The sequence below is a fragment of the Fopius arisanus genome, unplaced genomic scaffold, assembly GCF_000806365.1.
Source record: "Fopius arisanus strain USDA-PBARC FA_bdor unplaced genomic scaffold, ASM80636v1 scaffold00076, whole genome shotgun sequence".
NCBI lineage: Eukaryota > Metazoa > Arthropoda > Insecta > Hymenoptera > Braconidae > Fopius > Fopius arisanus.
Window position 1 is genome coordinate 82,391 of NW_011887815.1, and position 72,089 is coordinate 154,479.

At 38.1% G+C, this 72,089-nt stretch overlaps 2 protein-coding genes and 1 long non-coding RNA gene across 14 annotated transcripts in view; 2 read left to right on the forward strand and 1 right to left on the reverse strand.

The window, feature by feature from the left end:
• ldd (lipid droplet defective) overlaps positions 1-11,229 on the forward strand; it is a 25,406-nt gene extending 14,177 nt beyond the window's left edge. For both annotated transcript variants that reach the window (XM_011310466.1, XM_011310467.1), the window contains 6 exons: positions 1-548; positions 1,647-1,847; positions 3,804-4,097; positions 4,875-6,035; positions 6,856-7,099; positions 10,857-11,229. The exon at positions 1-548 is cut by the window's left edge and continues 1,040 nt beyond it. In XM_011310466.1, the coding sequence (XP_011308768.1) occupies positions 1-548; positions 1,647-1,847; positions 3,804-4,097; positions 4,875-6,035; positions 6,856-7,099; positions 10,857-10,979 (2,571 nt within the window). In that variant the 3' untranslated portion in view covers positions 10,980-11,229. The remainder of the gene's footprint in view (positions 549-1,646; positions 1,848-3,803; positions 4,098-4,874; positions 6,036-6,855; positions 7,100-10,856) is intronic.
• LOC105269887 (uncharacterized) lies at positions 1,332-1,640 on the reverse strand. The gene is made up of 2 exons (XR_892489.1): positions 1,530-1,640; positions 1,332-1,396 (listed from the first exon to the last, which is right to left on the reverse strand). It is a non-coding gene; the product is annotated as an uncharacterized lncRNA (long non-coding RNA).
• A 12,054-nt stretch (positions 11,230-23,283) lies between the features above and the next one.
• Mdr49 (Multi drug resistance 49) lies at positions 23,284-56,995 on the forward strand. 11 transcript variants are annotated; one of them, XM_011310468.1, is made up of 17 exons: positions 23,284-23,647; positions 28,272-28,373; positions 29,061-29,179; positions 29,319-29,496; positions 29,578-29,891; positions 44,401-44,537; positions 45,698-45,767; positions 46,000-46,081; positions 46,576-46,769; positions 47,560-47,808; positions 48,747-49,584; positions 50,412-50,615; positions 50,995-51,346; positions 51,542-51,769; positions 51,850-53,201; positions 53,819-53,965; positions 54,613-56,995. In XM_011310468.1, exons 6-17 carry the CDS (start codon positions 44,423-44,425, stop codon positions 54,814-54,816), a joined length of 4,035 nt encoding a protein of 1,344 aa, XP_011308770.1. In that variant the 5' UTR covers positions 23,284-23,647; positions 28,272-28,373; positions 29,061-29,179; positions 29,319-29,496; positions 29,578-29,891; positions 44,401-44,422; the 3' UTR covers positions 54,817-56,995. The 11 variants fall into 11 exon arrangements, with proteins under 11 accessions (XP_011308770.1, XP_011308780.1, XP_011308772.1 ...); XM_011310470.1 differs by lacking the exon at positions 23,284-23,647 and adding an exon at positions 26,397-26,418; XM_011310469.1 differs by lacking the exon at positions 23,284-23,647 and adding an exon at positions 26,434-26,497.
• Positions 56,996-72,089: the final 15,094 nt, after the last annotated feature.

Genomic DNA, 72,089 nt, shown 5'->3' on the forward strand with positions numbered 1-72,089 from the left:
GGTGGGAGTCTGGCTAGTGTAAATAGTGGGGGCTCGACTCATGTAAATATCTCCGATGATACTGAAAATATAATAACTGAAATGATGGTTAAGCCTTCACCGTGGAGGCAAGCTCGGGCTCTTTTGAAGAAGAGAATGTGGCATTTTTCGAGAGATTGGCGTGCACCACTGGCTACTCTCCTTTTACCTACTGTTTTTGTCGCCATTGCTATGGGTTTTTCACTCATTAGACCACCGTCGAGCGATGAACCACCTCTCGATCTCAGTCCCAAGCTCTATGATACCCATGTGACTTATTTTTACAGTATTGATAATAGTAGTGATTTATTTTTACAACGGGTATCGTCGCAATTGTATGATAAATTTGGGGGTGATTATGCTGGGGCTTGGCAAATTCAACCCAACGACACTGGCACTTGTGAATGTTTGGAGGGCCAACAAGTTTGTCACGGAGTTTCCAAGTCGGTTGAGGGACTCTTTCAGACGCTCCCCGGGCGGCCAACTCTCGATTGGATAGTTTCCACTTTTCATGAATACATTGAAAAGAGGTAAGTACCTTTGGATTTACTTTTAATGAAGAGTTTAATTTAACTCTAATTAAAAGATGGGGTTTATGGACTTTGAGAATATCCGAGTATCTTTCCGAGTTTGGCATCGGTTCTACTGAAGATTTGGAAATTCAAACGTCAAGTTTGTCTCTTTAATTGCGGCCAAAAATTTTCAAATTATTTGTAGATAATTAGAGGATGTAAATACGGGTTGGAAGGCGTTAGTATTTGTTGTCATGTTTCCTTTCTTATATTTTTGCGTTTATTGCTAGGGATGGCACTGAGTTGAAATCGATTGTTTTGGTAAAATCGAATTTTTTATTCAATCAATCGGTGATTCCATAGATATTCGCTGTGCAGATGATCATAAAACCCCCAGAGACAAAATAAAATGGGAAAATATGACAGCAAATTTTTTTTTTCTCGTTCACTCCGAGCTAATCTAGAATATTTCCGGGAATAAAGTGACTCTGAAAAATTGATTTTTACGTACAAATCCGAAGTACAATATAAATTATTAGATCCATATTATCAGTGTGTAATTTTGATCCTCCGCACTCGCTCCGAAATACACGGAAATCATTAAAAAATTCTCGGTATCCAATGGTTGAATGGAGCCGAAATGACACAATTACAAAGAGTGAAAAGGATTTTCAAAAGAAAAGCAGAACTCACCACTTGGATGTCGTAGATCCGTCCATCGTGAGTAATAGTACGTAGATATCTTGTTGGGTCGAACGGACTTTTACGGTACGCAATAAAAACAGCTTGACGACTTTTTTCATTCGAAATATCACTACCCTTTTTCATTACTTCACGTTCCGGTAGAATTATCCATTCCCATAGAACTGGCGATGAAAAACAAATATTAATGTACGTGAATATGAGTTCTGGTACCCAGAGGGTGTAACACAGCTCGAGTGAGCACCAAAGCGTGAAAATTCCTGAGGCATTTTGAAAACAATTATAAAATTTCCTCACCTCATGAATTATTATCCAATGCGGAATTATTCCATACGTTGAGAATAATGAGATTTATTATTTGGTATGAGTGAATAATCGCCCTTGATTTATCTGCTTTTTTTTTTCTTCTTCAAGATATGGCGGCTGGTCTTTGTCCCACTGGAAAGAAGATCCATTATTCGTGGTTTGGTTCAATAACAAAGGACACCATTCATTACCAGCGTATCTCAATTCACTGAATGGTGCTATTTTACGGGCTTCTGGGGTTCCTGGGCGGATAACGACTTTTAATCATCCACTCAAGTTGTCCAGTGACCAACTAAATCGCACCAGTGTGTGAGTAATTATTAAACAACAATTCACTTTTGTGCATTCAGGAAAATGCTGACTGTTCTCCTCCACCACATAAATATTTTAGAAGCAGTAAATTAAATTATTAATAATCATTCAATATGGATTCATGCACATAGGTCGTACCTAATCTATTGAAAGAAATTGTTTTTTTGCCAAGCAGTTTAACGGAATATGCACGAAATTTGATGATACAATTTTCTATTTCTTTTTCGGAGGCAGTCAATCGATTCAAATAATCCTCGACGTAATCCTCTACTCAATAGGAGGATGTATTGAATTATTGACATTGGATTTCGTCCCTGGGCAGACAGAATGGGCTTACATAAAGCACTCCGTACGTTTTATGTAAAGAGGCGCATGTACAAAGTGACAATTTTGTGGAAGTAAAAAATTTGAAACTTGAGGGACGCGTTATGTAAAATTATTGTGATGTCGACAGCCAACGGTGTTTGAAACTTTTGAATTGGGTTCGACTGAATTTTTCCTGGGAGGGCTGTTTGTGTTGGGGAGAATGAGCGAATACACTTGGCTCCAATAAACATTGTCATATAAAAACATGGAGGGAATGAACAGTTGTGCAAGTATAATGAAGATATTTCTCGTTATAGAGCCAGGGAAAAGAAAACATTCGGTTATTTGGAGTGAAAAATCAATTTTCCACGCGATTAATTCGCGAAAGACTGAATTTTCTATTAAAATTAAATGCATGTTATTAATTTCGGATTCGTAAGAGAGTTATCCAAGAATTTTAATATTCTTACACTAACGCTTGTATTAATTAATGTTAAAAAATTCATGGATTATTCATAGATTCTCATAATTCCTTTAGACTTCAACGATAATCGAGAAATTCTGAAGATCTCTCGGGATTTCTCTCGTTTTAAACTTCTTTTAAAGAACTATTCACATAAAAGACGAGTAAATACAGAGTCCCAATACACTTTGCCCTACAGACATAAATAATGAAGACAAGACCAGTTGTGGACATGCAACGAAGAAATTCCGTGCTGTGGGCAGTAAACATTTTCTTTTATATTTAATTCTTCACGAAAAAAAACTATTTCAAGAATTGCTAACTGAAAAACTTGCATAAACAGAGTATTTCTACTGCATACCATAACATTGCTACCCAATGCATATGTAAAAGTCTTTAGAGATAAAAAAAAAAGTCGCAATCCACTCCGGCCGCATCAAAATCCTCTTGAGAGACAATTTATGCAAGAAGAAGTAAATGCCCTAGATTTCGATCAACAATGGGATATATACACACATGATATATATATGACCAGTTTCGCTAATGGAAATAAAACAACTTTCGTTGCGGAAAAATAAACATTTACTCTTAATACATAATCCGTCATAATATTTAGCCTATCATAATTTGAAAATGCGGAGAGAACAATTCACCGGAAAATTACAGAAAAACCTTGAATGATTCGCCCGGAATTTGGGGATTCATCACGTAATGTTCAATTAATTTTATTTCATTTGCTCGTGGAGATGGAAAATTAATTGATTTCTAATGTCATTGTCCGGTTCAACCACATCAATTTTTTTTAATAGAAAATGATAATGACCCACTGGAGTCTCGTTCACTACAAAAATTATTCCGTTTTCCCTTTCCTCCGCGGATTGTGGAGGTCTCAAGAGGCAGACACTCGCGTTTCTCGTCCACGACTCGTTAAACTTCTGTTTGCCTTCGGACTTGCCAGGGTTCATGGGACTTTGTAATTGCTTTTCCAAGTTGAGTCTGTTCGCTTTTTCTCGTGGGAGTCGGGGGGGTTTGAACGACTCACAGACGAAGAAAAGAAAACTTGAATGAAATATGGAAAGCCGTTGGAAGAGCTCCCCCAAAATAGTATCAATTAATCCAACTGATGAGGATCAAACCAAGCTCGGGTGAAGCATTATTTATATTTAACCTAGGATTATTTACAGGCTTCAGCACGTTGCGGATGTTGGAATCGCCCTGGTGCTTCTGATTGCCTTCAGTCTGGTTGCAGCACAAGGTGCCAGGGAACTTGTTAGAGAAAGATTGTCGGAAGAAAAACGTATTCTATATCTCGCTGGAGTCCACCCTGCTACCTATTGGACAACTGCATTTGTCTGGGATTTCCTAGTTTTCCTTTGGTCAATTGCACTGGCTGTCATTGTTTTCGAGATTTTTGGATTACCAGCTTATGTCGCCAGAGCCAACCTCCAGGGAACGTGTTTGCTCCTTATGCTCTTTGCGTAAGTTCCTTTGATTTGGCATGAAATAAATTATTTATGAGCAATTCGTGGAAATACTTCTTAATAACTTCGAAATTAATTTTTTCATTCAGATATTTGGAATGTATACGAGAATGAGTTGCTAGAGTCTTTGAACATTTTCCATAAAACTTATGATTTATGAAGATTAAGGGAAAAATCGTAATGTTTATGGAGGTTCGGAAGTTTTTATTATAAATTTTTATGATAGCTGTGAAAGAACTTCACACCCTCAACAAGACGATTCTACCTAAATTTATGACGAAAATTAGAACCCAATAATGTTTTCTCCCCGTTGGAGGAAAAATTTTCCCCGAAATAATGCCTAGGCAAAATGAAATTCACATTTTTCCCCTCGTATCAAGGAACTTCTTCCCCGACCTGCCTTCGGACTTGCAGGGCTCGTTGTACAGTCGACCCAATCGATGAAATCCCCAACGTATTACTGCCGAAAATCCAGAAATATCGAAACTAAATGTGATTTCCCAATTCAGTCGTTTTTATTGATAAAAAAAAGTGCCGTTATCAATAGTAATATATTATATCCTCAACGCTGCGATATTTCATGCAGCTGTCATTCCACCGAAATATCCCATTCTCTCTGGATCAAATTGATTTCCAGTGATGTTTGTTTTAATTGAAAATACTAAGCCTTGAAAAAATTATTCGAAGCAAACAACAGCAATCCGCGAATTAAAAAAATAATGAAATGTAAAGGCACTTCAGTGGGTTGTGCAATATTTCAATTCAATTTTTCAGATGGGCATCCATTCCATTCACCCATTTCATGGAAAAAACCTTCGACGACGCAACTCTGTCCAACATGGTTCTCTTCTGCCTGAACACATTTATCGGAGTAATTTGTCTCGCCACAATCCTAGTGATTGACATAGTAGGAAAAAGTCAAACAGCAAAAGATACACGCCAACTGCTTCATAATTTGATGTTATTTTTTCCACAATACGCACTGGGTGATGGTCTCGTGCAGATGTCAACAAATGACATTACAGCTGAACTACTCGAGAGATTCAACATGGATACGTACAAATCACCGCTTGGTTGGTCACTCATAGGACAGCATTACGTATACCTCTTCTCAGTTGGTGTGGCATTTTATCTGGTCAACATAATCACTGAGTGCCGACTTTTTTCCTTGGGCAAGCGAAATTCCACAGTGAATGATAAAATAAACGACGAGGACGAAGACGTCTCGATGGAGAGAATGCGAGTGGAGAAGAGCACTGACAGAGACATAATTAAAACAGTCAGACTGAGAAAGGAATATCGCAGTGTTTACGGTAGAAATGTTGCTGTGAAAAACTTGAGCTTTGGTGTACAAACTGGCACTTGTTTCGGTTTGTTGGGCATTAATGGAGCTGGTAAAAGTACAACCTTCAAGATGCTGACAACGGAGATAACACCGACATCGGGCAAGATTATACTCAAGGGCCATCAAGTAGGCTCCAAGCCACTGTGCAATGGTGAAATTGGCTATTGCTCTCAGAGTGATTCCCTCGATGGATTCCTCACTCCTCATCAGTCCTTGACTATTCACGGTGAAATATGTGGTATGGCTAATGTACCGAGAGCCGTTGCCTCGATGCTCAAAAGATTTGACTTGTCCAAGTACGCGCATCAACGAATTTCAAGCCTAAGTGGTGGAAACAAGAGGAAATTGTGTGCAGCAATTAGTGTGATGACACCAGTTTCGATTGTTCTCATGGATGAGCCAACCAGTGGTATGGATCCAGCATCCAAGGAACTTGTGGCACGTGCTATTCATCAAGTAACCCGGACCGAGGCCTCCGTTATTATGACATCTCACAGTGTTGCTGAGTGTGAAAAATTGTGCAATCGTGTTGGCATTCTTGCACGTGCTGGACTACGATGCATTGGAAGCCCTCAGCATCTTAAACACAAGTATGCATATCACTGCCTTGTTTCTCCCTTTTTTGTTTTACTCTGCTTTTTCGCATTCCAATTTTCATCCTGCTACCCAAATAAACACGAGTCCACGTGTACACACCCTCATGTAAATTTAAAGCTCACTTCCGCCCTCACAACCAAAACCCCAATTAAAATGCATAAGGGATGAATTAATTCATTTTACCAGCATTTGTCGATGTAGTTCGGCAAAATAATTGGTTCGTTTATTCTGATTACTCTGGTTATTCTGATTATCAATCCGTGAATAATAAGTTGCGACGCCATGGAGAGTAAAAAAAAAGAGGACGTGAGTAGAAGGGAAAATGACCTTAACGAAGAATAAGCCATTAGCTTGAGAGGGATTAAGTGGGGATTCCTTTGATAACAAAATGCCAGGGTAAGATTGAAACGCATTAACCGACGGCAAAAGCGGAAGAGACACAAACGAAGGACCACTTTGTCACTTATTCCTTTTAATTGGGATACATTACACACCTGGAATATAATATCTCGGCGGGGTTTTCTTCATTCTATCCAAACTCCATCGTCCCTTCGACCGTACTGAGGTACTTAATGCGCACTTGCGCAAACTCACTAACAGAATAATGTATGACGTCATAAATATTTAAACTCGCTTACCCGGTGTGCCTCTTCTATTTTCTCTTTTTATTCCTCCTTGTATCCGGCAGTCGTCCGTTTCGTACTAGATACCTATATCCCAAAATCGACTGGGGTAAAGATTTATGAGAGTGTGTCATTCATGATTTATCTGTAAATCCCGTTCTCTGATTATGTTAAATTTTTATTATTGCAGGTACGGCGAGGGTTACGTGGCGTTTTTGAGATTTCCACGATCGATAGTGCCTGGTGAATTGAAGGATGTGATATATCGGTATTTTCCAATGGCTGAGGTATTCTCGAGACAGGCTAAAGCTGCGCGGTTACTGATACCGCAGAATCACGAGTTGGTGCTCAGTGAAATTTTCACAAAGTTCAAGTGCCTTGCTTGTGACTTGAAAGCCACAGATTACACACTAACCCAGAGCTCCTTGGACCAGGTATTTATATTTTACGATACATTCATATTCACTGTTTGTATGGCAAATTCAACACCGCATTGTGGCTTTTACCACTCAACTCGGTGGGTGTAGACGTATTACCGTGACGTTGCTCACAATAGTTGGTTTTAAAGAATATTAATGGAGGCCATTTTGCCTTGCTGGGCGAAGGCATATACCTTAATGTGGCATCAACCTTCACTGACTCCAGGTCATATCGTGTCCAGCACTCACAATGCTAATATCCCAGAGTAATGTCCACCGTTGTCCTTTTTTCATGATCTTTCTTTTTTTACAATCTTCGTAACCACTTTCCCGCGTGAAAGAAGGGAAAGGCTCTCTCTTTGTGATAGGGTCTCACTACCAGACTCTGTAAATTGATGGCACTTTAATAGGATCTTTTTTATTTTTATCTTTTCTCTGTGGCTGAGGGGAGACCACTATGGGCTTTAAAAGTCGCGGATTATTCAATAATATGGAATCTGAACTTTGAAAGTCTAATTCAAGTATTTGAGGAATATTGGAAGAATCATTTTGCAATTGTTAATGGGAAAAATAATAATTTTTATCAAGATCGTTCGACTTTAAGGAATCTTGGCAAAAAGTTCTGCGATAAGAATTAAGTTCGTCCTAGAAATTTAATTTCTCCCTCAATGTACTATTTTTTTTTTCGTCTTTGGCAGTTACACAAATCGGAATTTCAAGTTAATCCATTCAGCTTGTAGTTTACATTTTAACGAGGTGTAAATATATGGCAGATGCTTACAATTACTCCAGAGATTTTTTTTCCTCTCGTTAGTATCTCTCACTCATTAGCGTTAATAACAGTTGCGATGAATTTCGACGTTCTCCAGTTGGCCTCAAAATGAATATTTAAAAAAGTGGTATTCTCAATCCGAGGGCCCTATCTCAGGAACATCGGGTGCCTATAAACAGGAACTTTTTCCCCATTCAGCCCATTAACGTGAATCTCACTCCACCCTAGTCTACCGAGTTCAGTGCTACTATTGCTGCACACTCACCCTCCCAAGCAAGCACAGTAAGATCTAGTACGCTTTTCACGTAAATGGGTTCAATAACATGGGTCCTTAAGCTCCCAAGGGAGTAACAGTTATGATTTTCTTTTTAAAAAAGCCCCAGACAAGCTCTCTGAATTCTAAACTCGTGCAAATCCACTGCATTATAATGAATATATATTCCATGTTTGATTCCATTCCAGATGTTTTTAATCCAATTTTTCTGTCAAACTTCGATTTTAATTTCACTAATAAGTGAGTTGATAAGAGTTTAAAAATTTGTGGAAAAAGAAAATTGAAGGCTTTTTTTTGGCCCAATATTTACTCACAGTTGAGAAGAAGTTGCCACATAATCGGGTTAAATTCGAGTATAAAAAGTTGGTAAATGTCATAAAAGGATTTTCCTCGAACTGTTGCAGTTAATGGCCCAAACTTTTGATTTCACTGCAGCAGTTTATCGTGCATTCTTGATGATAAAAACAATATATTCGTTGGATATATATTTATCCCGCGAATATTTCATATTAAGCGTTAAAGAAGTGGAGGCAATTCCTGAGATACGATTTTTATTGTCGTGATATACGTGAGAGAACGGTTTATGGTCTTTCATGCCCAACACCCGCACCGGTAACTCCAGTGTTTGAAAAAGAAACTTTATGGTCATAAAGCCATTCATTCAAATGTATAGGTTACACGCAAAAGAGTCAATCTGCGAGTTTTTTTTTTTCATAGGAAAAATAAGTTTGTGAATTTTGAATCGTTTGGCTTCAGCCACGTGAAATTTCTAAGTTTTTGATAGCCTTTTCGATGGTGAAACATGTTAGTTCACGTCGTCAAACTTTTATGGCAGAGTTGTTCGTAGGCAGCCGAGAAAAACGAGAAGTGTCAATCAACCTCTGTTTCGTGTCTTTCACCCTCTCGTGGAGGTACTTTATCTCTTTCCGCTTCAGCATGAAATATCCCAATGTTAAGGAAGCTTCACCCTGAGGAATGGTATATCACTCCCCCGAAGGGTCCGAAGAACCTCTTCCTAATATAATTCACATCGAAAGAGTGATAAAGGATCCCTGTGTCCAGTTATTTCAATCCCCAATCAAACCGAAATAATTCACTGAAAATCTTCACGTGAAACTTCCGACTGAAATGTCGATAGCTATTTCCAATCCCAAAATATTAATTCAAATAAAGAATGGCATCGAAAAAATTTGCACTGAAAAAAAAATGGCGATGGAAATGGAGAATCGATTCATAAATCTCAGAATTCCAAGTGCCAATTTAATTATTGAAATGTGCAGCGACACGAGGATAAATTTGCAATCCCTAGAATAACCCCTAACCGTCTGATCCCTTTTCTCGAGATCCTATTCATCTTGGAATTGATCTTTTTCCACAGAGCAATGAGACTTTAAACTTTATTGACCCATACCTGGAGCGACATGGAGTCAACGAGAAACAACAACTTTTCCATTTCTATCGTTTTTTTTTATGATTCCGTTCAGACCTACTTCACCAGTTATACGATGAGATAAAACATCCTCAGTTCAATTTTGACATTATCGTCTGATCCAATTCACTGATAATAACGTCGAAAATGTGTATCACTTCCATTAATAATGAATTTGAGCATTAAATCCTGTCATTCCATCTCGCGAACTCAAAAGTACCGCCCCATTTTGCAATAGGTAATTATTATTTTCATTAAAAAATCTTAAGGAAAATTCAATCATTATAGTGAGCATGAGCAATTATACTGAGAACATATTTATGACTTTATCTGATTATTTAATGGAGTGTTTTTGCCAAATTTCTTTTCGTTTCGTTTTTAAAGGGAACGAATGGAATATTTGACGTTGAAACCAAACAGAGATTCTTCTCCGTAATATTTACTTGCAGTTGAGTTCAGGGGAGACATTGTCGCCTGTTTTTCATCGGTGATAACGTTGGTAAATGTTAAAGTGCATCATTGTTAATGGATTTGACGGTTAAATCCTGTCACTCGATATCTTTCCGAAAACGAGAGAACTGTTGTTTCCCCGTGCCAGTGCTTTCTGGAATTTCTTAAATATCTCTTTTTCATCCCACTCACGTTGTTGAAACGATAACAAGGGAGTGACTGTAAGTGATGAGTGCTGTTCTCAGTTTGGGAAGAGTTTCGACAGTTCTCCCTTGTGCTCTTTCATCCTGTCACTCAGAGCGCGCAACATCCAGACTTCCACCTAAACAAGTAAAAGGATGGATAGGTAGAACTTTGACTCGCACTTCAATCACATTTACAAAAGGAGAAAAGCCACAACGAAAGGTGAATTTTTGATTCATAACTCCAGTGAAATTTATGGCAGTGAATGTATCAAAAATTTATGCTCGAATAACAAAAATTCATCACGAAGTCTGGAGATTTTTTTTTTCTTCTTCATCCTCAAACTTCAAGTGTACACGTTGAAATTTAGAGCACTGAGATTCCATCGAGTTTACCCTTCATCCTCGAGAGGAAAAATGGCCCCATGAACTTTCGTTAATAAACTAGCCAAACTACTTTTATACCATCGTCTTTTATTAAGGACTACCGAACGAAATCGTTAAGATGTAGCACCACCCCTTGAATAACTCATACGAAATTTTCATTATCACCATAGAAATAACTAACCCAACGTGAGTTTATCCTGCGCTCCATAATTTTCATGAAACTTATTTTTCCCATGGAATCTATTGTCGCTTCAAACTGATTTTTTATTTCTCTCTAGGTGCTGGTGAACTTTTCTACAGGGAGTGAAGACGATTGCTCAGATTTGCGGTCCAATTCGAGGAGAAGGATAAATCTCAACCAGCAGCACGGCGTGGATGGCATCCACATGGATACATTTTGATAAAAAAAGTAAATATTCGAAAGAGTGGAAAGGAAAAGGAATAAATCATGTCACGACTTTGTAATCTTTTTTTATTGTCTTCTGCTGTTGCATCCGAGCTCTTTCCATTTCTAAAGAACGCAGGGCTTTTTTTTACGACGACCGAGAAAAATGGTCTGTATATTGAATAACGGAATGCAATTGTAATAAATGATGACCTACTTATTACCAAGGCATCAATTCCACCTTGAAATATACTAGATTAACGAGATTTTTTGAAACTTGTTCAACTAAAAATTTTAATGAATAATTTTCATGGTATTAACAATCATAAATTGATTACCTCATCTTTCACGCATGGCTAAACTTTTTGGATACAATAAATGGTGATGGTATGTTTATCTAAATAACAAGGGAAAGTGGATGCTCGTTTCAACACGACTATCAACAAATCTCGTGGAAGAGGAAAATTTGCGGATGATAGAAAACAAAATACATTCACCAGATTTCTATTACGAAAGGACAACGAACCATTGTTGTATTCTAAGTTATAATATCACTTCCCTTGCCTTTGTTTTCAACTTCTTCGTATTTTTCTATCTCTCCCATTGCGGGATTCTTTTGTGTCCTCTGTTGGAGCCACATTCAATTCACTAGCTGTAGAGGACGGGTTGAGTGTAACCAAATTCAATTTATCCCTCCAGAGTCTATTCCGTTTGAATAATTTTTGTTGATCAATAGAAAATCGAATTTCGAGGGCAGATGCCTCGGTTTATTCGAATCATTGAATAGGGATGTGGGACTTGAAGCGAGTCATCAATAAGTTGAGGATTTTTCTAATTCATGATGGACAAACCAATGATTGTGGGAAGAGATTTATTTGAAACAATTGTAACATCTTGGAGACACTTTGTTGCTCACTCGGTCTCCCCTGTGGGTCAAATGATCGTACCATCTACTGCCAGAGTCCGCTGGGAAGATAAACTTTTATTATTGGTGGGAGGATAGCACCGTGTGTCTTCCCAAGTTCAATTTTCTTCGCTTCGAGGACTCGTTTCACGCGCTGTGTAAAAACTTGCTCCCATCTATTACAGGAATAAGGAGAATTTTCTACGAGAAAGAAATTGGCGTAGAGAGAAGGGAATTCGGTTGTTGTACAACATCACGGAAGTTTTCTTCATTGAATAATTATGGAGGGGCTGAGTGCTAAATTCAGAGTTCGGAATTCAGAAAAACTAGGGAATTCAGGAGCGCGTTTTCAGGATCGTCGATAAGAGATGATGAGAGCGTGACGTTTTATAATCTATCATAACACGAAAGATCGTAAAACGATGGAAAATATCGGTGTTCTAACGCTGAAGTAGAAAACTTATCTCGCGAACATAAATGTCGAGACATTACTGTAGCTTTATTGAATAATTATTTGAAAACATTACGTAAATATTTTCTTAAATTCGTTTCGACTGCAAACGTTCATTCAATCGATAACTGTAGATTCGATAGAGGGAATTTTATTTACATTGAAGCTCGGCAATGTTGAAAAAACGATTTTTTATAATAATTCCAAAGAAATCCCGGAGAGATGTCACGAATAATGTGAAGAAACAGCTGGAAAAATAAATCTTTTAGTACATGTACTATTCACCAGTGGATAAGTACGGGCATATCCAGACCAAATGAAATCTGACTTTAGCTCTCGCGTTTTCAACCATAAAAAACCCATAACGATGAGCCAGGTAACGAAACATATGCATGTACCATGGCAAAACCATCAGAGTAGATTGAACAGTCTTCATTAAACCATACGGGCGAAAATATATGACTTCATGTCTTCGCACTATAAAATCCTCGTAACTTTGATGAGACTCACTAGAACGGCATCATTGTCGCTGGCCAGGATACCAGACATGAAAAATAAATTAACGTAATTTCCAGTAACGAGAATTGTATTAACCGAAATGATATCACGTACATCAAGTTGGGTACTTAATTACCCTCTAATTTTCATTCTCGGAAAAATATAAAGGGTCGATGGAAAATTCATGCGTGCACTTGGGGTGGAGTCAAAATGAAAATTGAAGATTTTAAAAATAGTTTTAATAATAGCTATGAAGAGAAATTATCGAGGGGAAATCTGACACGACCCCAGGAAAAAATAGAATGTGAAATTATGTGAAATGAATCTGTATAGATTTGATATAAATGGGGAAAAAAATAATAATTTGTTATCACTGGATAGTTATTCTTTCTGTAAGATTTTTGGGTTCTATAGAATAATATTATTGGATGAGTTACGGAGGTCCGAGAAGATTTGTTCTTATCCATCACCCTGGGCTTATATCACGTCGACAAGATCCAAAGAAAAATATAAAAGAGTTGTGTTATGGTGAGACGAACCCGTTTCATTGTTACAAAACCCAGAAATGTTTATTTTGCTCATTGTGCACAGAGGAGTCGTTAACACCTACCACTACCGGTGGCAGTTCTTTTCCGGTGCTGTGGCTCAAATGTTTTCTAATAGTGCATTTACAGTACGTTCATTGCTCTGGCCAGTTTTTTTTTCCTTGTCGGTAGCTTTATCTAATGGTTATCGTCAGGCAGATACATGTAGAGCCAGACAATCGGTTCAAATGGATCTTCAAGAGAGTAATCCGAACATTAAGAGACATTTCGCAGGTTGTACAGAGCCGATTTCCTCCACCACCATCAGCTTAAAATTTTTTTTCTCCTACCGCCTATCAAGGGTATCATAATCCTGAGGGGCAATTGTCGGACTAAGTATTTATCAATTCAAATATACAAAAGGATATAACGAAATTTCGAGGTCTTTAATAATTTCGAGGTTTTCAATAATTGCAGACGGTAATTAACATTTTTTATTGTTTTATTTTCTTATTTTTTTTTAATTGATATTTTGTATTGAAATTCAATGTTCACAATAATGACAGAAATTGAAAAGTTTTCGTGTTAATAGAATTTAATTTTTTCATTGTTAAAAATCGTCATCTGTGCATTCTTATCCAATTTGCAAGGGGAAATAGTCATAACTGAATACGACAGTCTCAATTTTACTAATTGCTCTGCCGGAGTATTACGACATTGCTGATATACTGCTTCTTGTTTCAATTATCTTCCACTCCGAGCATTTCTCAGTCTCAAGACTGCGCTGAGCGAATTAGGAAATATTCATAATTGATGATAATGAGAGTGAAAATTAAGCTCATGAGTTCAGAATTTTTAGACACGTAAGTTGGATAAGTTCGCCCTTGTAAATTTCCCTAGGGAATTTGTGTGTAGCCTAAGTACAATACAACTCTGTACAGTTTCAGGGGAAAGGGTACCGACAAGTGCAGCCCCCGGAATCGCATGGGAAACGACAGATTCTTAATAATTGATGGAGAATTTCGCAGAAATTCGATCAAGTACCACTAAATTTCTCAATATCCCATTATCCGGTTATAAATCCATTAAAACTTGTACAAAATTCATTACCAGAATTATGAATTCTGAATTTAAAAATTCCAAAATTACCTCAAAGAGAATTTCATTCCCAGTCATTTTGCGGAAAAAAAACCGAATTTATGTTACAAAATTTTTCATGAATGACAGCGTGTTTTAATTTACAGTGAATTTCCGAATTATTATTTCTTCGTGGAATATTCTACTGCTGCGTGACGCCATGATCAATTGTCCATTGATTTTTAATCTGCTTGATCAATCGTTTCTCAAATACATCTTCACTCTCGCCAGTGAGAAAAATCCTGACGATAAGAAAATTAAACAGACGCCTAAACGAGTAATTAAATGAACTCGAGATGAGGAATCGAAGATAAAGGAATGTAATGATTATGCACGAAGGGCGTGCGAAAAACGACGAAAGTCTGGTACTCCAGGTAAAGTTTTTTAGTTCGTTGAATACTTAGACAGCTCGAAATGAACGGATTTGGAGGCGAGAAAATCTGCGCTAAACGAAATCCAATAGTTTAATCCGTTCGTGAGATGTTTTTATTCTTTTTCCAACTCTCCCCGTTTCATTTTTCCTCTGCACTTTGGTTTTCGTTCATTCTCTCCAAATGATGTTTTTGAATTTTTAATCAATGAACTAGCAGATAAATTTCCATTACAAATTTGTGAGAAGCGGTGCAAATAATATGAAATTACGAAAATAATTGCGTTTTATATTTTCATGGGAAAAATTAACAAACATGTTGTTGATGCAAAAATGGGAGTAAATAGCATCGTTACACCCAATGAACAAATGTCCGGTTTAATATACATAAATTTTCGATAGGATCGTACACCAAAATATAATATCCTGGGTATCAAGGGGTTAAACATACAACTGATCAATAATGTCTGGGGATATGTCACGACTCGCCTCGATGCAATTGCCCTCCATCGAAATTTTATTGTGTAATACTCCAATTTTTATCGCGTTGACACGAAAATTATCGCTTAAAACTCCAACAAAATTTTATAATAATCTTCCAATTCTACTTACACCAAAATTCTTCAAAAGGAATACCCAAATTTTTACATTAAATGCTTCTCTAAGTCCCAACCTATCGACTAAAAATTTCTATGAATTTTACCATAATCAAAAAAAAAAATTTCCTCCAATAATATAACAGAGATTTTCAATAATTTTTCGAGTAGTCCACTGAAATCGGAATTGTTCTGGAGAATTAATCTTCACACATTCAATCATTATTAATTATTTTCAATCCACGGGACATTTTCATATACCTCAATGCATCCTCATAAAAATTACCTGGCTCACAGACACGTACGGAGATCATCCTTAAATCATTCTTCGGGGGTGGTCCCGATTTCAATGATTCGAGGGTCGTGAATACGGAGATTGCGTAATTATTGCGTAATTACGTGGGCTGTCAATTGCAGTGACTGTAACGGATAAATGAGATCAGCATGGGGTTAATTTTAACAATTGTAGTCCCAATAAGATAATCTGCAGACTATACGGTATAAAAATTTAATTATTAACTTTGTTGTTTTATCCACAAACCCTCAACATTACTATCATTACATAATATATCATTACATATATATCATTACATAATTGATTAAAATATTGTATGTCCGGCTGATTGGAGCCAAATGTGCTAATGGATGTGAAATTTATTTCTATTTTTCCCACACTGCAATTAGTCCAGGAAAACATTGCCTCATTATCTCCGAAATCCACTGAAATCCCACACCCATTACACGTAATCAAATATTCCCACAATTTTTATGTAAAATATGCGGTAAAATTCTCCAACACCATCCACGACTTCTCAGTCCATCCGGTCGTAGGTACACCATAAACACAATAAAAAAAAATCACCCTGAAATCATATGTTTGTAATATACTGTCGCCACTGGTGTGTTTCAACAGTGGTTAACTAATTCCATAATTAACGTGAGGATATTATACAGAATCCCATGCAGCACTCCCCTGTACAAATGTACAAACGTATTTCCCAACAGGGTACGTGTTGGAACTCAACGGGAATTTTGGGTGGGTAATGGCAGAAGTAGTGGGGTAAAGCCGAAGCAGTTTTGCCGTCCAAAAGCTCGGGAAACTCACAGCCATGGAAACCACCTAATCCCATCCGCGTAATAACTCGAGTTTAGTTTCCACGAGGAAAACCGAGAATGCACACCACCATGGCATCCATGTATCTCACTTTTCCCTCTTGTCTCCCCTCTTGTCTCCCCTTTTCCACCCACTGACACCCACTGCCACCCACTTCACCCCATAAAGCCAGCATTATCCCCAAAATTCTTGGGGAATATCTACTGAAATCGGATGTAGGCCAGGGACCATTATTACACGCGCTTCCATTTCAATTTAGGTATTAAGGTACTCTTGAGAAAACTTGAGTCAACGAAGGAGTGAAGCGAAAATACCCGTTGGAAATTCACCCGGAACTTTCGTGCTCACCGAGTCCTCCACCTGTCACCAGCAGAACCTGGTAAATGCACCAGTCTTGAATGAACCTGGAATTTGCTCAAGCATGTGTACAAAGTGTTTGGTGAACAATTATGTATTTACTATTTATGTACCCGCAGAGTATTTTTATTTTACACTCAAAGGAAAATCCTTTGGGCCTTTAAACGTTGAATGGTGATCTCTCTGTGAGAGATGTTAAATTACAGACTCAGGGGTTCAAAGCATTCATTTAAAACGGTTCACTTCTCATTCTCGGCTAATGACGAGAAACTTTTACTCAAGGTTATCCGTGATGCCAAATTTCTCGGTAAGAATAGAATTCAAGTGCTGCGATGGAATAGATTGAATTAAAGGACTACTCGTGAAGTTTTTAATTATGAACACCTGGGAGTGAGGATATTTAATCTAGGTGTTTTCATCGCTTTGAAATTCAATGGAGAACACTTGCAATTATTTCTGAGAATAATATTCAATTATGGAGAGACCCTTGGCGTTATATCGTTATTGTGGAATTTGTGGGGAATGGGGGACGGTAATAATGCTGGATTCTGGATTATAGTACGACTCCCAGGCTTTCCGAATTTATTTTCATTTTTCTTACCTAGATTCAATTGGAGCGAGTGCTAGGATGAGTCGTTTGCTCACGTGCAATTCGAAGTGCCTCGACGTTTTCTTTCGCTATTTAATGAAGTGACAATCCATTATTCATTTCATCAAATCAATTGCAGTCAATGGCTCTCTAAAACGGAAAAGTTGATGGAAAAATCAATAGAAATTACATTCTACTCCAGCTTTATTTGAAGCTAAATGAGGAAATTGCGATCAATTGTTTTCAACCGTGCAATCTAATTTAACATGCGATCAAGTGGGTTGGATTCTATTTAATTAAATATTCATATTAATATTAATAATCTTTATAATTATTGGTATCTTTTCAGAATTGTGTCGGCACAGAGAGAGAATTAGTGCGAAGCATGAATGAAGAGAAATTTTCCATGACACGTCAAACACCGAAAGATTTTCCGACGTTTGATAAAAATGAGTTTTTTCCTCAATTATATATCGGAAACGGGGAGCTCGTTTGGCACGGAAATACTATTGTGTAATCCTAAAATATCGCCACAGCGATAATACTCTGCAGCAAACCATTTGGAAGTAATTGAGCCATTTCTGGAGCCACACATACTCACCCGTGGGTTTGATATTTTTTCCATGAATGCCTCCTTCATTCCGGACTATCCCCAATAATTTCCACCAACCGCAGAATGATAGTCGAAAGAAATAAAAACACTCAATTAATTACTGACATAACATTACTGCATGAAATCCAGTTGGCGTGACATTTTTACTGCATTAACCCGCCCCTAATGGCGGAGAAATAAACCAACCCGTGAAATTAGGGAAACAAAACAGAATTTTAAATTCAACCGACAATTAATCTCGTGTCTACGTACCCCCCTTTTTTTCACGTGCAAAATTCTGTCTTCTTATTTTGCCGTGTTAACGAGTTATTGCCTTGCACAACCACTAGAACCAGAGGGAACACTAGAATACGCTTTTGCCGTTGCTTTCTCAAAACTTTCAAACCTTTCGTCATATTCACCAGTGGAACTCTGCCAAGATTTTTCCAGCTTTTTCCACCTTTTTACGTTCTTTTCCATTCCTTTCCATAAGGTCATACGACCGTGCATATTTAGTTTGGCCGAACTATTTCCTCCTCATGTTAAAAGCTCTCGTTCAATCTAGTTGAATTGTTCCAAGTGTCGTTTTTAGATTTTTATCTTAACCAATGCTACTTTACCATTGCATAAACCTCATTGCAGAGTGTTACATCTCTAAATCTAAATTTAATCTTCTCTTCTTTACTCTCGCATGGAACTCTGGATTCATTCTGGATTCTCTTCCAAGGAATGAAAGAGGGAGATTGAACAGTACCGAGAGAATCTGAAAATTCTGTAGAGCAAATCAGGATTTTCTTCGTGGGAATTTTCCAACGTGTCCCTCGACCATTGTTTGAAAAACATGGAGGATTGTAATGATGGTGTTTAGATTTTCATAACGAGCAATTTCATTGTTCCATCTGTAAAGCTCATTGCCGAGTGTTACATCCCCAAATGCAAAATTAATCTTCTCTCCTTTATTTTCGCCTGCAACTTGGCCTCCCTAAGAGTTTTATCATGCTGCACGGACAAAAGAAGAATCTTGAATGAGAATTTTTTCTTAAAAAAATGTTTTCCATTCACCAACGGTTGATGCTCGTACCTCGCACTCATTTTTTTTTTGTCACGAAAGCTTCCCTCATTGTTGTCCCATGGAAATTATCCCCTGAAATTTGCATGCCCTTCTTCATCCACCTCGTTTGACAATTACAATTGCAATAAAATTGGTTGGGAGACGTCAGGATGAATTCTTAAACAGCAAATCGAATTCCACCGGAGACGGGAAAAAAATCAGGATAAAAGTTATCATACAGCAACTTTGTCGATCGTGACTAACTCGAAATCGCTTTTCGCCGACATTTTTCTCGGGAAATCCCTCCTCACGACTGGCGATTGGATCTCACGGTCTTGGTCCCTCCGAGGATATTTTCAGCCATATCCCAGAGTGTTGAACTGCATATCGATTGCATGTAACGTGCGATAAATTGGCAAACTCGTACCTTTTCGTTTCTTCTCGAAGCTTCAGAATTTTACAACCAGAATACACTTCAATCCGAGAGATTTCAAAACTGGCAATTCTGATAAATCAACGAGCCCGTGCAATTGATTCTATTCAATTGGGGGTGTAAATAGTCATTAGAAACCGAAGGGAAAATTCAATCCATACTGCAGGAAATTCATTACTCCCTCTAATTTCCTTCTAATAAATTTGAAGATATCCATTATCAGCATCATAAATTCTCCGGAGAAGGTTCATGTCTTCTCTGAATTCCATCGATTCTAATATTAATATAGTATTAAATAAATATTAATTTTGCGAATGTAAATTAGAAATCATAAATTTTCCAAATCACTCGAGATGCAATCGAAATTAATTTCTGCATATATATTTTTCCACGAGAGTTTTAATTGACGATGAGATTGAATTGTTAAACAGTTTCGGTAACTGGCATCTTTGTGGTGAAAAAAAAAACTCAAAGTCTCGGTGAACTTTGTTCTCGCTCACTTGCAGACCCCTAATGATGATGTTCGTAGCATTTTAACTTTTCATTGTTGCTTGCTCTCAGTCCACTCAATTCCCGTGCATTTTGTCTCTTCCTCCACCTCAAATTGTCTAGCCAGAAATTCGCGTCTCGAGTTAGTCTTTTCGGTTTTTCATGTAAACGAGTTCGTTTCGTAGTTCATTCAATTGTCCAATTAAAACGTCTAAAGCATTTTACCTTGTTAAGCTCATCACGTGACAATTCCATTTGAGGGAGAAAGTTGAACTATATTTTCACCGCAGATTGCGCTTCTTGTGCTTGTTAGTTTTGTGTTCAGCTAGTTGAAAGTTGTCTCTTTTCATCTGGCTCTAGCCATTGGCAACTTCCGGCTATCGTCTTTCCGGAAAAATCATGTTAAAATAAACAAGTGTCTCTCGAGGGCTTCCAGTTGCTATGGAATGGAGATAATTTAATTACAGACTGTATTCATTAATAATCTGTTGTAACCGAATTTCAGAGTTTGAAGCTTCAAGCAACAAAGTTCGCAATTGCCCTTTCCTTCTACAAAAAAAAAGAAAATTCGGTAAAAAAAGCCCGAAGAGGTTCTGAAATTTGAGGAAAATACTGGATCCCTAAATTCAGAATGTAAACCGAAATATATTTTCTTCTAGAGACATGACATATTTTCTCACAAACAAAAAATATGAATTTTCATCGGACATATTTTCAGTGCGGTATAGTGGAATAAATATTTAATTGTTAAAACTCCTGGGGAACATACTTCCGGTTCACTCAATACTCGCATTGACCCCTTAAAGCTGATAGAACAAAGTTCTCCAAATATCATGCCCCGGTGTACCGCATCTCCCGACAATTTACACGTTCTCTATTCATGAATTTCAACGAAAGGAGCACGAAAGCACTTACTTCAATGACTACATCATTTGAAGATTGTACAGCGGAAATACTTCTGCATACAGAATTTCTCTACAAATATTGCTGCCGAGTGGCCATTATCAATCGGAGTGAGCCGAGTTTTTCGAGTGCATTGGAATCATTCTGATTGTACAATTTTTCCCGCTCCGGAATGCACATTATATTTTTTGTAAATATTAAATTTTATCGTGACGAAAAACTGTACTTGAAAATTCGATGGAAATAATGAATTTCTGGAGGCATTAGGTGGGAGGGATTTCCAGTGGATAAGGAACTAAGTGGGAAGACAAACATTAATGACAAATATGGCATTAGCAAATTCGTTTCTTTACGATGGCGCATGAAAATCTGAAAGAAAACTCTCGTGTTTGCAATGGCCATTGAAATCTGGAGAAAATGCTGAAGCCAAAATTATCGCTCCTGAAATAATTCACAAAGTACGAAAGCAAGATAAATGCATCGCAGTGACGTGAATAGGTATAAAGGTGTACGTTTGTATGAGTGAGGGAACCGCTGGGGAAAAGCCGGTAACGTAGTATTACAACCATCGGAAATTGAAACTGACTCGGGGCGCGTACATATTTTATTCCCACGGGTGGGTTATGCCACCCCCCCTCCCACCACCCCACCGTCGTACTTCACCAGGTTATTCTCATGGTGAAATATTTTCGAATCTGCGGCAAAATCTCATCCTGCTAAATTTCTAGTAAGACGCCCGTTGCCTAGACATATTCATACATCATACGTCGTCTCCATACATTGTAATATCAGGTAAATTGGGTAGGTAAAAGTCAAAGTCACTCTCCATAATCAGGTTATCCATTCCCTCAGGATTTAAATGAGACAATTTAAATGAGTTACTAATTTTTCAAGTTAATGACCGGCTATCACATACCGTGATCGGTGCAACTGCTGTATCGGTGTTGCTCTAATTGCCGCACATACAAGTGCACATCAAATCTGTTGATCACGAAATACTTTCGTCGAAAAGTCTTCTACACCCGCCAATCCATTTTGATCTCTGAACCAATCACAGGCAATAGTGATTAGGGAAGAGAAACGTGCTCACGCGGTTCGAATCTAAAAACAATTTCATCGCAGTTTTATAGTTGGGTGGGTCATTAGAGACGTCCACTCACGATTCAATTCAATAATTCTCAATATAATTTTAAAAGGCTCCAAATAAATATTAAGATAAACTCATATTAATTATCAATCACTCGAATCTTTGGTTCATTTATTTAAATTGCTTCTTGAGAATCTTTACTGTAAAAAATTCAAAATTTCTTCAAGAAATGTTCAGATTGAATGGAACTGCATTCGCCATTGCAAATTAAAAAGTTGGAGAATGATAATGAGATAGTTTTAATCCATAGTTTTACATAAATTAGATAATTTCATGGAATAAGGAATGTCCTGATAAGACGCGCCCTCAAAAATAGTAATTGCATTTCTTGCATATCGTGACAGCATAATGACCAAAAGAAGAATCAACTTTGCGCCATTCAATTCTTTACCTAACAATGTATTAGTAACAAATACCGATCCCCAATCACATCTCCAACCTTGAACTATTGCCCAATCGAAACTTTGGCCGAGACCATTTCGCTTGCCAAAACTCCGGTCTGAGAATTCGAACAGTTCCATTGATTTTTCGCGAACTTTTCGCGACTCGCGTATCACCCAGCAAAACTGTTTTACCACTGTGCGACTATATAGGTATTGCACTGTACAATCACCCATCGAACCTCCGAACAATTACAACCCAAGTGACAAGTACCCAAAGCAAAAAGAACAAGAAAAACGCGAAAATGCTAAACAGTGATTACACAAGCGAAATTTACATAACTCATACACAGCAAGTGTGGAAACTTCACTTGACATTTTATCGTCAATATAATTCTAAAACTCTATTCTCTCAATTCCAATTAAGCTCATTAATCAACCCCATACTCCATCAATTAATCCCGAAGAAGGAGAATGCACCCCTCTAGAGGCATCTTACCCCAAGTTCGGAGAATAGGGTAGCAGCAAATAATATTCATCTCGAAAATCTCAAACTTTTGAGTCTTTTCATCGTACATGCAAGTGTGTAACTCTCATTGTTATACCCCCCACTGTTGCTCATCGGCATTGTACACGGAATACACCAACACAGTGAAAATTCATTTTGAATGGTGTGTCTGGACTAAAATGTTCCGTTTCACACACGATAACCAATACACATAAACATTGGCTGTCTCTCGGTTAGGCCTTCTGTACGGTATACATAGAGCCTCCAGTTAGAAAAGGGGGCCAGTATAAGTCGGCCTTCTGTCGGTGAGACATCGACAAGTCAGATGGTTATCGTCAACCCAGTGATTGCTGTCTTACTGGTGTAAACATAAGGGCCTTTTCCCCTGTAGCACTGGCCAGGAGGACTCAATCAAAAGGAGCCATTTCAGTGGAGCATAATTTGGGTATCGCTGGTATTGTGGTTGAGGTTAGACACGAGGCTGATAAATCAGAAATAACTGATTTCCTGATTTCCTTGAGTTTTCCGGATCTGTCCCTCGACCATTAATTTCCCACATTGCTGACGGTAAAGGACTTCATTCGGCAGATCGTATCATATAATCGATATCGTTGGGCAACTCCCGTTGGAACAAAAAAGAGGTAACTGCTTTTTATTATTTTATTATTGTTTATTGGGATAATAATAAGTTGGGGACTGAGTGGAGAGGAATGAGGACGAATTGGGGATAATGTGGTTTTAGCTGGAAATTTAAAATAGGCACTAGCAAAATACGGATCGTCTAGTGACGTGTTTAGGGTTTATTTCTGGAACATGCGGTGTTCTTTGGTGGGATAACGCGTTGACTGTGGGTGGACTTCATCAAGACCTCCAATTTTCTTATTTTTCCATTTCAATTTCATTTGGTTGTCTGTACTGGGGATTGTTACGAGTTTTTCTCGCTATCATTTGGGAGATGCATTAGTATTTCGCGGGGGATTCTTCTTTTGAGTCTGGGAATGGAGTTGTACCGTAACTTTTGTGATTTAAACTTGACGCCTGGGATTCCCAACTTCTTCGGTATGCACCACTCGTGTTATAAATTTTTGAACTGTGACCACGAATGCACGTGAAATCATGCGAGAAACGGACTGATTCAATTTCAGTTTGTGTGGGATTAAAAGGACGTTTTTTTTTTTCGTCACCGCCGATTTTTTTGTTCTGTCGGTTCGGTCTTTTTTGTTATATTGTTGCCGGGGACAACCAAGCGACACGATCATGGAGCTAGTGTTCAATGGTGGCCTGAACTTGTTACGGTACCAATACCACCAACACTGATAACACTTCACCGTGGAGTGTCTGCAGTGCGTCACTTTTGTTGAATTTGCGATAAAAAGCGATCGAAGGTCTCCGGCCTAAAGTGTGTCAATTCAACGTCATCGATTATTGATGGTGAACCAGACCTAATTATGTATCGTGTTATGACTGGAATGCAGAGAATTCCGGATTCGCGAATAGTTGTACATGTGTAGAGGAAATATTTTGTTGAATTGAGGAAATCGTCGCTAAAAGTGGAATGTTAAAAATGGCTGAATTCAAAATATTGTTTCCTCGAATTGACAAGGCGGAAACATTTCGGGAGATTTTATTGCGATGTTGAGTGAAATTACTCTGATAGCCAATTGTTTTGAATTTTATCAATGACTGCAGAACAATTCATTTTTCCACTGATTTTTCTCACGGTCTCGAGAATTTACAGAGAGATATTCTTAAAAAATAATTTCAGTCAATGCAAAGAAAAAAAAATCATTTAGCAGTATGTAATCGTAGATTTGAGTGAATAATTTTTTTAGTTCTTCACACGCGAAGAGAAGCAATTAAAAACTACGATTTCAAACGAGCAGTAATACATTTTCAAGAACATTGTTATACTTATTCCTCATAATTGTTCTCGCCTAATCATATCAGAGGATTGCGAGTTAATCTTACTTCTTGGTAAATGACCATGACAGTATCCACATCACAACTCATTCACGCAGTCTTATGAAACAGTTTACACTTCCACTTGTGTTGCATGGACTTTGTCTCAACCTTAGGTCAGGCTTACACCGGATAATACAAATCTAGTGCTAAATCCTAAATTCAAAGACCCCAATTTTTCCCTCCCTGCTAACGAATTAATTAATCAATGATATTCATCAATTCCGGGGGCGTGCAGTCAAAAATGTTGGGCAGTGGAGAAGCAGTTGCTTCCAGTTGCCATTTCATTTCCGTTAATTATTTTTTGTAATTTTCATAATGCTCATTGTGATTAATCATTCCACCCATGGATGATAAAAATACTCTTCCCCTATTGCTCCACTCACTCGATGATTCAATTGATGTGGCAATAAAGTGATTACTCGAGTTTAAATTACGATCAGGAAGATGTGGGTAAAATGGGGCGAGGCCCTGTGACCGCTGTAGTATCGACCCTGAACTTGTCTGAACGTTGACAATAGTATTAATAACTGAGGAAAAATACTGAGGTAACAGTAGCCAACTGTCTCAGACTATATAAACATGACACAGAGAAAAAAAAAATTATCTCTGCCAAGTAAATTTGCGCTGTTAGAGAAAAAAATATCATGGGCAGGCTTCACTCAAAATTCAATAGAATTCCAAAATATTTAGAGGCATAAAAGAAGATTTTTTATAACAATAATTGATATAGTGATACATTACAAATAAATATTTATATATTCACGGAATTCCGGGAATTTTTAATGAAACCAGATTTCATAATATGGGAATAATTCGTGATATAAATAAATAAATAAATAAATAGTTGAGTGTATATTGAGAGTAAGCTCTGGAAAAATGAATATCGATCGGACCCATTAATTTTTCTCATTGTCGATAATATAATGAAACATTCCAAGAGATTGAGCGGCAAATTATAAGGTGTATATGGAGAATCTATTACAGGTGTTTTCAGTATTAACATTTTTACGTCCGTCCTTGCGCATTCCGAGATTATTCTTTGTGCAACCACATGGACATGGCCAATTCGTACACAACAACTCTCCACATCACTCCCAGCACTTGAGGTGAACGGATAAATGGAAAAGCATATATTTCACGAGTTAAAAGACTGGGAGAGTGTAACTGAACCGTAACTACCACTACCAGTCCTGAGGTTGATTGGAAGTCGTGGAGGTAGAGCTGAGAATATCGATTTTTTGGTTTACAACACCGGCAAACGATTCTGCTACGTCAGACGACGAGACATTAGACCAAGTCTACTGAATACATAAATGACTGACCTAGGTAGATGCACTATCCACTATGTCGTTAAGTATTGCAGTGCAGTTTGCTGAGTGATTGTGGAAAATTCGAGTTTTATTTCTGCATCGATCAGTTCCTGACGCTTCGAGAAGTTTCAAATTGCGCGGTGAAAAACTTTACTCAGAAATATCATTACTTTTGCTAAGTAAATTTACCAACTCCGAGAAAATCCACACGTTTCAAATGTAAATATCCATGTACATTTACTTGTGACCGGTGCATTTGCTTGGCAGAAAGAAATTTATTTCGGACACGTTATTTTTTTCCTCGGTGATTTGTTTTGTAGATTTTGGATGGAATTTATTTAGCTGAAGATATTCCGTTTCAATCGATTGCCGATTTTTTGATTGATTACCCCCGAGGAGGGGAATTTAGAGAATTTGTTTTTCCGTCGAGATAATAATTGCTGATGAATTTCATAATTACATAGTAGTGGATCAATTAATTCATTGGGAATTGGTGAATTATAATAAATTGGAATTTTTCTCGCAATTTCACTGGTCATTATTGGAATATCAATCGCGTAATTAAGATGTACTTGGAAGACTTTCATTTAATAACAAAATAACGTTGTAATTGAACTTGAATCACTCGTATGATCTACTCTCAGTTGAAATTCGAAAAAAAAAATTCGAGTGGATGGCACAGAACGAATATCCAACCGGCAACACTGCAAAAACAGCATGGCTATACAACACTCTCCCAATGCAGTTTTTTTTCTTTTCATCCACTTGTGCACTTCGTTCTGAGAAAGTACCGATCGATTTTGCAAATTAATCGACTGCCGTTTGGCCAATCCCATTGTACGTCACTGCTCAGTAAATTTCCGTTATCGTTGACTCGTTAGCCGTGTGCTAATTAATAATAAGAATTTGTGGGCATTTGGTAACACAAAGTTCAATGCCCATGTTAACTTGTTCTTTTTTTTCTGGGAGTTGGGTAAAATACACAGGCGATGTTACTGCGGTTTGAGCAAGTGCTGCATGACTCATCGATGGGTAATACGTGTATTGATTTTTGTGGTGTTGATATTTTCTTTATCATCACTGCGTAATATAGGATGAGCACTTTCGCCTGAATTTATCCCCGAAATTATGAAAATCTGTATTGCGAAATTCACCGAACATTCGTATTTTTTTCTGCACATAATTTTCAATGATCGAGAAAATTAATTGTTGGATTTGATGATAAAAATTGCAGAATGCAAATCATTTTCAACAAATCGTTTTTTTTACATTGAAAAGCTGTTTTTCTCTGCGTCCAAATTTTAATGCTGGCGGGGTATATTTTTAAATGGTTTTTGGAAAAAATCAACATCTGGGAAATCAATCATTCTTGTGAATGTGTAATGTTCATAAACTGCCGATTTACTCGCGTAATGTCGTAGTGACGTCAATAATGGCAGCTCAACCCGAGGTATTTTAATACTGAATCTAGGAGGAAAATAACTAGATGAAGTTCATAGAATGAACAAGGGATCTATTTTCCTATGTATAGCTAATGCGTGGGTGTTGTAGTAGAAAAGTGCACGAAGAGAATCTCCTCTGCGTAATTTTTTTTCTCTATTCTAGTGATTACATAAATAGATTTGTCCTCTTCACACTAATAGGGCAGCATCTCTATTATCAACGAATGAACATCTTCCCTGGATTTTTTCTCATCAACTTTGTTCAATTTATTCTTCAATTCATTAAACCAAAGGTGTTTGGCTTCGTTCAGATTTAATTAATTTGATTAAGCCATAGTTTCCATTGCCACGAAATTGTTCAGTAATTTTAATAGTAAAAAGGTAGAATGGAGTGTTGCTATAAAAATCGTTTTAGTCACAAATTTGAAATGCAGTTAACGAGTATTGATTAGTTCCTGTTGATAATCGATAAATCGTCTCATGAGTGCACTCATTGATACTTTATCTCATTATTTATTGTAATAATAGTTTCTCATTTATTTTGGTTGTAGATCTTGCGAGCTAATTTGTGCATGGCTACCGTAATTGTTGGCTAGGTGGCCAACGAAATTTCCGAGGGGCAGACGCAATCCAGCAGTTTGTATCCGATGAGTGTAAGTACGAAATTCAATTTTCCCCGTACTTGATATTAGAAATGAAATGCCGTGGCTAATAATTTTCACGCGGATAATATTCCCCCAGTGAATTATTCCAATTTTAACTGACGATCATTGGCACGCGCGTTAGTTTCGTGCCCTGTCAGCCACACGCTATTCATTTGACATGATAAAAAGGAATTAAGATCAATAAGCACCAGGGACACCCACGAGTGAGGAGTGACATTTAAAACGATCTTTTATTCTCAGCCGTGACCGATCCTGTTGACCCTACAAACACTTCAGAATTCCCTAGACTATGATACCCTCCATTCTACGGGAAATACAATATTCCTGAACCGAGACGATTCCATCTTCCATCATTAACTTCTGTCCATGGATTTGTTAATTGACAACATCATTAATTCCATTACTCACTAATAAACATTTCAATCCAAATGGATTTTGTTTGTGAGGAATTACAGAATTTTATTGTTCAAAGTTCGGATTTCTGGTGGAGCATTGAGAATGAATGTCATGAATTCGTGAATCGACAATGTTGACTTCTTTATTATTAAATTTGAATATATTTTGTATGCGGGGAATTAGAAAGGCTTATCAGAGCTCATGAATAACTCCATCTGAATTCCAAGTTAATTCTGGCACTCACTCCCTCTAATTATCTTCGTATTTTCGATTATTCAGGCTAGATTGACAGGAGGTCATATGGTGAAGCAGAGGCGGTTTATCGGCAACACAAACAACAAAATGATAAATATCAGAGAAAAGTCATTACGTAAAATTTAAGTATTCGGAAGAAATATGTAAGTATTAATCCCCATTGATATCTCAACAATAAAAATTTGTCTCCGTAGAATCATCTACCTGGAAAAAAGCCCCATGAAAAATGCATTAGCTAATTATCTCCACTTGAAACCCTGCAAAACCATTATAATTTTCCAGTTGATAGTTCAATGAAAGAAGGATTTTTCGCGAAGACGCTCAATAAAGCTGAAAAGGATCTGTCCATTGAAAAAGGTTGGAGAAAGTGCTTAATGGACGCAATGAATTGATCTTTTATTGTGATTGAAACGTGATTGATGTTTTCATTTACCAAACGCCCTCTTTATTATAACAGAAGGTCAGCGCTAAAAAAATATATATATTAAACTACCGTGCACCTGATTAAAGACAAATGCATAGTCACTGAATCCTTTTGCAGATTCTTTTTTAGGTACATGAGACTGGATTATTGGAAAATTGAGTATAAATATCAATTTATGAGGTTAATGGAAAACCAAAGGCATTATCGTGATATATTATTGTAAATATATTGTCTACATATTCGTGAACAACGGATTGTGGCAATTAGCCAGAAATAAAAGGTGCATAGTCAATTATTCAATGGGAGATGAATAGTTATTGGATTATTTAAAGAATTGAAACCTATTGGATGGTGGGTTCAGTCGGAGCACAATACTATTTTTATTGTTTTCAATTGATCTTGTGCCGTCGTGGCAGTGTTTCATCATAATGGTGAGTAATCATTTGATGTGTTATTCTGTTATTCTGTATAGTATATTTTTTATATAAGTTCATGGACATCAATGAGATCTCCTCAACATTTTAGTTCGCCCGGTTAAACAAATATAATTCCATTGAATCGGTGATCGAATTTTGTCCCGAGGAAAGTCTTATTGTACTATTGTACTATTTAATCAAGAGAACTCACGCGGACGAAGGGATTTCATACATATCTGTGGATAAAATGCGACTGTAGTCCGTATTTCTGTCGTTTTCTTCCGTTTCATTCAAGATTTTTGATTTTCTGGTCATGAATCGAAAGACATTCAATGACGCATGTCTGAAAATCAATAATTAAAATAAAAAAACAGGCTAAACATGATAGAATAATGAATGCAAAAGTATTCTGAGTGATTATTTAAAAAATAGACACGAATTGCCTTTATTTTTAAAATAAAAATCTCTATTACTATTTCTATAAAATAAATGAGAAAGATGATCCTTTCAATTTTCGAAAATTTTGAATTATTGGGATTCAGACATGTACAATCGCGATATTTAAAACTCGTTGTATTGTTGGATGGTGTTATTTAATGTTAAGAATTCACGTGATAATAAACAAAAGAAAATGCCAGTGGGATATTTGGGCCATTCGTTAAGCCAATGGTATTGATGCGAATTCACTAAAGTGTGGCCACGCGGGAGTGGAAATTTCCACTGCCCCCACGTAGCTGTGTCATGTTTCACCTATACATATGTAGATTGTACATGTATATATGTCTATATATAAATCGCAGACAGATGCTTCTCGTTCGCGAGACTGTATACATAAACTCGTCGGGTTGCCTGGTTTACACTACGGTATATATTACAAGGTTCATGAATTTCAATGATTGCTGAACAATAAAAAGATCCAACGGAACCACTGGAGTTGGGAAAATTTATTCTCAATGATGTGTCACGTGATTGCGTGGAACAATGACGGAATTGTTGGCGTCATTGATCCGACTTTAGTTTCATTCCCAAGAAGTTGGATGGGTTATTGCAGAAATTTAATAACAGTCTGTCAGTTACCTGGCCAATTTAATACATGTCACAGTTGCATATGAAACTAGTACATATATGACGAACATGTTTTGCTGACTCCTGTGTCACGTTGCCTTGGGCAATTCCAATCGAATGGGCAAGAGAGAATTAATTGTATTGGAAATTTGAGATTCGGATGACTGGAATCATTTTTTTTTACTCTCTTTATTTCTTTAATTCATTTAGCTCACGGGGGTTTGCATTTTTTCGCGGATTTCTTCGTGGATATCGCGCGAGGCAACTTACGCAAGTCGACGTTTCATGCTGATGATTCATTTCTTCGGAATTGAATTTTTTCGATGACCAACGCTCGATTATTTCAAATTTATTCGCGATTTAAATTAAAACGAAACCCTCAGACGCGAGAGAAACATGAAAGTTATTTTTTTTTCCAATTTGTAAGGGAGGAAACTGATTTTTAATTCAATTTGATGAAACTCTCGAGGATAACAAACATCGAAAAATTAAATGCGGAGCGATATTTATTTTCTCTCAACTGTTTCGAAATTTGTTCTGACTTTTCATCTCTCTGGAATACTATTATATCTCTCCCAAATTTAATCAATTTAGTGCCTGTGAATTTCTTGAGTATCAATATTTGAACGTACCCATCTGAAATTCGCCCCCTTGTTGTGTTGGGGAATTTTACCCAACGACAAAGAATTTTCAATTTGCGGTTTTTTTCAACATTAATATCCCCGAAGAATCTGTGTGTACCAAAGTACTGGGGTAAGAGAACATGCGGAAGTTGTGGGCTCCATTAATTACGTGCAGGGTGCCGAAAATGTACTTGTAACACTGAACCAACTTCGACTACCTCGATTAATCTCGATCCGGGTAGATGTTCAGAAGAGGTGGATTGATAAATTCATGCGAGAAACCAGTGAAAAATACTGCCGGATGTCTAACCAAGAGAAGTTGTTCCAGAGAATTTTCGTAATGCGGGTGTGTCTGCATCCTGATAAATTCGAGTTTATCGGATCAATGGACGATTGAAATAGCCTTCTCAATTCGAACAATCTGCATCGGTATATTTTAAGACAAGATCGCTGTGTGTCAGAATCAATGAGATCGATCAATTGGAAGCGTGACATGTGCTAATGCATGGCAGAGTTTAATCAAGTACTGTCAGTGGTACAATACCATCAGTATCGATTTCGTTTATAATAGGGGCGTCATGATTCTATTGAACTCATTAAGAACAATCTGTTATGCGAGTAGAATAAAATTCTTTTATTACCAAAGAGATCTTTGTTGGTTATTCCAAATATAAAATTCTGCTTTAGTTTTCAATAAATACACAAATCAATGATTTTGATTAATGTTCTCATCAAGTCTTTTTGCATTACGGTAGTTTGAGTTTTTTGGAATGATCCGAATGTCCAGTAGAATGACAAATAATCGCTGATAAAAAAAATCCATCAGTTCTACCTGCAGAGTGGAATTGAACAGAAAAACTTTTTGCTCCTCCCGTAATTCGTGACTAAAGCAGATTATGCAAATATTGTCAGAATCATTTATGGCTTGCGTCAGAATGAATTATAAATCCAGTATCAGTGTAACCATTAACGTGTTTTTACCCCAGCAACCCCTAAACTCGTGTACAGCAAACGAGGTCACATAACTTAATTGTTTGTAAATCACATGCATTGGACAGCACAAGTGACATCTAGAATGCTTTCAAACAGCTTTACAATGCATCCAATGATTCACAGCGTGATACACACTGATCCATCCTGACATTTCTAAGGGCCTCTGTTTCTGTGTCCTTGCGTGACCTTAATGACCATTCATGGGATTTGGGATGCGCGAACGATTTAGCGCTTCCAAGTGGATTAATCCTACTACGCATTCAGCATTGTCAATTTTGCGGTAGACACGTTTATCAATACCAATCATATGGATAACTGGTCGTATTGCAATTGATACGTGAAATACTCCTCCATTGGAAATTGAGTGATAATTGATGACTTTGAGTCTTCATTAGGAGAAATAATAAGTCATTAAAATGTTGAGACAAATGTGACGAGTTCATATCCGCCAGTGATTCACCATTTTTATCTGAAATCCATTTAAAATTCCGAGTATTTTATTGTTAATTCAATTAATTTAATTAGCGAATTGACACAGAGAAGAAAATATTTTATCAATAACGAATGATTATTTTTCGGTCTTGAAAAAATTTTATTTTGAAATAGTAAATATCATTGGTGTAATACAAAAATACATTGATATGACTGATTAATTAGGCATTAATTAAATATTAATATAATTTCTTAATGCACAGAGGTGTGAGTTTTGGGGAATATTCGCGATATAAATATTTCCATTACACCTGCGAAATTTCGTGTGTAATCGCTCATTCGTTTAGCCGGAAGAGAATAAAAGGGAAAAAAGTGTGGAATAAAAAAAAATGAGAGTGTAAAATACCCGGTGGATGAATAACAGTTCATGAAACGTAAAAAGCGACGCGCCACTAGAGACAGAAAAATAATTAAGAGAGCTACGGGCACTAAAGTATGACGAGAAAAACGAGATATTCCGCGACGATTTTTCGGTGGAGTAGAAAAAAAAAATTTCCCGGTCTAGACTGGATTTTTGATCGCGAGAGTAATTATCTTTGAGGAGTTTAAATATGAATTGATAAAAATTTCAATTATCCCACGACAAGGGGAAAGGATACGTGTGCTGAGTGATAACTACACGGGCGCAAAGTTCTATGAAGAATTATAAAAAGTCTCAGGTTTTTCGGAGTTTCAGTTGAAGAAGAGATTAATAAGAACGTGAAGAATTGGCGTGTTCAAGTTTTGGACACACGTGCGCTTTATTCGGCTACAGGATACACCTGTTGTGGTCATAACCCCATGCTTTTTTACACCGATTTTTCATATTTTTACGGAAAATTATTATGTGGGCCTTTCCACCGGCAAAACGACGGCGATAACATCTATAGTTTGTGGTCAATATTATTTTTATAGCCGGCGAGGGCATGAAGGATTGGATCCAATTAAAAATAGCATCAGGAGACGCCAGTTGAGTCTTTATGTGCGAGGAAATTCCATTTTAAATGTTCAAATAAATCATTATAAATCATTATTGGCCTTTTCCTTTAATATTCCAATGAAAAATTCACGGCAGGTATCAGTCTAAATAATTAGTCATATATTATTCTCTCAGATATTTTCCCCACAAATCGACTTTCTGGAAATTTCTAGGTTGAATTACTGGCCCGAGATATTATTTGTTATTTCCACTGAAATTACCACTCATCGATTGGATATTTATTATTTATATTAAATGATGATTTCGTATTACAGTACAGATTAATTCTGATGTTGATATTAAATAACATTAAATTATGAATACATAATAAAAAGAATTGTTTTTTTTTCTGGGTTAAAAGTCAATAATTTATCTGCAGAATTGACCGTTTAAATTACCATGACAATATTCCCTTTGTCTTTAGTGCAGCTTTCACGTAGAAAATAATTATATCTTTAGGTGTACCCGACGCGACATCGATTTTCTCACTTCAAAGTATTTTCAGGCTTTCGTCAAGAGTCCTCAAATTCAATGCCAAAACGACGAATTAAAAGCTGTTAAGTCCCGGGAGGATAGGCACAATACATAAAGTAATTAACTCTTGGTTATTTCACAAAGGCAATGAACACTTGGTACAGATTATAAAGCGTCAAAGTTGCCTCGGCCTCGGTTCCAAAATACAGCTTACTCCCTCATTCCGCCCTTTCCACTCATTAATTATAACTTAGTTTTTGTGCATCAGACCGAAAAGGTGCGGAGAGAATACTCAACTCGATACACATTTCCTCAACTTATACATTACCCGACGTGGAAATCTGTGATGGCATGATGGGAAACACAGCTGGATGGAGAGGGACAAGATAAAAGCTCATACTCAGTGTTTACAGTGGTTTTCGCCTGTTCAGTGATGAAAAATTTTGAGTGAGCATGATGCAGTCGAAGGTGATAGTTCCGTGATAATTATGCTTTGTTCACCACTTCCTATTTTCATTCCACTGCTGCAACACATGGTGAAACAGCGTTAACCAGACTAATTCACGAGAATTGCTCTGAAACTTGGTTTTTATTTCTCTACATCCGCAATTATCAGTCGATTAATAAGCACTTAAACAAATTCAAATAGAACATCTAGTCACCTAGAAAAAGAGTTCCCACTGTAATTATTGAAATTATTGAAATTAATGAAAAAGTTTTACCTAAAATCATCGGCTCTCCAATTTTTTCCAGTTTCCGTAGATCGTCCAGATTCCGCTAATATTTCGTATTGTTTGCAAAACAAAATGAAAATTTAGTTTGTTAAATAATGCAGATATAGGAATAACCTGAGGTCAAATGAGGCTTGGGCTTTGATGAGAATAAATTGAACGGCTCCGAGATACTGATTAACGGGAGGAGAATAAATACAGCCCCTCGTAGAGATGAATAGCGTAATATCTGTTACTATTTACTTTTCGTTATCAGTAAGCACTGCGTTCTCATTCACTGTTTATCCCTTATCGGTGTGTTTATTTTTCCGGTGAATTGATCCACACCGAGGTATTCTTAGATATGCATGAGTCGAGTCAATATACTTGATGAATGAGCTAATTAGTTGGTTAGTTAAAATGTTCACGAATATCGCATTACTCTTCAAACCACGTCCCTAACTACCGGGAGGAGCGAGTGCTGTACAGAAACAAAAATACCCCCTCGAACCGAGTTGGTGGTAATAATTTATGATTCCACTTAAAGTCATGGGGGATGAGCAGTGAAATTTATTTATCCCTTAAAATGTTGGAACTGTACATGCATCATATCAGTGAATTCTTCATTCAGTCTCTGCGGGGACATCAATGTACGCGATATCGAAATACTTTTTAGGGAATAGCTATTTCATGGAACGCCACTGATATTTATTATACATGAACACTACCCAATTCTTTCAGATAAAAATTCTCATCTACCCACTCGTTAACTCCCCAAGAAATCGATATTTCCTCTAATTATCTTAATAATGGATAAATTGGTCTATATATTTCTAATTACTGATAATAAATCCTTCCATATTTTTTCTTCGTACAGTTTTATTTTTATTAATGCCATGAACAATCAATATGGTTCTCAATGAATTGTTAATTAAAGTCTCTTATGCAAGAACTCATTTCTTGATGCAATTTCACATTCGTATTCAACCAAATTGAAATTTAATGTGTAGAAATTTCAGGTGACGTGCTCGTGGGAAGTTTCCTGGGTCGCGATAATGGAACGAGATTTTTGGGAATCAGACTTAGTTATCATCGGAATAGTTTCGCCAAGCCTGCGCTTTAGAATCCTTTTATATACACAAGTTATCGCGTCTGACATATGTAAACATACACAGCCAGACGAATAAAATCGAGTAGCGCAAATTCTCCACTCATTTAGATAACGTACAATTCCGGAATTCTTCCGTAGATAATTTATTCATTGTTCGATGTATCGATAGGCGACACGTATCACGATGCATACTCCTTACATCTGAATACAGAATTTCGATCGTTATTTCTCGATTGGCCCACGTGTTCGGTATTTATACCGTCTTGCCGGATAAAATAGTAAATTTAGATTGTGCCTGAGTGTACAACTCTGTCGCGATATTGCAACCTATTACGTCAACAGTCATACGATTGAATAAAACATACTATCTGTATTCTCTCCATGTTATATCGATCTTTTTGGATATTAGTTGGAGAGTAACTCGAGGGCAGATTGTTGACAAACATTGCCTGAATTTTTTTCGGCGTTTTAATTTTTTTTTTCACATTGTTATTGATACAATTTCACTGACTGAAATTTCACTGAAGAACATCTTTCAATTGAAAATATTAATTTCGAAAGGGGTATCAGAATGACGATTAGATAATTTTATCGACTATTGCACTCACAGTACAGTTGACGAAAAATCGATGATATTACAGAGACTTCAGCGAATTTAATAATAAATGAAGGTTTTATAGAATGAATGTGGAGAGAGGGGAAAAAGAATAGAAATGTGACATGTCTCCGGATCAGAACCTAGAACCAAGAACCTAGAACCTAGAACCTAGAACCTATCGAATGTCAAGGGAGTTGAGGGGGTAAAATCGAATACGATAAGATCGATTTTAGGGGTATCACGTGGATTTTTCTTTCAGTGTAATAATTACGTGATCCACCCCAGTTCTCACTGGTTATTGGCAGAGTCGGTGATCATTGGCAGACTCTGCCTCACCTCTCTCGCCCATTGACTCTGTTGAGTATCATTAGAAGCTTGCGGGATGTCGGCGACGTCGACGTCGTTTTGACGCGGTGTGTCGTACCTCGGGGGGTTGACTTTGTTCGTTTGGTCGTTGCGTAAGTAATCGTCTGGACGCTGGGTCGCCGTCAAGGCGTCAGTCAGTGAAGTGCCGTCAAACCTCTTCGGTGTGTGTATCATATCAGATCACCAGCCCCTACAGTGTCATTCAATTTTTTCTCCAAGACCTAACACTAGCCGACTACCGGGTTTTCAAATTTTTAAACAGCCGATACGGGTGAATGAACCTGGGGGTACATTCGTGGTCTTCCAAAAAAGCTTCAACTGTCCGGTCATTATACCAGTCACTCAAAAAGGTCTTTTTTAATTAATCATTGGACGGTGTGGAAAATTCCAAAATGATTATGATGGAAGTGGTGATAACAAGCGGTGTCTTGTTTTTGATGAGTAATTTTGATGACTAATGACTGAGAAGTTGCGGTTTTTTCGGGGGACTATTCATTGCTCCGGATTTTTCCGTTGGCTTCTCATGGAATTTGTACCGAATGCTGTCTGACCAAAGTAAAATTTCAATAACTGGAGAGAGTGGACTAAAAAAATTAGAATAATCAGTCACTAAATTGTGGGTTTCCCGGGATTTTTAGCGAACGCCGGCAATTTTTCGGAAATTCGAAAAATTCGGTTTGCTTTTGCATTTTTTTTTGTTACTAAAGACCGGGGCTGTAATAGCATTTTCCCTTTAAATAGAATTAAAGGCTTTTATCCGGAATATTCGTATATTCATACATACGAGCAAAGTGCATTTTGAATAATACTGAAAGGATTGAATCTACTCAAATGTCATCTTGCTATTGTTCTTTGGAAAGTTGGAAAATGGAAATACAATCCCTTTGAAGAGGTCAGTGCTGGTGGTATTCAAAATTCAAAGCTGGTGTCAGGATTTGATGACGAGGACTTTGATTTCAGCAGTTGAATAGTACACGGGCAAAATTCGCTGAGTCCACACTTCAGCAATAGGTTCAAGCATAACTTGAAAAGCTCCTTTGTCGACTAGTAATACGAAATTTACTTTGGTCACACACGACAGAACGCTCCGTACGTTGCACCATTTAAAAAAGAATTTCGGCATTTTAGTAGAAAAAGTACTTTTAGTCAAGACCGACAAATTTCAGATCAAAGAGCGAATTGTTTACGTTCTCGAAACTGCTAATATCCAGATGCAATTACTGTACTCGAAGTATTTCCTTTCAACCTGCACAAGCATGAAAAGTACTTCTACTCAATATTTCATGTTAAAACGAAATAGTTAAAAACCAAAAATTTAAGCCTGCATTCATGGGAATAATAAAAAAGATAATATTCACGTTTATATTTATGGCAATGTGTTGTTTTGAGTGGAATTCTCGAGGCACTTGTATAAATGTTCTTATGTCAATAGCTAGTCAAGAATCATTTGACCTGGAAAGCTTTTCTCAAGGGCAATGGCACTGCGAATGGTGCAGACGTACATACACTGTCTGAACCCTAATTTTAGAATCCTTTGTACGCATTCACGCTGTGAAAAATAATGTCACTCTGTACTTGCTTGTTATTCCAATGCAATCGTTATGGCAGCGATAAAGAATATAATATAATAATAATTAAATAAATGCAATAATTATCAATATAAAATGACATCCACTTTGAGAACTCACAGCTCTTCCATTGGTTCAGGAATATTTTTACTTGTCTCCATCTACCCGGAATAAATCAAAAAATTCCACTCAATGATTCACTTTAGGCTGCATAACCCGATAGTAAGTCACTCGCGATCTAAATAAACAAAACAGTAATAATAGCGTCTGATAACAGCAATTCGGTAGACGACCGGTAGGTCTGATAAGCTCCTCAATCGATAATTACACATTTGTGCAGATAGTCTTGGCCTCACTGGGGTGTAAGTACATCACGAAAGTCACGGTCGGAAAAGGTATAAAAGCTAGTTGATGATAATCGAGTGCTATCAGTGATTCGTGACACGTTGACGTGTGTGTTTCATAATAATAGCGCAATTTAATGGAAGCCTGTCCGCGAAAAATTTACGAGTATTTACGATTCCCTCGTAATCGGTGGCTCTCGCGTTATTCGAGGGACCAATCGAACTGGTAACCGGGATTTTTAATGATTCGCAGTGATTTTAATGAGAAAAATTGAGGACTAAAGGGTAATAATCCAGTGACAGGTGTGCGCGAGTGAAAGAACTTTAAAGTTTGCACAGGGACACTTATGAAGGGGTCCATCGACGTGACGAGATCCATCGCTTATTTCATCAGATATATCTGGGATATTGATTGGAAACAGTAATTCAATAAAGGTAAATTTGAGAGAATGACAATAATCACTTTGCGACTCATGCGTTCATCGGTAATGACAGATCGATAATCCGGGAGCCAATGCACTAGTTCAATTACGAGGGTTTTGAGGAGATAAAGACATCCAATTATTGGAGATTATCTACCGATTTTTTGCCTGATTCATACGGTCTAGTGGCAATCTCTTGTTCGATTAAGTTCTAATGATAACTGAGATTAAATCAGTCTCGTTTCATCAATGAAATGATGGTGCACTTTTTTATCTCAATGTAAAATACCGTAGTGCAGACTGGAAAATTACTTTTCATCAGTTGAAAATGTAATTGTGCGCAGTACAAAAGAGTCGGTAAGAAAAAGGGGAAATTGTTTTTCTTGCGAGTCACTGAACAACCGGATGTCACCTTTATCTGCACTATTGGCGAAAAATAATGGAGTACTTGTAATAATTGAGTACTTGATTCGTTCTCTACCGGAAGTACTGACAGGAAGTAGTTAAGTAGTAAGATAATTATGAGTACTTTGGGAAAAGATTTGTTAATTTAAAATTTGTAATTAGCAGAGATAAAGTGGGGAAGATCGGTCTTTTGAATAGAAAATTGAATTCCGTAGACACTTGAAAGGTAAAATTCCTTCTTTTCTTCTCGCTTCCATTACTACAATTTTTTTTCCCCTCCCCTCAGACGTTCGATAAGGCGTTCGAGAGGTAATCTCCGTGAGTGTCACTGGACCCCCGCTAATCGGATAATCCTGGGCTTCCTCTTTGCTAGCTTCACTGACTATTTTCATTCTCGTTCTATCCTCTCTTGAAAGCCTTTCTCGCTGACCCCGCGCTCATACGAATCAAAATGGTAACGGGCTAACTTTTAAAAGGGGATGGAAAATGAAGTCCCCAGCTTCTGAATGCAAACTCGGTTTTCTTGTCTCTGACTTGAATTCCATCTCAGCGTCACCGGCAATGAGATAAGAGGACAGATCTGCTTGGCTCCTTGAATCGAACACTAATCTTCTAATCTCATCCTCGAGACGTTTCCACCACTTTTTTTTAGATTTTTTTTCTCCGCGAGTTCTCCTTGACGGATTACGACAAATTACTTCTGTGAATCAGTCTTGGTAGTGTGAACGAATTTTTTATTACGATATTTTTCGGGATTTGTTTGCGAATCGGTGAAAGTCTGTAGATTATCCCGGTGTTTCAGGGGTACAACTTTCTCTTTAAAATGGAAATTTTATAACTAATGAAACCCTGGATTGTGCAGTATTCTACGCTGATAAGTATTCTTAGGTAAATATACTCCGATTCTCCGACTCGGACATTCTTTCAGAAATTTTTACTCCGATTTTTGGTTAAAATTCCCGAGTTTGATTTCATCAAATACCTCTTTCCTCGTGGATTCTGATTTCTTCCCCATCGGAAACTCGTGTTGGAAAATTTAAACAAATATCGCTATGAAATATGAGTCCACCGGAAAAATTATTCTACCACTCGTATTTAGTGAGGCATCTCACGTATTGACTCATCCAACCTTCTGACAAGGGTATCCGAATTAATGGGATAAAATCGATGAATAGGGACGGTTGATGAGAAATCTGGATGAACGTTAATTCCCATCCAGGTATGCCTGTGAGATTTCTTGAAGGTTTATTGCCTAAATTCCCAGGGTAATCGATGAGCAATGGAATCTCGTAATTTACTGCTTGCTGATTTGCAGCATTCCATGAATAATGCCGATATAATTGCGGGGCCATATGAAATAAATGGGTCCAAAATGTACGCAAAACTTTTGTCATTTCACGTTCAACCAGACGTTGTCATTAATTACAAATTAATTCCAGACTTGAAAAGAAAGTTCTGATAATTAAAGTGAAATTTTATCGGACATAAATGAACGATTGATTGAGATCTTCAGTGACTCTTTTAAAAAAATTGTTGTTAACTCGAAAAAAGGGAAAATTTATGACGGAATTTCTGCATTCTACATTTTATTATAAAACTTCTTTTCAATCTGCCTGTGTATCACAGGATATTTATAATTAGACCGTCTATACTCACATCATTCGCTGAAAATGTTCATTGGATTTTCCTGTTAATACCACTCGCTTTTATAAGTTGAGTAATTAAAATTGTAGCAGACACTCTGTCTCTGTGAGAGTGCGTATGGGTGTCGCCAAAAGTGGCACATCAAAGCACAAACTTCATCACAAGGCCTTTTCTCAAAATAAACCTGGCAAGCATCATCGGACGTGTTTTGCAATCATAAAAGACCATTCGTCGAGGAAATATTGATATTCGTGTTCACGATGTTCCTTTCAATTTTTACAGACAGTTCCTCTATTGTTATACCAAAAACAACTTCTCGTTTCAAATAAGATATGGCAAAAAAATTCATTGAACAATCCAAAACATGCGATCATCAAATTTTATAGATTTTCCCACTTAAATCCAGAATACAATAAATTGAGAACATTTTTCGGGCATTCTGGTTTTAAATCCAGTCATAATAAATCATTAGATTGTGTAATGAACATCATGCGGTAACATTCATAATTAATAAAGTTGATAATAAATCGCCGACCTTATGTATGCAAATAAAGCGGTAGCATTCATAATCAACTGATGGGAAATTTTCCATCTATGTGGATAATGAATCCGATAAAGTGCATCAAAAGCACGAAACGGCTGACTGAGCATTGTTGGTCACGTAATTACAGTATTTCGTATGCAGGGGGATCGATTTGTGGATAATTGGGAAAAATATTTAACGTCACAGAGTAGGAGAAAATAAGAGTATTAAAACTCCTTGATTAACGATTTACGTGGGATTTGGGGTTTTCATTGCCACTAATGAAAATCGAGTGAGGAATATCATTAGACAGGGATCGGTTGAATTGAACAATTTGTTCAGCCATCCATTTTTTATATCCAGTGATCAACGTTGATCAATATTGACTCAGGTTTTATTTTTGCACCTCAAAAATCCTCGAGAAAGATTGGATCGCACTTTATAATGATCTCGAATTATTGGTCACTGGAAACGGTCCATTCCGCGCTTCTCTCCTCTATGGCTGTTTTTATATTAGAAAATGGTGGATTTCGAACCAGTTATTGGTCATTCAAGAGATCAGCGTGGTGATGCGTCACTAAAAGGCTTCTACATAGGCCCATAACTTCCAGGTTTATTGAATAAACTCGGATTTTGCTCCACATATCACATATTCCAGTCTTTTACGACCACCTCGTCAACATTTTTCATCGGCGAAATGTCTGTATATAACCTGCACGCAGTCTAACTCAGAATTTTCTCCACATGCATAAATAAAAATACTTTTGGTATGGAAATTTGTTGGGTAGAATCAATTTTAAATTGTACCTGAGTTCTTGCTCAGAGTGGAAATTCAGGGAAAACGCCGGAACTTCGATCAGACGCGACCAGGTAGAGTTCTGAAATCAGAAAAATTCAGGGGGTAATATATTTGTTAACTATAAATTAATTAATTATCAGGGATAAAAAGAAAATTTCTATTCTCTTCCAAATGCACTTCTCTGGGAAAATCGAAAGCCGAAAATCGAAAGCTCGCCAAGTTGTTCGATCATGATGAGAACTTCACTCTTATCGACAAATATTCAAGTCAAATCGTCGAGCGTTGGCCGGTGGCAGATGCGTATGTGACCCAGAATTCCACTAAAAATAATCGCCTCGTGCGATTTTATCTCTTATACACTGAATTTAGAGAAAAATTGTTACATAATGAGAGTGCAGATTGGCGAGAAAATTCGTGACGGCACAGTTACGTGCCGTCTTCCCTTCATTATCCCAAAACTTTTAACAGATGAAGTTTCATATTTAACGACCAAGTGTCGAAGACTAAGAAAGAAAAAACTAACACGACAGAATTTTTATCTCCTGGGGGAAAAAAATCCTTCAACCGAATAGAAAAAAATTGTATGAATCATGTCGAATCGAAGGATTCATTGAAGCTCATGTACCAAGACGGTGAAACGTAGTGTGAAAACCACATGGTATCCCCCTACGGCAGCAGAGAATTCTTCTTTTCCGAATAACTCTGTGTTACTGGGTTGACCACCTAGGATTAGCGTGTGGCATGGATAATGTCCGGTTAAAGTTTGTTTTAACAGTTGCTGATGGAGTTTTGAGAGTTTCAAAAGTACGTAAGGGTTAGTGTACCACTGGCAGTTCAGAGCACCCTTGTACGTTGCGAAAATTGAACGACAGTTCTAGAAACTCGTGCACATTGTTACTTTCTTGTATGGAATCCTCTCTGAGGACCATTGAATCTAGTACCGTGGTATGTTTTAGCCATGATGAAAAAGGGACGAGAAAAATCTCGAGCTTGATACCATCTGTGCAATCAGTCATTATAAAAAAAGAGGGGAGAAATTAAAGGCTGCCACCCTTTTATCCTGTTTCTATCTTTCCTTTGGGTTAACGAAGTCTTGTTTGAGAAGCTTTCATCGCTATTGCAAACTCTTCGTTCGTAGCCACTGTACCTTGAAAAACGTGACCGATAATGAAACCGCAGATCTTTCAATTCGAATCCCTTGACCGCTGTCATGGCCGACGAGTTATAATACACTAGTCGCAAAATTCGTTCGGAGTCTCTGTTTTTTTTTCAAAACATTAATATTAATATATAAATATCAAGCTGAAGGCCATTGGACGTTGGCCACTCACAAACTTCTTGTGATAAATCACATTGAAAATGAAATATTCGTCGCACTATATTCTTCCATATAAATCTGTCATGTTAATTGGTGAAATTATTCTTGCAGAGTTGTTAACTGAGAATGCGCGATGACGCAGCGGATGTATCAGTGGTCAACGAGCCCTCGCGAGGCCGCACCTCAGGGTATCCAAATGGAGCCCCCGAGAATAAACTCCAATCACCGAGGAAAAATCCTCTCGAGGTGTAAGTACCATCAATCTACCGAATCTTTATTAATTAACGGATCAGTTTATTGAATAATGGTGACAAACTACTGATATTTACCGAAGTTAGTTGACGCATTGGGGATGATAAACTTCAGACACTCGGAATTTACGGTGAAACCTGGGGAAAAAAATATCTATAACACGATCACCTCTATCCTCTCCATCCTGAGATTGTCCATCTATCGTAGATTTTTCGTGGGGGGGAGGGTAAAGTTTCGAAACAGCAATTATTCTGGTTAATGGATCATTCTCTCGACTGGGGAATCCTCAGTGTTCACGGACTTTTGTACAAGGGTCTCAGGAAAGAATGAGTGCAACTGAGAGAATGGAGGGATGTCAAGAGTCCAGGGAACAAGTGGAAGTTAGCCAGCTTACAAAGTCTGAGATCGTTCCACCAATCCTCTTGACACTCACATTTTCTGTCCTGTTGTTCTTTTAATCCCCCGTCGAAGGGACTGAGTTTACGTATTTCACACTGCTCAACGGCATTTAAAGTTGAACTATTCAACCAGCACTGATATGGGAAAAAAAAATTTTAAGAGAAAATGCCAGCCCTGTCACTACGAACTTCTATCGCTTTTCGCTGATCTAGTGAGAATTATTCGGACGCCCCGTGTATTTTTTTTCTCTATAGAAAAAAAGAGTCAATAAATTTTCATGCTTCCATAAAACTGAATCTACGTGGTCTTTTTCTCGATAGCAATTTTGGCACGTCTATTTTCCGAGTTTTACGTGCTCTTTCCCATCTTCCGCCTGAAAATGATGAACAAATAGGGAGTCAATGATCAATTGAGTTAGTGCCATGAAAAAATAGAATTTTATTTATTTACTATTCCCGTTTAAGCAGGTTTGCAATAGAAAAATTAATATTCATCGCCTTATCTGTCTTCTCTTCTCCTCTTCTCGCATTAAACAAATTCACCAACCCCTCAGTATCATCTCCCCTTGGTTATCTATACAGCTAAACCCAGAGGGGAATACAAAATTCTCATCAGAGGGTTAAATGCTACATGACGAGTTATCTCAGAAAACAATTACACACTATAAAATACACCTAACATTCCCCTCGTATGCTATGAAAACGATTTAATTGCTCGAGCTACGCACGAAAGGTACCAAATGTCATTTCATTTACAGACACAGAGCAAGACAAGGAGAAGGATGAATGGGAAGCCGATTACATGCTAAAGGATAATGAAGAACCGATGTACGAAATGATTTACAGTATTATTACACTCTCAGTACAGAACAATCAGATATATTTAGCATGAACAATTAAGGAAGAAATGGTGTATGGAAAGAGGCGAATGGCGGCTACAAAGCGACTAGAATGAAATTATCGATAATAATTTGAAGACACCGTGATCAATAAAAATTTATTTGATGCATGTGTGCAAATACGGCACCTCGACTAACTATTGATTATTCTCTGTCCACAGTGAGTTTGTCCCACCGCAAACTAAGGAGGAGGAAAAGCCAACACCGACACCATCTCTTCCACCCGTGCCTTATTACAAACTCGTGAGTTCTCATATTTTATTTGCAAAAAATTCTATTAATCAGGATAAAAAAGTACTTGTAGCTAGTACCGAGTCGTCTCTGGGGAAAGTGCACTATTTTAAACTTGATGGAAGTAACAAAACAACTCAATGCAATTATCAAATGTCAAGTATATGTGTGTGCACTCAGAGATTTATGCAATCTAGTCTTAATATTGAATTCCCTTTGACGAAGGCGTCGAATGATTTATGGGCTTTGAAAATTTATGGACTTGGTTTAATTACTAAAGCATAAATCATCGTCATTTCATGGAGCCGTGTCACGTTGGCCGTTATATAACCCATTGATTCGGTTCCGCGGTAACACGATACACGATAGTCATCGTATCGATATCAGCCGTATCAATTGGCTCGAAAAGCCTAGAATATCATGGTGAATGCCATCAGTGATGGTTCACTCTGGTTGTGACATTATCATACCATAATTATTGTAATCAAACTGTTTATGTTGTCCAGTTCCGATTTGCGACACTCAGTGAGTTGATGTACGTATTTGCGGGCCTGTTCATGGGGACCTTGACAGGCCTATGTATTCCAATATCAACGATTCAGTATGGTGAGTTCACAACTCTCCTCGTGGATAGAAACACCAAGAATAAGACTAGCACACCTACCCTCATCATGGCTTGGTTTGGCGGTGGAGCGGTCTTGTAAGTTATTAATCCATTTACTCTTTTCAATCTCACCAAACCCACGCCAAAAGATTTATATCAGCGAGTATTTTCCAGGCGTGAGGAAAATTCCACGAGCATTTTAACAATTGCTAACTGATTTCTTACACGACAGGAAAATGTTATATACATCTGAAAACAACTTGGAGTAAATAGATGGGGAAAAATTGTGAAGGGAAATTCGATTACGACCAGTGAATTTCAATTTATTTTTCGCAGTTAAAGGATTGAATTATTGAGAAGGAATTTGGGACTCACACGGAATGTGATTTTTTTTAATTATTAAAAAAATGTAATGATGTTCGGAGGAAGTAGAAAGCAATGAATATCAATCGAGAAAATGTGAGCGAATCTCACCCTGATCCTGCCTAAGACTTGTGAATCCCACTCCGTCCATCACTGTTGAGAAAATCCTTTATCTGTCACTTGTTGAAAAATGAAGTCTGGTCGCGGCCCATTTCCTTTCCACCACTTTTCATAAAAAAATTCTATGGCACTGATAAAAGATCTACACTTATTATTTATGGGGTAAAGTCTGGTACTAACGGACAACGGATAGCATCGGGTATTCACATTTTATAGCTAGAGCTGAAATAGTGATCTCGGATTTAATTTATCACATCGCTCACACCTCTCGAAATAGTAGGTTATATCAGTGAAAATCGATATTCCATTCTTGCGATGACCATTGTTAAAATAAAAGAATATTGACGTGAGAATTAAATGGTGAATTGGTGCCAAACGGATGAATGATAAAATTGGATTACAGAGGACCTAATGCAACAGTGGCAGAACAAATGGATGCCTTGTACGACGACTCAGTGGCATTTGGCGTGTCATGTGCAGCTCTATCAACATTGCAATTCTTCTTCGCTATATTTACAGTGGACTTCCTCAATGTAGCGGCCTTCAGACAAATTGCCAGAGTCCGTAGGATGTTCTTGAAAGCTGTATTGCGACAGGATATGTCTTGGTACGACACCAATACATCAACAAACTTTGCCAGCAGGATAACAGAGTGAGTGCATTAATTTGTCACCCGAAATATCCACTGATTGACCTGGTAAATCCATTTTAATGCTCAAACATTAGGGCTGACGTATCGAAATTGCTATCACTGGTTAAAATGGGAGAATGAAGACAGGGGCCAAGCCCTTGTCAGAGGTTAACATGTTCATGCAATCGTGTAAGGGTACACCAGACAACAGGTGGTTGAACGTGAAACTTCCAAATCCATGTACCACCTTGAGTCCCTCCCTCTTGTTCCTCTTTTTTCTTATCAATATGACGGGTCTTGTCCTCTGACCCCTGAAAAAAAAATTCCAAGCAGATGCAAACATCGGATATCGATTAAACGATCAATACTTGATTCAATCACCCCGTGTGTTACACTAATATTCTCACTCCCTTTCCCCGGAAGATGTTAAAGTCTCGTATGGTCCAGAAGTTGTGTCAGTCATTGTTCAAGAAACTTGTCCCAACTGTCGAACTGCAGAAACTTGTTACAATGATAATGAGAATGCAGTTATACCCACGTCAAACCATTCCACGTCCCTCGCCTTCTTGTGCAAGATAGTCACCTTCAAACTTGGCTGGGGCAATACTTTATCATCGAACTGGTTCATTTAGCAAGTCGAGATATCTTATCAATTCGCTTGGATAAATAATGCATCCTCAGGTAACTAACCGGGAGATAAGCCAATGGCACATTCAATTCTGTAGTCAAGTGCCAAAGATTGTTCAAATGCCTGCATTTTTGTTTACGGTGCAGCTATCTTAACGATAACCGCTTCTCCATGATTATAATCCCCTATTAGGAAATTTTTTAACAGTCTTGATTTGCGGAATGATAAATATGTTATCATTCGAACATGTTCACAAATCTGATAAAAGGGAAGTTAATGAAACTCATTGAATTTCCGATGAAACCCAAAATTTTGCATTTTCCATTTGCAGAGATTTAGACAAAATGAAGGAGGGAATAGCCGAGAAACTTGGAATTTTCACGTACCTCATGGTATCCTTCATATCATCCATCATTATATCGTTTATATACGGGTGGAAGCTAACTCTAGTGGTTTTGAGTTGCGCCCCAATCATCGTTATTGCCACAGCAATTGTGGCTAAAGTTCAGAGTTCCCTGACTGCCCGTGAATTGAGTGCTTACGGTCAGGCCGGAAGCGTTGCAGAAGAGGTACTCGGAGCAATAAGAACAGTAGTGGCATTTGGTGGTGAAAAAGTAGAAGTTGCTAGATACACGAAGAAACTGGAACCGGCGGAGAGCACGGGAATCAAACGAGGCCTGTGGTCGGGTGTTGGCGGTGGTGTCATGTGGTTTATCATCTACATGAGCTATGCTCTGGCATTCTGGTATGGAGTGCAATTGATTCTCGAGGACAAGCCCAAAGACATTAAAGAGTATACACCAGCAGTTCTTGTCATTGTATTCTTTGGGGTTCTTGCGGGTGCCCAAAACATGGGTCTTACATCCCCCCATCTTGAGGCATTCGCTGTGGCACGTGGTTCAGCAGCAGCAATTTTCCAAGTGTTGGATCGTGTACCCACGATCGATAGTCTCAGCAGTGAGGGTCTCAAGTTGAAGAGCTTTAATGGTGACATAGAATTTAAGGATATACACTTCCGTTATCCAGCCAGGCGGGACGTCAAAGTTCTCCAGGGATTGAATTTGAAGATTAAACATGGTGAAACTGTGGCATTGGTCGGTGGCTCCGGCTGCGGTAAATCTACCTGTTTGCAGCTGATTCAGCGGCTTTACGATCCCCTACAGGGCCAGGTATACTACTCTTTTAAACTATTTCACTTGGTGCATACATTGCAAATCGTACAAGTGCCTTCAGTGTTCCTGTTAATGCTGTCTTTGCTGGTTTTTAATAAATACCTTAACGAAATTTTGAAAAACATGTCCAAGTGACGCGTTATTTACGGAATGTATTTTTTTTAATCTTTTTAACTGGAACATTGAGGGTATTAGTTTGAGATTTTTATTGAATCTGAAATAAGTATCAAGGAAAGATGGACTATCTCACTTTCATTGAATTACTCCTCTTAAAAAAGAGATTTTGTGAGGAAAAGTGACTAGATCGATGCGACACGTTGTGACTCGTGCGTTCTTTCGAGCATCGTACAACAGTTTCATATATTGCATCAAGTTTTTCTTGCGTTACCTCTTAACGGGCTCTATCTTTATACTGATATTTTATGACCATCGTCGTATACTGGGAGAAATGGATTTTAGACAGTTTTATTCACTGCCTATTCACGGGGTGTTTATGACCAATGCTCCACCGCATGTTCAACTATCAGTTTTCATGACAGTTGTTTTTTTTATCTCCGACTAGCGATGATGCTACAGCATCTGGAGGGAAATATATTTTAAGGGATATACATCTGCGAATATATTAAACTCTGTCGGTTGATAAAAAAAATATATATTTTATATATATTACAAGAGTGAGGGAAATCTGTCTATACGATCTATTGGTGGAAATTATTTCCCGATGGACGACTACAATAAATAAGTAGTGAAACAAAATGTCAGGGTGAAAGATTGTACATACTTTAGGATGCAAGGGAATGTAACGAATCGATTATCGATTACAGGTACTGTTGGACGGCATTGAGATACCCAAATTGAATGTCGCATGGATGAGGTCACACATTGGTCTTGTGGGTCAGGAGCCTGTTCTATTTGACACAACTATCCGTGAAAATATACGCTACGGTAACGATAACGTTACAGAAGAAGAGATGATCAAAGCGGCAAAGGAAGCGAATGCACATGACTTCATCAGTAAACTGCCTGAGGTGAGATTGGCATTTCGTATGTGAGCATTTCAATTCAATGAAAATTCAGTTGTGCACTTCAAAGGATATCTCACGCACGATTATCATATATTATCGCTCTGTGTAATTAGATAATTTCATAAATTCAAAACCAGTGCCCGGGTTTGTCTCGCATTATCTCTCCGCCGAGATAATTTCGCGCCAAATGAGTCAACCGAGTCTCAGCCCCTCAAAAATTCAATTCTAAAATTCAACTGAGTAAAAAAATCCGAGGAAATTCACGAGATTTTTATCGATAAGTGTGAATTTTTGAAGGGATTGAGGGCACGCCATTGATTAATTTGATATGGAATCCCTCAAATGAAATTCATACTCAAAGGTAATAACTCTCCCATCACAGGGTTATGACAGTCCAGTGGGTGAGCGTGGCTCTCAATTATCAGGCGGTCAGAAGCAACGAATAGCCATAGCACGTGCTTTAGTCAGACGACCAGCGATTCTATTGCTTGACGAGGCAACATCCGCTCTCGATCTGCACAGTGAAGCTACGGTACAACGCGCCCTGGATGCTGCATCCAAAGGCAGAACAACGGTTATCGTAACTCATCGCCTGTCAACAATCACCAATGCAGACCGAATTGTTTTCATAAAAGACGGACAAGTCGCTGAAATGGGAACCCATGAGGAGCTTCTCGCACTGGGAAATCATTATCATGCTTTAGTATCAGCTGATGCCAGTGCAACGGCCAGAGGTAATAGGGCAATACAATTTGCATCAATTTGCATCATTTTTACAATTACTTTTTCATATTATTTGAATGCGCCTTAACGCGCATTAATGGGTCGAAATGCATCGACCGAAAACACGAAAAGGAACAAACAGAATTGAACGATCATTCCATTTATCTTTAATAAGTGGTAATATTCCCGTATTTTTTAATGAACAGCAAAGGCAACGGCATCGGCAGTAAAAACCGTGACAGCGACAAAGCCGAAGCCGAAGCCTCCCCTCAAGAAGCAGTTCTCTACTCTGTCTATGCACTCACACCGTCTCTCGTTGGCTGGTGGATCGACAACATCTGAAGAGGAGCTCGATGAGCACGAAAAGCCATACGATGCACCGACGATGAGAATTTTTGGCCTAAACAAACCGGAGTGGCCATATAACGTGATTGGTGAGTATTCTAAAGAATTTTCATAAAAAACCAATCCAATGATAATTCCTAATTTCAAATTCTCAATGGATTTCTATCAGGTTGTCTAGCTGCTGGTGTTGTTGGTGCATCATTTCCAGCGTTTGCTGTACTATTTGGTAAAGTGTATGAAGTATTAGGTCTACCGGATGACGATGAGATTCGCGATGAAACCGTAAACTTCTCAATTCTTTTCATTGTGGTGGGTATCATCACGGGGGTTGGTACGTTCCTACAAATGTACATGTTCGGTCTTGCGGGCGTTAGAATGACCACTAGATTGAGGAGTATAACGTTTGCGGCGATGTTGAAACAAGAAATGGGCTGGTTCGATGAGGATTCCAACAGTGTTGGTGCATTGTGCGCTAGATTATCGTCAGATGCTGCTGCTGTTCAAGGTGCAACTGGAAGCAGAGTTGGATCGATTCTTCAAGCCATGTCGACACTCGTTCTTGGTGTTGGATTGTCATTGTACTTCACTTGGAAGATGACACTTGTGTCGATTGTCTCAATTCCCCTGGTGCTGGGGGCTGTGTTTATGGAAGCAAGAATAATGGGCGGTCAGGGAATGGAGGAGAAGAGAAAAATGGAATGTGCCACTAGGATAGCTATTGAGGCAATATCAAATATACGTACTGTTGCGAGTTTGGGGAAAGAGGGCGCCTTTCTGGATCGCTATTGCGTTGAACTGGCAAAGGTTGCTGCAGCAACCAGAACGCGAAACCGTTTACGTGGTTTGGTATTCTCTTGCGGTCAGACTATACCGTATTTTGGATATGCCCTTAGTCTCTATTACGGTGGCTATCTTGTGGCTAGAGAGGGCCTCCCCTATAAAGACGTGATCACAGTATCCGAGGCACTGATCTTTGGATCGTGGATGCTTGGTCAAGCACTTGCTTTCGCTCCCAATTTCAACACAGCAAAAATATCAGCAGGTAGGATTTTCCGATTGTTGGATCGAGTCCCTGAAATTATGACACCACCGGAATTGGATGATAGGGATAAAGATTGGAAGGCCGATGGACTCATACAATTTTCCAAAGTGGAATTTCACTATCCGACTCGGGTTGAGAGTCAGATTCTTCGTGGTCTCAATTTGATTGTTAAGCCTGGACAAATGGTTGCATTGGTTGGACAGAGTGGATGCGGTAAATCAACGTGCATTCAGCTACTTCAACGGCTTTATGATCCAGTGTCGGGCACGGTTACCATGGATAGACGTGACATTTCATCGGTATCGCTTGCTGCATTGAGAGCCCAGCTCGGAGTTGTAGGACAAGAGCCTGTATTGTTTGATCGTACCATCGCTGAAAATATTGCTTATGGAGACAATAATCGGATTGTCGGCACGGAGGAGATCATCGAAGCAGCCAAGAAGTCCAATATTCATAGTTTCGTCAGCTCACTACCTCTGGTATGTACATTTTTCTCCCTTTTTCGTTGTTTAAAAAAAAAGTGCCTGTCCATCTTGCCCATTCCTCATGTTACGGAATACCTTCGAAACTATTGCAATTAGCGATTCAGTGGGAAAATTTCGAATCTGACAAGATAATCTCGCTATTTATACTGAGATCTGAGCAAAAATATCTCGAAAGTATTGATTATCCCGAAATTGCGAATATCCTGAGGAAGGGATGGAACTATCGTGTCCGTTATCGAGTGATTTTCTGTGTGTAACTTTGACTTGCCCATCCCAAGGAAGATCCATCCCCGGTACCGGGTCATTTTAGTTCAATTTGGTACATTGAAGTGGTCTTTTTGTCAACCGGATATACGCTAGACCGATTCAACGGCTCTAAAATGAGATTGAAAATAGCATACTAGAGGTTGGATTGAAATTTCACGCTGGGTTATGCAGAGCCACGTGAATGTTGCATTGAATTCTCAATTAATGGAACGGTTCAAGTGGTCCTTTCAGTGAATTTTTTATAAACTTCTGACCGCGTTAACGAAACCAACAGGGAAAATATCAGAGCAGTGGATTTTCGTATCAACCAATGGTTCACTGTATTTTTCCATTTATTCCCTCAGGGGTATGACACAAGGCTCGGTAGCAAGGGCACTCAATTGTCGGGTGGTCAGAAACAGCGAATTGCTATAGCACGTGCTCTGGTCAGAAATCCACGTATACTCCTTCTGGATGAAGCAACATCGGCTCTCGATACACAGAGTGAGAAGGTGCGTATATTTCATTTATTTTATTCTAAAAAAAAAAACTCCACGACGGAAATAAGGGAAAAAAGACACAACGTGAAATGTCTGTGATGGAGGGATGACTGACATGAAAGACTACCCACACAGATTTTTTTTTCCATCCATATGGGCTGTGCGAATGGGGGAAAACCCCCACGGGGGCACAAGACAAAAGACTATTCTCCAATGTGAACCCTCGCCCAGTGTACAATAGAACCGAGCTACCAATTAACGGCGTTTATAATAGGGGAGCGTTCAAAACTTGGTGGGTGGGATAAATTTTATAAAAGAGTAAATGTCAGGAGGATAAAACCCCTGGAATACGCGGAGGACTTTTTTCCGCAAAGGTTAGATGTTTTTCCGAGCTCAGAGCTCAATGGTCTACTCTCTAACGAAGATGATGCGTGAGGGATTTTTTTTTAACGTTGCGACAGGCCCCGGGGAATATTCGTTGTTACTCGGTGAAAATCCTCTCGTCTGCCGAAGGAGAGGAATTTTTGAAGGGATTATCACCCCGTCATGATTTATAAGTGAAAGAACAGGGGTGAAACTTAAGTTGGAGAATAGTGGAAAGTTTAAAGCAGTTTTTTCCCTACGTCTTTCACTGGGAATTATTCTGTTGTTGTAAACAGGTCGTGCAAGCGGCTCTAGATAAGGCCATGGAGGGTAGAACTTGCATCACTATAGCTCATCGTCTTGCTACCATAAGAAACGCAGACGTGATTTGCGTTTTTGAAAAGGGTACAGTAGCTGAGATGGGTACACACGATGACCTCATTGCAGCTGATGGTCTCTACGCTCACCTTCACGCTCTCCAGGAAGCAGCCATGGAATAAATGACAAAATTATCGGAGTCTCGGTATACTTTCCTTTTTATTCCCTCCCTCTTTCTTTCTCTTCGTAATCTGACATAGGGGAAGGAACAATGTCGTGGAAAATGAAAGGTGAAAATTCTTGTGAAAATAGTGATGTTCTCTCTAGATCACGCATTTAAATTATACGTGTAGTTTCGTGGACGAAAGTCAAACCGACAAATTGAGAACATGTTCAGGTGAAATCACCATTTTTCTATCGTCTCTTTCAATTTTATCCTTGATGAACGGAGGCTTTGGCACATTTGCCAAGATTTTCTGATCTTTTTTAATGTGAAAAATAGAAGAAATGGGAATTTCGGTTGGATAGGTAGTTTGGTTGACCACAGTAGACTTGGGTTCCTTATTAATCATAACTAGGTATTTCTTTGAGGTAGAAGTGTAGGTTGTGCGAGAATTTATTCGCAGAGATTGGTGCTGAGATTGATGCTGAGAGAATTTATTTTCGTATAGAATTGTTTTGTAAGTAAATTATTCAGTGTTTTTCCTTCAGTTTCCGTTCCTTCATATTTATGATGGGATATCTTTCGGTTAGTTTTAATTTGTTTATCTTTTAGATTGAGTAAAAGGTTTTTTTTTAGAGAGAATAATAGCAATTGGCCTGTATCGATTAAACGGCAGCCGCAGACTCTCGGAGTAAATCTCGATGTTATATTATTGCTCTATTCATACACAAATAACACAGTTAGTCTCCCATTTTGTACTAATGAATTGCCATTCTTTCGGTAGAGTTATAATCATTGTATTCCATATTGTTTCGATCATTCTTATTTTATTCTCTCAATTGCGAATATTTTCATAATGTATTTTTGTCGTTGTTACGCTCAGCAGAGACTAGACAAACTTTGCCAGCAAAAAAAAAGAACACGTTCCCATCATTATCGATGGAATAATCTTTAACATAATATTTTTTTTTCCTCGCTTATTGCATCCAACGATAATTAGATACTCGGCCGCTCATCACGGTAGGGTAATGTACTTATTCGCTGACGTAAAAAAGGACCGCAGGGGAACGCAAAAAACGCCCAGCGAGGCGAAATCTTTCTTGTTAGCTCTCGTTAAACGAGGCATGTAGAAGCTCCGCAAGTAAAAAAAAAACACGAGAAGTGTCTTTGCTAGTTATATTTTTTTAGAATTCTTTAAATTGCGGCAATTCTTTTTCTTCTACCTGAGAATTCAGAGGGAATATACTGATAGTTGAATTTTTTATTGAATATATTGTAGGAAATACGTATGTGCCTATATTGTGTCAAGTTTTGATATCTTGTACCGTGAAAGTATGAAGTTCAAACGATGCATGAATATGCCGCCAAAATCGATGCACAAAATCTAATAGCAGTCGTTTATGGCGCATCTACGTTTTTTTGGGACAATTATCCTGTCGTAATGCATATGAAAAATCAAATGGAATATCTGACCCATTCGGTGGAAACACTATGACAATTATATTTGTTTTTCATTGGAAAAAGATAACTTTATGAACCATCTGTTGTTTTTTTTACATATGTTTAAACTATATAAAATCGACAAATTCTTTCCTGTAATTTTTCCGCATTACGAAATTCAGGAAAATAGAATATAATCATGATAGATTGCGCTTGATTTTAAAATTATAACAATGATTTTTGTTCTGTCCATATTATTTGTGAAGGTGTGAAGAGAACTTGTGGAATTTTTGATAGAAAAATTTTGTTCTATTTTCAATAGATTTTCAATTAAATTCATTGAGGGAGGCATTTTACTTTTGGAATTATGTGATCAAACAAAATTGAGGGGTGCCTTTCGCCAATTTGTTTATTACCCAATGACAATATATTTGCGTAAATATTCGTATATTAAAGAATATTGACAACTCTTGAAAACCCACGTTAAAGTTACAACTGTACTTATTGCAATTATTGATCAATGGGGGTAGGATGAATTAAAGTGTTACTGAAAAGATGTAAATACAATATGCAGATATTGACGCGTGGTCTAACTTAGCAGTTCAGTGATACTAGCTATTACAATATACATGAACGAGTATTACTTTTTGTGTTTTTTTTTGTTCAATGTTAAGAGAGACGAGGAAATATTGAATTTATTGTAATCAGCCATGTACCAACTTATGAGCATGAGAAAATAAATCGTTTTAATGCGAAAATGTCCCAAGTTTTTCATTCACCGAATCAATTTTTCCTTCGTAAAGGAACAATTGTTCTCTCATTTATTTTTTTAACAGGTTCGAGGTAATATCATTCATGGTGTGAATAGGTGGAAAATCACTGGGTGGTCCATGAAAATTCAATGTGGAGGGAATAAACCATTGGCTGATACTCTGATCCCACACGATTTTCCGGAAAACGATTTCCCATTGTGGATTATGCGAATTGTTCTGTACTTTTATCGGATAATGCTCTTGATATATTCAACTTTTCTACAACATGTGATGAGAGTTGTTTGTAAGCAAGGATTAGAATCCAGAGCTATACCCGGAGCAGTTGTCCTCGTTGTCGAGGTAATTTCAATTTTGTTCTGCGGTCTGCGATCTCTCGAGTTTGCCTCGACAACCACTGTCGAAATGTGAGGAAAAGTGGTGGCAGGGAATACCTGTAAGTTATGAGCGGATACGTCATCGCCGCCCTATTGTCGCCTTTGAGGACTGAGAGAAAACTAAGTTGACTCAGAACTGAAGTACAGCATTTCCGAAGTTACGACGAGGATAAGGACAACGTGGGATGCTGGAGGATATGTTTTTTTTTCCTCACTTTTGTTCTCTCTCATTTTTTCCCCGTAACTTTCGTTTGCAAAACTTATAACGGGATAGCTGGTGGCTGGAAAGGGGTGAAAAAAAACTTTTATTTTTCACGTATCAGCTTGATCCATGACAACTTTCTAGAGTTGCTGAGGATACCACTAGAGAAATATTCCGAAGCCCCTGACAGTCGAACGATGTTCTGGGAAACTCCGACATATTTGCCCTCTGGGAATTCAATCATGTTGAAACATTCAAAGCCAAGTGATTTTCATGTTTGCGGGCTGGTATTAAGTGAGATTTTATGGAAATGCTATGTTGCCCAGTTCTGCGGTGGATGGACATTTGAATCTAGATGGGCGTTGAGTGATTATTGGAAAACTCTCAGCGGAGAATCTGGAGAGGAAGTTCAGAGGAGTTTCTGAAGATCCAGAGCTAATCAACGATTTAGGAACTTCTGTGGCGACTGGAGAAATATTAAAGACAGAGAATTTTTCGGGAGACAGATATTTCAAGTACGCGATGAACCGAATATATTTTCACCGATGGAATAATTCTGAATAATCACATATATTAATAACAATAATCAATAAATCCAGAAGAATAAATTGGATATTCGAAATAATGTCCAGGAAATCTTCGTGGCAGATAATTGAATTTAATTCACGTTAATGCAGTGAAATTCAGTTTTACTTTTTTAGAGATAAATTATACAGAATACGATTTAATGAGAATTAATGAAACGCGATGAATGGAGCTTGGGGGATATCTCTAGATAAAAAAATCCGAATGTATGACAACCGCATGAGGACGAATAAACGATAGTGGTATTTCGAGCCACTCCAAAGTCCACGGGCGCTAATTTTTTTTTAAATCTGCAGAATGAACCCAAATGTCTGCTCCATCCTGACCTACCCAACACGTTTCCCTCAAGTTGGTGGAATACTCTTTATCTCCAATGTTTTTCAACCCACCTGGGCTTTTTCAGACCACGAAATAGTGAGAGGAGGATTACATGAAATTAACTTCCTGAGAGAGGAGAAAAAAAATGGATGCTCTCGCTGTCGAGAGCCTGCGATATTCAAATTTTAATTTCCATATATGATTTTCCAGTTGAAATTGGCCCCGAGCGTATCAAATGCAGAATTTTCGTTGCTACGTATCATGATGCCTAGTGTTCTTCATGGGAGTTTTCGATTACCGAGAATTTTCAATTGTATTGATTTTTTTAATCCTTCGAGCTTGACGTAAATTATAGTGGTAAATGTCAGAATTCAACTGATTGGGGTAATTATTTTTTTTAGCAGGGTGGTATGGGAATTTTCTAGAGAAATTGCACAGGATATATCATAAAATGACTGAATGAATGGGGATTAGGCTGATGGCAGACATGGCTTAGCCTGAATGTGAACCCGTGGAGCTTGTGGAATTCACGATAGCATTTTATGCTGATTTATATGCACCTCGGTTTCTCAAAGTCGAGCACAAGGTCCATCTATGGAGCGATCGTTGCCTGCAAACCTCAACATCCCGGTGGTATCTACTGTCACTTTGACATTTCTGGTGAGTCGGAGAAGACATAAACTATCGACGGAATGTCTGAGCATCGATCTTTTTCAAGATTTCACAAATCTGGTACTTTACGTTGATGAGAAGTGACGCGCAATCACTGTGAAAAATTTGTTGTAAAATTTGTCCTGACGTTCAGAATGATTATGATTTATTTGATAACAATGAAAACGAATTTTCCAAAAATTTACTGAAATTACTTCACGAATAAATTGTCATTTTTAGCACAAATAAATTAGCACAGTAAATTCCACTGTAAATTTCATTCGTATAATTTTGGATTGAACACATTCTATGTAGGACTTTTTTATCATTTCGCATCTTTCAATCACTCTCTTCTGAATTCAATAATATTTTTTCCGCCTTCAGGCCTTCTTTTTATCGATATATTCATATATATAGAAAGAGAGAGAGAGAGGAAAAGAAATTGTTTGCCTCCCAATTAAAAACAAATAACATGTCAATGATTTTCGCCCGCGAATTCTATCCACATAATTCCGCCGATATAAATGGAATTTTCCTTGTCTCTCCGCGTATTTATTCTATATTCAAATATTTACGCATAAATCTACAATATCGATATAAATTCATAATATCATTTCTCCTTTCCAGAAGGTGCGATAGATCCGGAAATATATCATGCGCCAGTTCTCACCAAGCCCGCGATATGTAAATAGCCATTGTCATTGAAATAGCAATTTATGTTGTGCCATGAAAACGTAGAATATGGAAAAAAAAGAGTAGAGAGACTTTGAAAAAGGCTTTTCCGGGCATTGAATGGCCACATGGATAGCGGTATCGCCATTATTTTAACCATTACAGCAGTTTTTTTTTCTGCGGAAAGTTTGATCCAGATGGGGGAAGCACAGGAATTCCAATTTCAATATGGTGTTTCGCGTGTAACCGCCAAGCCCCTCCGGGTAATATTCCCTAATACCATCTTCACCGAGTGAGTGCGGACTCCAGAAACCCCTAAACCCCCCTTTCTACAAGTATTACACGTACAGACACCCTAAATTTCTGGTAAAATCATGAATCCGTGAGACTTCACTGGAAGTGGGGATGTACCCGAAGCAGAGGTGGCTGACGATTATATCGCACCGAGTTATTAACTATTATCAAACTTGTTAAAGGTTACACTGGCCACGGAGAGACAAGGGTATGACCGTTATACGTGTGGTAACATCGTGTCTTGTTTTGAATTGTGCTCAAACTGTACACCATTGTTAAACTTCAAGCCCTTGGGCATTGTTTCGTACCTCAGTGGTTCAAAACTTTTGCCTTTGAGAAATTCTAACGGACATATTATCTGCCCAACTATATTGATGATATTAAAATTCAGTTTACCCAGTGGATATCGAATGCATTGTTATCTCTGCATGAATACATTTCCAGGGGGTGCCGAGATTTTAATATAAAGTTCGTAACATGTACCGAGAATGTACTTGGGAACTCAAGATCGTCGCCATGGAAAAACTCTCGGAATTATTCCTCAACCCTTCGGTATGCCGATTTTTTTAACAATCACATTTTCACCCATGGAAACGTGAAGTACAATTGTCCGGCAATTTTATCTATTTATTATTTTCCCACCTTTTTTTTTTATTTTGACCGGAAAAGAATAGACGAAATTTTTAGGGAATTCATTGGGCATTCATCCGAAAAATTTTTGCTGCGCCAAAAAAATTAGTCCGTATATGTTTCGAATACATATTAGATGCATGCAGTACATTCATCCCCCATATATCTCAGACTAAGAATTATTTCGCCGAAATATACCCGCCAGATATGTAAATTATTTCCACGAAGAAAAACTAGATCAGTCAATAGATTCAGATTTGTGCTCCTGAAATTTATCATTCGACTGTCTCTTTCCGAGGAAAAAAAGGAATATGCGTCATTGTTTTTCGGAGAACGTACGATGGAAGTTGAATTTCCAGACATTTTCAAAAATAATTACACTATTATTGCAAGTCCGCGAGATTTAAAACGATAACGTCACGCTATCTCGAGTAAATCCGAGAGCTCTGAAGTCTGATCTACCTCTTGTGAAGTTGAATTCATTGAAAACCTCTAGAAATATTAAAAAACCTTCTCCGAGTGCCGGATGAAATACGATCATAACAAAACCCTGAACTTTTCCCAAGCTCGCCTCATTTCCAATTTGCCCCCATGCACTTTCCTCATCCGAGCCAATCCCTTCGCAAAAGCTCTTGTAAATGAATTGGTACAAACTATGGAAAACTAGTGTCTTACTTAGTTGCTCCATATTAACCGCACCGGTCTCCACTCTGGTAGAAGGATTTCTCCAGGTCGGTAAACAAATAAATCAGCACTTCCTGCCTCACGATTTACGCTTTCATTCTGCTGATTCCGCTGTTTCATGGAGGAGAATACGAGGCACTCGTTTCCCCACCATTTTCTTTCCACATTTTTCGTTCATCTTCCCTCTCGAATCTATAAATTTTCCACTCCACAATTGTAATGGCACTGTCTCTCTCCACTTGTGTACGTACACACGTACGCCACTAACGATCTCTTGTTCCCATCGATTTTACTTGAATTCATTCTACCAGTTAAAATGATTATTTCACCCGATTGCACGCGTATTTGCTGGGCAAATGATGCTGTAGTACAAAATTTTGCCCTCTCCTCCCTCTCTCTCTTCCAGTACTCCATTGTCTCCACTCTATATCTTCGAACTAATTACTCCGATTCCATTTAATCATCTGGAAAATCTAATATGCCTCATTAAGTTCAATGGCAATATTGAGTCGATTCTTCTTTTGGTATCTGTTTTCCAATGCCCTCTGTCATCTTCTGCTCCCCGGAACATTCAGAAATTGCTCATTGCTCTGTGATTTTTCCTTTTTCAATCAATACCTCGTTGAGAGCGGAATTGCGGATATTGAATGATAAAATACAAATTTTCATCGGGAATTATTAACTGATAATTGCAGAGCTATGAAGAATGGCGAGTAAATCAAGTGATTCGATTAGCTGAGAACAGGTGGGTAATATATCAATTTGAAATGAAAATGGTTCAGAGAAGATGGGTCATTTACTGCCATGTTTTAAGTGTTAATCAATAATCGATATATTTTTTTTTATAAGTGTGATTTAAGAGTAGGATGAATTATTGGGTAATTGGGAGTAATGTTGTTCGACTCGACAACTCAAGAAATTATTGGTAGAGACAATCGAGCCATTTTTTAACACAAATTTTATGTGACATTTACTGAAGAATCGAATGTTGTTATTTTCATATTGAATTCAACGATAAATTATCAGGAATTCTGTTGGTTTTTCTCATTAATTCGTGGGATGGGGCAAAGGGTTAAGGGGATTATCCCCATGAGAATTTAAAAAACAGATCAGTGAAAACTTTCTCCCATGAAAAAATCGCTTCAAGTGAGGAAAAAGGGAGGGAAATAATCACAGCTAGGAGAATCTCTTAATTTTTTTCTCACTTAAAAAAAGTTCTTCAGATTGAAGAAAATAAATCTCTCTCTGTATAATTTACATAGTTACAGCCTCAGGGGAACTCTGATCCAACTCTAAACAGCAGAGCTGTGTACTCTTGGAAATAATAAAAAGAGAATCATGAAGACCCCCGAAACTTATCGAAAACAAAAGTAGAATGGGGAGTGAAATGTGAAAAATTTCCAAGTGTTATATGCTCAAATATTTTTCCTCACCGGTCAAAGTGCGGTCTCGTGTACAAACCGTTGCCGTCAGGCATACATATATGAAGTAGAGACAGTGTTTTCAAATGGGTGAACCAATCGTCCAAACTTGAAGGGAGAAGAATGAAATGCCTGGGGTAGGATAAAAGTTTGTTCCGTCTTTTTCCGAAAAACTTTTCAACGATTTTTATATCTCCGGAACATATCTCGTCAGACGTTGTTGAAGTTGACACCAAGAGTTGCTCAGGATCTGCACGATATCTCTTATTTCACTCTTCACCTCGTTGTTGTTTCGAGTCGGGAAAACGTGATTAGTGACGCGTTACAACTAAACGTAATATTGACTAATGAGTGGCAGGAACGATCGCCCTGTCTCCCCAGGTAATTGAGGATCCAATCTCCTTTTAATTGGCCCATCAGGTTTCCATCAGGACGGAGAACGTCCTCCGGAGTCGATTTCATGGACATTGCTGGACACACGCATCAAATAATTTCATCCTGTTGGGATTGTACAGCGTCACCAGGAGATGGAAATCAAATGCCGTTAGAAAAATCAAAGAGAGATCACGTGGAGAGAAATTCAAGAAATGTTTTCTCTTTTTGGTGCACCAAAAAAATCAGCAAAAACCTTTGGTATAAATACAATATGCGAAGACCCAGGAGCTTTATCTTTGTCGTCACTAATGGAGAAGTAGAATATTTTAAATTTCCCTCAATCAAGCGGAGAGAGTAATCGGAGATTAAGCTTTTCCAATAATTGCCATAAAAGGGTAAAATAGAGTGAAATGCGAATAGAAGGGAGAATGTCCGTTGAGCGTTCAATTTCTACAGAATTCAACGAATCAGAATGCTGACTGAATTTTCCAAAGGCATATCCCGTCGTTATTAAGTAATATCGAGCGCAGATTTTGGCTAACGGCTCACTGCGCCGATAAAATTTTTCATTTCGTGGTCCACTGGACATGCCCCCACTTTATCTCCGGACTCGCTTTTATTGTACTCTGCTCCCGGCATTCGTGTTTATTTTAATGAATATACTCGGTTTGAGGAATAAATTGCAACGATCTGCTTTAATCGTTACACGTCTCCTCCCGTGCAACAGTCTTTAAAACAATATCTGAATATTATTCCACAATTGTTAAAATTATCTGCATCTGCAGAAACATTCGAGTTTTCTTAAAATAAATAATGAGAACATTGCTCAGCGGAATTTCCCGAAATTGTCTCGTTAATCTGATTAATTAGTCGAGTAACATAGGATGTATGTAAATAAGTCTTTGCGCATAGATTCACTCCATGAAAAAGGACAAATGTTAATCAGCTCTGCCATTGTTTCCGAAAGAAGCTTTCCATCACACTCATGCACCAACTTTTAGTTAAATTACCCCTACCCTGACATCCAACGAGTACGACTAATTTCCATGTTTAGGGAAGAGGGGTAAAACCTAAAATAATGAGTTTTGGAGCTTCCACAGCTTAGGGGAGGCTTTGTACGCACTAGTTTTCAAAGTTTCGAGCACACAGTGTGGAAAATAAAAGCTGGGTAAACTGTTGAGTGGAATTTTTGCAGTGGTATTGATACCTTGTACGTCAAATTCACTCGGCTATAAATTTCACCTTTCGTTTTCAATACAAAATAGTTCCATGCAAAATACTTTTTCAATCCCATACCATTTTAGTCGGATAGTATAACAATAGAGTCACGAAATCCACTGGATTATTTACATGTGGGATCAACATGTATCAACTTTACGAAATAAATTACCCACTACGCAGAGAATCACGTATACACTGGATAAACCTCGGCGTTGGTCTACCCAATTAATTTGCTTCATTCGAATATCCAGTGTACGTCCCCTACGTGCTTTCCTCATTACTCCACCTCTCTTCACTGTGTGTCTAAACTTAAACATTCAGATAATGACATAGAGTTACCAATCTATGGAAACAATTGCCATCAAGCCGATCAAATTTATCCAGAATTCGTGAGATTTATAATAAAGTACAAAGTATAATAAATTAATTCTGGTGACGTCTGCCTTTTTTCACTCTAGTCTCAATGAAACCGTCAGTTCTGGGAAAATTCAGTGGACATTTTAATTTATTAATTTTATCCTTTCATTTTTAACGTTTGAGAATTATTATATAATTTCTCCTCCAACCAATTAAATATGAATTTAATAAAGTGAAGAATTAATCGAATTCATTCACTGAATGTAGAAAAATTCAATTGCGTTAAATTGCATCGATGTGAATTATATTAATTATTAGGGAAATAATTCCGAACCTGAATGAATTTATTATCCTACATAAAAAGCTAATTATTTTTCCCATGGAAATCATAATTAAAACTGTTATGAACAAATTTTGAAAACCCCATCAAAAAGATTTTATCTTATCGCCGAAAGAATACGCTAACAACAATAGGATTTAAAATGAATCCATAAAATTGAATCACTAAAAAAGGCAATAAAAATTTATTTTGCGTTTAAACTGGCGAAATATTCACGAACACCTGTCAATCAGATAATGTATAATTCATTGGAACAAAATGGCTCGAGTAATGATTCTCCAAAAATTAGCCTCCGTGCCAAAATATCCACATAAAACCACGTAATCTCGATAATTGCTTGAGCTTCTATCAATGTAATAGCCCTTTTTATGGGCTGCTATTTACAATGATATTCTATATACCGCAAGCTCGAATAACATGATTGGTTCGAGCGGTTTGGACGGCAATAAACCGCATTCACATTTTATCGAACAAACATGAGAATCGCGTCGAAGCTTTCAGCAAGACGAAGATTCCATTGAAACGTTAGAATGGTATATCTCATTTCCCCCTGCCCCCACCCTTTTATACAGGGGGAGGAAAATAGGAAACATGCGAGTTACATCGTTACATGTATAGTTTATCGAAGGAATTGAGGACACATCGATATCGAAGTATACAAGGGGTGAAAGAAACAGAGTGAACGCATCCTAAGCCATAAATATTCTCAACACAACTCACCCTTGTTCTTCATATTCCCATAACTGGAAGAAGTACTCCTGGTTGTGTCTGCGATTTCGGCTCGTAGCCCCTCTCTAACCTGGGAAAAACATTCCTAAATTAACAAAAATCCCATTTGATATCTCATTTCTAAAATATAATTTGATGACAAGCATTTTTGGCTCAACAGATAGGGTGATTAAATTTTACTAAATTTTTCTCGCACTCCAGTGGAACTTGTTCCTTCACTCCTCGTCTTTGAATATTTTTCATTCCTCTACCCACTGACCTCTTTTCCATCGTCTCAATGCCGTCTCCGTAAAAATGAAAAATACAAAAAATGAAAAATCTTTTCTCACTGAACGTGTATTGCTTTGGACGTAACTGCGTGAAAGTGCACTCTAGCCCATCCTCTCAAGGCTTGCTTAGCTTTCATCGTTTCTATCATCGGCTCGTGTAACTTTTCCGTTGGCATGGGAATTCACTTTACTCCAGAGTAGGCATTAACAAAATTGCTGCTACATTTGTTGGGTACTTTCCCATTTGCGTGTTCCATATTCAAATCACTAAATTCAATAATTCCAATATCCTCAATTATACACTGAGAGAAATATTCAATAAAAATTACGTGTATTTTCCGTAATTCTGGAGCGAAATGTGGTTGTCGGAAATTTTACGGAACTGTCACGTAATTTTTATCTAAAGTCACGGAAATTTTCCGCGGTGTTCCGTAATTTTTATCTGAATAATCGGTGAAAAATAACGATACCGTCATTTAAATTTTTCGAATCAACTCCATAATCGGTAAGTGAACTGAAAGTTCCGTAATTTTTACTAAATATTTCTCTCCGTGTATGAATCAAGAGAGATATATCTGAAGCAGTAAATTTATCACCAGCAAATTTAATTCACAAGGATTTGAATTGGACCGATGAATCAATAAAAAAAAATAATTAATCAATCATTGAAGAAAATGCAAAGGTGAAAATGTCAACTGACTGGATTATTGTAATAATCCTACGGGTTGGAGGCGGAACGAAGGCAGGAGAGCTCACGTGGAAATTGAAGACGGGAGATTTGAAAAACTTTCATAAGCCTCTCCAATACAATCTGAGACGAAGTTGGCTCGTACTAAACCGTTCAGTGGCTTCTCGAGGCAGGAGATCACAGGATACCACGAGGGACGTGGAATGCGGGATATATCCGAGTAGCTAGTCCTGGTGTTGCATGGTGTGAGCTAATCGTGAGATTTCCCGAGGTGATCGTACCTCATCCCCAAACTACTCTACGTTACGGTACGTGGCCCATCTGAGTGATCCAGTTAGTCCCCATTGTGGTGTCATACTATTGCCTGTGCAACTCGATACTGTTTACTATCCAATATACTAAATAAAGCCACGGTAATTTCACCCACACACCCGAGGGCTGCCATTAATTACTAAATGTCGGGTTAATTAAAAATTATAATCCCTCACTCGTGTGGAAAATTCAACAATGTAGTCACGTATACCGGATATCATCCCTGTTTCAGCAATAACCCCGTCAAGGGTTGAAAAGTGTGATTAGATTTCCTTTGCACTTGTATTTTCCTTGAAGCTTTTCAAAAGTGGTGGGCAAAGAAAACTACTGAATGAAGTCACGTATCTTGACAGCTTTTCTTTTCTCTATTCTTGACGATGAGATGAAAGAGAAAAGAGAAGGAAGTTGGGGGTGGAATAAAAAAAACCAACCCTGGAACACGTCTGACTGCAGTCAGAGTTATTCGCTCGGAGAGATAGAGCTTACAGACCCAGGGCGTGTAATTCATAAAAGTTTATCACCTCAAGAGGGCTATTTCCCTCCGCGTTGGGCGTCTCTGGGTAAGGAAGAAAGAGAATACGAGATTGGCACACGCAAGGTATCCCTCTGATGCGTGCCAGAATATCCTGTGTCTGAGTCACCGTGCGGTAAGAATATAACAATGAGAATAATACTCTTTGGAATACTAGGTGTCCCACTCCAGACTTTCATGAACCCTGGGGATTCTCTCGCAAAATCTGGATAATGAACCAATTATCACAATTTTTGTGGAGCTCATTACTCAATCTCCTTCTGGAATTTGAAATTTTTCATTTTTACAGTATCAGGGCGATATATCTGGAAGGGTAACCAGCTCACCAATGAAAAAATGAACTCCAACTTGAATTCAATAAAAAAGTTGTGAATAGACTTCCTTGCCCGATAGCCTAATTCCCCGAAAAAAATGTACGCGAATAAATTGGATGTGATAAAAGTAACAAAGTGAAAATGAAACGAAGGGCGAGGCAAAAGAGTTTAATCAGAGTGAACAGTTCCCATCCCCCATTTTTCCATCGCCTCACCCAGAATAAAATGCTCTGCCCGTATTCGCACCTTCGACGATCGCTCGAAACTTAATTAAATTTTCCATGCACCACCTCTTGCCCAAATTTACCCCCAAATTGGTGTACGAAACAGGCAATTTTATGCATTCAATTAACGACATTTGAATAGAAAGTTGCAAGTGATACCGCAGAGGAATGAATTTTTCACACTGAGCGAACCCAGAGAGCTCAAGAATGTGAAAACCTGGAACCCTGAAATCACCGACGAGAGGACCTCATGGGAGTCGTATTCGACTGCTCTGTAAGACGTTCTGCATTTTCAAGCATTACCCTTGTACACCATATATATGGACAATACTTTCCCCGGCTGCATTATACGTGGACTAATGACATAGCGGTGAACATTTGTACGTGTCAGGTGCAGGCGAATGCCGTGAAACTATCGACCAGAGCATTAATAATGCACCGAGAAAGCCGTTCGACGCGGCTGCTCTGAGTGAGAACCTGGCATGGATTCGTCGACGAACGAACCGTTCAACATTTGGCTTTGAAGTGGTTCTCGCGGTGTTCCCTTAACAATTCCACATCTCAAGATCCACTGACGATTATTCCAGCAGTATAATGGATTCAAATGTTGCAACTGGTAAAAGCGGAGGAAAAAATTCTATTGATATGTTCACAATGTCTAATGTCTAGTGCCAGTACAATGAGTATTTGTACTCAAACCAACCAGAGACAACAATCAGGGTCTTGCTCAAGTACTTCATGAAAAGCTGGTGAGATACAGTTGGAACAAGTACTTTTAAAAGTTTGCAGAACTTTTTGGGTGATACAGTGTGGAAAAATGATGGTATTAGTGGAGACTGTTGGGAAATCAGCGGATTCAGGTGGATAGCAAGTACTTTAGTGTTCACCCAAGCCTTGGAACTGGCTGAGGTTCTCCAAGACAATGCTGAGGATATAGACAAAAGCCTGAATACCGTAGGCGGAGAGAGACGTGTCTGTGAATCGTAAAGCAGCTGCACAAACCCCCAGTAGAGATGTAGATTAGCATCCTGTCTATGGTGTACTGTAGTATAAATCTTCCGTGTGTGTATTATGTGTGATGTGCACCAATGGCTCGGGATATTTAAATAAATTCGGGTGGGATGAGCTGGTGAAAGAGGTTGAGGAATTATTTGGATGGAGGGAGATTGGTACTCTCTGTACTCTTGACCCAGAAGCCTGTTGTGTTGTTACTCAGACTGGGGATACTGGTATTCTCTGCTGGTATAATGAAACGGTTGCCGACCCCGGCAATATTATTTCTCGAGTATAAACAGAAGCGGGTGGCCTTTCCGTGGAGATTGTGTCCGACCGCTCATTATTCGGCGAAGGGACAGGGTGATGGACTATCTCCAACTGTTTCATTTGTGAAGGAGCTTTTAGGGTGTGATGAAATTTATCGGGATGGAACCCCTGCATTTGCCCTCGAGGAACCGAGGGGTTTGTTTTAATTATATTCTATTCAACACTTAATATTCACAGCAATTCCATTTCTATATTTTAGACTTTATAGTTTCTGAGAAATGGAAACTCGACGAGAAAATGTACAATGACTCACTGTCTCGAAATCATTGAATTAGAAATCAAATATTTAAGGAATATCTGGTTATTTGACCGAAAAATAAGCGAATGCTCGGTTTAAAATCGAGTTAGAGATCCAAAAAAACGAATTTCTAAGGTTGCTATCTATATAATCATTAAAATTCTTGAATTGCCCATAACTTTCACAAAAAAATTGGCCAATAAAAAAAGTGAAGAATTAGCGGAGATCCCATCAACGACCCGCGTTAAAATCCTCATTAATGGATACGAGACGATCGGTCATATTCTTCGTCTCTACACGCAAGAAGCATATTATTCAACCTCATAAAATGCCCGCAATTAATCCATTTTTTGCGTGAGACTATGACAATGACCATCATCATTCACCCCGAGAAAAAAAAATTAAGACATAGATATATGTACGAGGTGATTCGACCAGGCGTCGGGGAAAATCCGTGACGTCGGTATGTCGTAAATTCAAGATAATCGGGATGAGTTCAGTTGGAAGGGTTTTACGAGACATTGGATATAGGCTCGAGGATTCTACGATCCGGCTTAACTCTGGCTATTTATCAGCTATTGTCCAGAAAGGGGGTGGTAGGTTGGGCCAGGAGATGTCGCCGGTTAAGCCCTCCTCGTCCTGGTGATTCCTTTGAAGGCATCTATACAGTGCTACACAAACCCACAGCCGTCTGGTGCATCAGATATAACCAGGAATGAGACGATGCAACCAGCAGAGACCACTGGAGCTGCCTTACAATCTCAAGACTCAATGGGTATAGCCTTGGCACGTAGGAATTTGTGAACACCTTTGCTGACCCTTTGGTTATTCCGATGGGATTCAACGCCAATATGTTTTGCCATTGTGCTTGGCTCGATTCGGTCAGTTGCTAATAATAGATGATACCTTGCCTACACACTTTTCACCCTTGTAGATCTGGTATCTCAGTGGATATTACATTTTCGTTCATGCACTCATGACATTCCACCCACAATTGTCAGCATTCTCTCCGCATTTTACTGACAGAGAAATAGTGAATTGGATTCATAACAGACGGACAGCAATTTTTTAAGAAATTTTCCCCGCTTTCGTATTTGTCTAGCAATTTACCAATTTGCAGGTATTTTAATATAAATCTCTGGACGTTTTAAATAACTGAAGAGGAATGTCTCATGTGCCCGCATCTCTTTTTTTAAACAAATTGAATAGCAGCTGATGACAACGCAAAAATAAATTCCTCCGAATTGAATTTTAATGAGAAATCAATTACACCAGTTATTCAACATCCACACCAATTGCACTCGACTGAACCTTTGAACTCTCGTTGAACTTCCAAGCGCGATGCAGCAATTTTCCGATAGCGAAATTCATTGAAATCCCATACAGTTGTATAATCCTTAAAAATATAAACAATTTTGGCACGAGTTTCGAGGAAAATGTTTTCATCAATACACCGAGAATTCTCACAGAAATTCTCACCGTAATTCGATGCTGGAAGAATGTAAATTGAAGACTTTCTTAGCATCTGCCTCTGATTGCATTTGCTGAATACCTGTTCTGTACCAAAAGAGATACAAAGAGAGACTAGCTTCAACATTGTGCCAATCTTGCTGTTCCTCCCAAATCCTCAAACAATGTCTCTCTGATATCTGATGATTAATTCACCTTGATCACTAAATATTACACTCAACCCCTACTTTTACTCGGGAAATACTGGACTATTCATACCAGCAGATAACGTGCACCAAAAGTTGGAAACCATTAGCTCTCTGTCAGAAATCTGCTAAATGTGCACATATACGGGTAGAATCTACCGTGCGTGCGGTCGCGAGGCGATTCTCGGTTAATGGCCTACGCTCATTGCGGTCAATTACCCACAATCGGGATATATACGTTTTACTTGTGCCTCTTCTACAGTTTCACGAGCTGAGTGAACTAAGTACTCGCCATGGGGTAGTGGTTTTCCCGTCTGACAAATCGAGCATGTCCTTTTCAGAGGGAAAACACTCCACAAGTATTCTACGCTCTTCCGAAGAAGCTGTGTAATAATAATTACATCAACATTACATCAACATATCACGGCATCTTCCACCGTGAATTTGTTTCAAACACTTCCGGATAACGTGCGCGTTTTATTTTTGACGTTTCATTCAATCGATTTATTTTATTTACTAATAATAATTAGTCTCTGTATAAGAGATTTTTGCGATATTTTGGTAGAAGCAATTGAAATTTAAGCTCTTGACATTTTATGAACCCCTGAAATTTATTTATATATTCATTTTCTTATGGATGTACTTTGAGGACATGTTTTGGAGGCACCTCC

Excerpts from the sequence above, each read along its gene's own strand:
- Mdr49 (XM_011310468.1), top strand. The coding sequence starts at position 44,423 with ATGACGCAGCGGATGTATCAGTGGTCAACGAGCCCTCGCGAGGCCGCA. Across the intron at positions 44,538-45,697 it reads AGGAAAAATCCTCTCGAGGT|ACACAGAGCAAGACAAGGAG; the intron begins GTAAGTACCATC and ends TTTCATTTACAG. Across the intron at positions 51,347-51,541 it reads TGCCAGTGCAACGGCCAGAG|CAAAGGCAACGGCATCGGCA; the intron begins GTAATAGGGCAA and ends TTTAATGAACAG.